At 32.1% G+C, this 72,089-nt stretch overlaps 3 protein-coding genes, 2 long non-coding RNA genes and 1 pseudogene across 6 annotated transcripts; 3 read left to right on the top strand and 3 right to left on the bottom strand.

Moving 5' to 3' along the window:
• Positions 1 to 12,393: 12,393 nt before the first annotated feature.
• LOC107893008 (BAG family molecular chaperone regulator 2) lies at positions 12,394 to 13,489 on the top strand. Its single transcript, XM_016818002.2, has 2 exons — positions 12,394 to 12,834; positions 12,941 to 13,489. The coding sequence occupies exons 1-2, from the start codon at positions 12,570 to 12,572 to the stop codon at positions 13,168 to 13,170; spliced, it is 495 nt and encodes a 164-aa protein (XP_016673491.1). The 5' UTR covers positions 12,394 to 12,569; the 3' UTR covers positions 13,171 to 13,489.
• Positions 13,490 to 28,481: 14,992 nt separating this feature from the next.
• LOC107893009 (18.1 kDa class I heat shock protein) lies at positions 28,482 to 29,169 on the bottom strand. The gene has a single exon (XM_016818003.2). It carries the CDS (start codon positions 29,125 to 29,127, stop codon positions 28,642 to 28,644), a length of 486 nt encoding a protein of 161 aa, XP_016673492.2. The 5' UTR covers positions 29,128 to 29,169; the 3' UTR covers positions 28,482 to 28,641.
• A 1,229-nt stretch (positions 29,170 to 30,398) lies between these two features.
• Positions 30,399 to 32,761, top strand: LOC107893010 (uncharacterized). Of its 2 annotated transcripts, XR_001682700.2 has the most exons (4): positions 30,399 to 30,795; positions 31,496 to 31,650; positions 31,739 to 31,893; positions 32,055 to 32,761. It is a non-coding gene; the product is annotated as an uncharacterized lncRNA (long non-coding RNA). The 2 variants fall into 2 exon arrangements; XR_005918664.1 differs by having other exon boundaries at positions 30,403 to 31,650.
• Positions 32,762 to 40,013: 7,252 nt separating this feature from the next.
• Positions 40,014 to 45,801, bottom strand: LOC107893011 (CENP-B homolog protein 2-like; annotated as a pseudogene).
• Positions 45,802 to 48,987: 3,186 nt separating this feature from the next.
• On the top strand, positions 48,988 to 49,906 carry LOC107892217 (uncharacterized). The gene is made up of 2 exons (XR_001682525.2): positions 48,988 to 49,269; positions 49,630 to 49,906. It is a non-coding gene; the product is annotated as an uncharacterized lncRNA (long non-coding RNA).
• Positions 49,907 to 50,868: 962 nt separating this feature from the next.
• LOC107892216 (zinc finger protein CONSTANS-LIKE 7) lies at positions 50,869 to 54,209 on the bottom strand. The gene is made up of 3 exons (XM_016817233.2): positions 53,108 to 54,209; positions 51,266 to 51,490; positions 50,869 to 51,152 (listed from the first exon to the last, which is right to left on the bottom strand). The coding sequence occupies exons 1-3, from the start codon at positions 53,873 to 53,875 to the stop codon at positions 51,129 to 51,131; spliced, it is 1,017 nt and encodes a 338-aa protein (XP_016672722.2). The 5' UTR covers positions 53,876 to 54,209; the 3' UTR covers positions 50,869 to 51,128.
• Between the last annotated feature and the right edge of the window lie 17,880 nt (positions 54,210 to 72,089).

Below are 72,089 nucleotides of genomic sequence, written 5' to 3'. Positions count from 1 at the left end.
CTCATCCTAGTTGAATAATCATTTATTTTCCTCCTCCTCCTCTCCATTCCACATCCTTAATGTATAATATGCTTATATGTAACATTATCTATAATTCCATCATTTATTTATATATTAATTCAAAGCTGTCCACTTGAGTCATAGTCACTAAATTATTTATATCTTGAGCTACGAAACTCCGAATTAATATACGCTAAATTCCTATGAAACTAGACTCACGTATCTTCTTACCATAAAATTTTCAAAATTTTTGGTTTATCCAATAAGTACATTTTATTCTTTAAAGTTTCTCATGTTTCACTGTTTGACAGTTCCGACCCCTTTTCACTAAAAATTAATTATATCTTTGTACGCAATTTGAATGATGTTTCCATTTGTTTTCATTTAAACTATACTCATTCAGGATTTTAAACATATAAATTTAAGTATCTATTTATTTTTATTCAATTTTTGAGGATTTTCCAAAGTCAGAACAGGGGAACCCGAATTCATTCTAACATTGTCTCACAAAATTTATTATATCTCATGATTTACAATTCCATTACTTACACCATTTCTTCTATGAGAAACTAGACTTAATAAGCTTTAATTCCATATTTTTTTCATCCTCTAATTCTGTTACTGCTGCTGTCCAAAACTGTTTTAGTGAAAGATGTTGATTACTGAATTTATAACTCCCTTATTCCCTTTCTCTATAATATTTCCCATCATTTTCACTTATTTCCCTTCACTAATATATCAAGAACATAATACTTTATTTCAGAAAACTCTACTATAACATCATTTCCATACTTTTTCAACAATAACAAACTTAAAAATATATTGAAATCTTGATATTCTTATCTTATGCTATTGATTTCAATCTTTAACTTGATTTTCTCTCTCCTCCAGCTTCTATTTCTTGAATCTAACTTGACATTCTAGCTCCCCATTGTCTCCTTATTATTTTTCTCTCTTGGAAGCTATGGAAATTCTTTTCATTTCTAGGTGAAAATAGTGAATTTCTGGTGAAGGACCAAATTGTAAAGAAAGTAAAACTTTCTTTCTTCTCTTCTCTTCTAACGTTGGTTGCATGGAAAGATGATGATTTTTCATCATCTTTCCTCCTTTTATATTAATCATTTAATAATAAATATATATTAATTAAATAACATTTATCTAATTAATTAATTAAAAATATCACAAACATCATCATTACCTTCTAGAATTCTCTCTCTCTATTTGACCATTTTTCCCTTTATAGTCTTTTGAAATTCCATCCTTGAGTCATCACTTAATTTGGTAAAATTGTAATTTAGTCCCTCAAAATTCTTCACATTTTCAATTTGGTCCTAATTCATCCATTTTCCTTAGTTTCTAGATTATTCCACCATTAAATATTTACACTATTGGTCCTTCAACTTTTTTGTATTTACACTTTAACCCCTCAAATTTTGAGTATTTACTCTTGGGCAACAAAACTTTTCTCACTTTTTCAATTTAATCCTTTCTTGAATTAATATGTCATAATATACTTCCCAATGTTGACATAACTCAATATTACCCTTTTTATCACTTTATTTCCTTATTTTACTATATCAATGATATTATCTTACTTTCTTACTGTAGTAATTTTCGGGGTATTATATGGAAAAAGTGGAAAAGAGGGACGGTAAAAAGTGTGAGGGATTTTAGGAGAATTTTTGAGAAAATTTTCAAAAAAAGGAATTAAAATAAAACTACCCATATCTCTACTAATTCTGATTAGTTATCTTATCGTATTTTTCCTTAGAGTTCAAATTCTACCCAACCTCCACCACATGGGCAGCATAGGCAAGGGAATTAACAAAAATTATTTTCGTTAACACACACAGGGATTCAAATACAGGACCAAAGGGTAAGCTAAAGCCTTACCACCGTACCAAGAAGCTAATTCTGTCATTAGTTAAGAGAAATAATATATAACCCTAATATCCAAAGCTAGTGGTTGGGCAAAAATTAACAAAATTTAATTGAAAAAGATTTGAACCCAAAACCTCATACACATTACTCACAATACTTAACCACTGAACCATAATAAATTACTTGACAAGTTTTAACAATTTAAAAACTAAAATTTTAGGGTGTTACAACTTAATAAACCAAGATTTGTCATATCAAATAATTAAGAAAATAATTAGATGCTGAAGCGAACTTAGACCTTTTGATTTCAATTTTTGTGGTTTTGATGTTCCAAATTAACACATAAGTATTTTAGAGAAAGTAAATCTCTCTTTTCTAAAGATAGGATGTCAAGAAAGTTACATATGTGAAATTTAGGGATTATAACCCTAATATATAACTTTTCCACATTAACATGAATTTCTAATCAGCCTATCATCAATTAAAAATTAGTTACTAAAATATCTAAACATATTTAACCGATACTTTATTTAATAACTGAATATTAATAATAAATTTTAACCATACTAGGTCACTTTTAATCTGGGCTAACCTTTTATAATAATAAATAATAAATAATTTTCTTATTATATATATTGGCATCTATATTATCCAACACTACACTTATCATACCTCACTACCAGACTTCGAATTTCTTTGGAGTTAACACATCTAATTCCATACCTCTCAAGCAACTACAACTTTGAGTTTACCATTATCATTTTAATTATTATATATAGTAGCAAAAAACATCGATCCGCAAGAATCAAGTTTGGGAGGAGCCCTAAATCAACTAAGAACTTATGTTTCATGGTTTTGAGAGTCCAAGAAGTAATTGACATGCTTGAAAGATTTTTAGTCAAAGAGGGTGTAACGCCCCAAAACTTGAGTTTTATTATTATGTTGTGTCGATGAATATGTGTTTGCTTCTGTGGTTGTGTGTTCTATTTGGTCACTTGAGATTTGAGGTTCGAGTTGCTTAAATTTTGGAATTTTGTTAATTTCCTTATTTGAACCTTGGCTTAGGATTCCTTGCTTAAGTTTAATTCTATGCCTTTTTGTATCAAGAATGAGCTTGTTGGTTCACTGGTTAAAAATTTTTCTATTCTTTGGTTTTGTGTTTAAGTCTTTACGTATGCATCAAAGAATTATGTTTTTGCACCATTCCATAAAAATTGATATGAATTTAAATGTTCCTTCCCTCTAATGTGTGTAGACGTTTCTTTTTCATTCTTTTCATTTTTTATTTGTTTTGCATTCTTCTCGAAATTATTTTTTGTTCTGTTCATCCTGTGAAATTGCTATGTCGAATTGCGATATTGTTTGCTCCGGTGCGCTTTAAGGTAAATTGGGTCGACTGTTTTTGTTATATTGTGTTGTTGTGTGAATTGGGGAAAATTTGTCAAAATTCTGAGTTGTTAATTTTGTTGTTTGTTGTGTTCCGATGCGCTATGGGAACTTAAGAGACGCCTAACGCTTCTCGTTTTACTTAGAGACCGAGTGTGTACTGGGAATTCACAGTAAGTTGACTTCCATTCGTTTTGTGTAGTGAGTCAAAGGTTTCGGTGAAAAATCGATTGTTTTCAATTGCATATTTGCAAATTTTTTCAATTGTGTATTTACGAATGCTTTCTTGAATTGGATATTTGGAACTTGTTTTAGGCTTGGAATTTGCATTGTGGTGCTTCTACAATGTCGTGTAATAGGTGGGTATCGAAACCCCTTTTTTTCTTGCAATTTTCTTTGTTAGATACGGGATTGTCAACGACACACATGGTTGTGTGGTGGACCGTGTGAGCCTAGATACCGAAATTCTGTTAGTGTTGTAATTGATGTGCGAGGCGGGAGTAAGTCGCTTGTAGGATGAGTATGAGTTGAACTGAATTGTATGAGCTAGTTTATCATGAATATTAGTTGATTCTGGATATCTGTATAAGTTAAATATTAATGATATCAACATTTTGTTATATTAGAAATGTGTGATTGTATCTGCAGCTGCATTACATATACAAGTCTGTTATTTGTTCTGCAACTGTATGGGGTAGAAGTTATGTATTGAAGGAAGTTTTCTGTATTGAATTGGTGGTCAAACCAGCCATAATTATGTTTGAACTGGCAGTGAGACTATAAACACTGCAACGTGTCATACCGACACTATAAGGTGTGTAGGGATGGAAGTGTATTATATACCTATTGGTATGTAGTGGATGGAATAGGGAATTGCATCTGTATTTGTGCCCCTATGGCATCTATATTTTCTATCGTATTTGTGTTATACGTGCGTCTGTAACTGATCAACTACGTATCAAGATTGTTTGTGTCTGAATCTGTTTTAGGTTATTATTTGACTGATGAGATCGACTTGTTATCTGAACACTCAATAACATTTGAGCTTTTATACATAGGCTAGTCCATTTATGTTAAATTCTACACTGCAACACACTAACTATTTGAATGTATAACAGGGAACTTACAGGACTAAGTGGCCGGCGAACGTAGGACTCGGTCATCTATGAGACTTATTATATATATGTGTGTGTGCATGTGTGAACCTATGTCTTTGATTTCGTATTTTAAGCTTCTAAGATTTAACTATGTTTCGCATAATGAATGTTTTCACAACTTAACAATGGTTGAAAGGATTGCTTTAAGTATGACTATGTTCTGGTAAGTTAATGTGGCGTTCTAAACTTGGTCTTCCCATCTAGGCTGAGTTTAGGGTGTTATAGAAGGAAACTTAACAATTGACTTGAAGCAGTTTTGGTGATAAAGTTTTGATATGTTGTTAATATCTTTTTTATCTAGCTTATTGCATGATAGGAAAACAGATTGAATTAAGTAAGACTATCTATACATATTTGTCTCAGATATGAATGTCAATAATAAACATTAACCATACTAGATCACTTTTAATTTGAGTTAACATTTTGTGATACTACATAATAACATGTAACTTAATTTGGAATGAATTTACTGATTCTATTCGTGGTGAAGTTCAGGTTTTATCTGGACCTTTGATTTTCTGGCAAGACAGAGGTTTTGTCTTACTTTAAATTTATCTTTATGTTTAATAGAAAGGTTGATAGATAATGATATATTGTTGACACTAATACAAAAGAGTAAAAGAAAAGAAACATGATATGTTTATGATTAGTTGTTGAATAACCAAGTTTTGGTTTAACATATAGTTTGTGAGTGAAGTTTTTTCATAGTCAGTAAAATTTAATAAATTGTTTTAAAGAAGTAATTATTTCCAAAAAGGTTAATTTAGCTAAACAATTTTCACATAATTAAGTTATTTCATGAAGGGAAATTTTTATCTTTTGGTTCTTGAATAACAACAATATCCACGCAAGTCTTAACACTAAAGCGAGAGGAAGATGTCATAGTTATAGTTTCCCTCAATTGTTCCTACAAATTGGACAAGGAAAGAATGCATGATGCATGCTACATCATTTCTTTTCTACGTCAATAAAAAGCTAACAAATTATGATTTTTGAGTTTATTCATATTCGAGTCTCATAATTTGTAATTACGATTTGTGAATTTTCAATTTTATCATGTGTATATCGTAAATTTGTTCTGTCTAGTTCATTTTTATTCTATGTTATAATTGCTCGAGCATTTATTTGTAATTGTGATTCTCATTTTTATTATATATTTAATTTGAGAATTTAGTCCTCTACCATTATTAATGCTATATTTTAATTCATATCATACCACTATTAAAAAATTATTAATCAGCTAATACGAAAATTTTTAAAAATAAATAAAATACCTTAAATTATGAAGTTGAGAAAGATTTTTTTTTAAATGAATAATTTGTTAGTTCAAAACTCCGGTAAGGAAAATCTCGAACACACAATCGAAACTCGAACAGAAAAAGAAGAAATAAGACAGGCTCCAAGGCGTGTATCAAGCCACTATCTTTAAGGTTATATTCGCCCCCACCTACCTTCGGTGTGCAAATGAGTTCCAAGCAAATTAACCTCGAGGATAAAATGAAGCTAATTACTATTTGCTTTTTGCACTGACGAGAATAGTCCACTATGCACTAAGTAATGTATAACAAAAAATTCAATTTCTACAAAGGATTTCTGCAGTAATACTTTATAGAATAATCTAATAATATTATAAAATGAAGGAAGAAAAGAAAGAATATTAGAATTTGTTGATATCTTTCCAAATGAAATCTCATTCCTATTTATAGGAATTTTCATGTCTCTTCATAGAGACATCTTTCAATAAGTGTCTTTATGAATAAATAAATAATAATTATTCATTTAATTTTGTAACTATTCAAATAATATTTTTTGAATAGTTATAATTATTTTTAAAAAATCAAATGATATAACTTTTGACCAATGACCAAACGATTTATATTTTGATTAATTACACCCATTCATTTATAGTTATTGGGATACTATAAATATTTGAAAATGTTCCAACAATCTCCCCCCATTTTCAAAATATTTAGATTTTGATATTCTTGGAAATCAATTTGCATAAATAAAGGTGCCTTACGATTGAACCTTTACTTAGTGAAAACATGTTAAAGTTAATCGAAATTGCATGGTAGACTAAGCTTTGAACCAACTATTCCAGTTGATTAACTGAACACATCTCACACAATGATTTTAACATTGGTTAATGCATAGTATCTAAGGACACTATTATGGCCATGTGTCTATATCCTCTTTTCATGAGTGCTATCAGAGCCAAGCCCTTAAGCTCCTAGAAAGCGGCCACACTTCCACTCACATAGGTAGATCCCATCAAAAGTGTTCCCGTAATTATAACACTCTAACATATTTAAGTTATGGGTCCATTAAGAGTACAGTACTCATCTTTCCCTTATCATTACGGGTACCTAACACTTTAATTTTAGGATGGATTTATTTCTAGTGCTAACAGCCACATACTAATGATGTATTTTGTCTCATTGAACTCAAGACTTGACGTTATACCAAGCGTTCAGTCGAGTTTCCATCATGGGTGACCCTAATTAATAGGCTTGAGTCCCATCCCTTTTGAGGTCCTTTTTACTACATCTCTAGCAAGACTTTTTGTCAAAGGATCTGCCAAATTTTCACTTGACCTCACATAATTAATAGTGATCACTCCATCAGAGATTAATTGTCGGACATAACTATGTCTTAATCCAATGTGTCTAGACTTTCCATTATATACTTGGCTACATGCTTTTTCTAGAGTAGCCTCACTATCACAACAGATAGAAATAGGTGAGATTGGCTTAGGCCATAAAGGTACATCATAAAGCAAATTTCTTAACCATTCTGCTTCTTTAGATGTAGCGGCTAATGCAATAAATTCTGCTGCCATGGTGGAATCAGTAATACATGTTTGTTTCTTGGAACCCAAAGAAATGACTCCTCCACCAAGAATGAAAATCCATCCACTAATAGATGCATGATCTTCCAAACTTGTAATCCAACTAGCATCTGAATTCCCTTCTAAAACTGGAGGATATCCATTATAACACAATCTATAATTAATAGTTTTCTTTAAGTACCTAAGTACTCTATTCAAAGCTTGCCAGTGCAAACTACTTGGATTACTTGTGTACCTACTCAATTTTCCTACAACATATGCAATATCTGGTCTTGTACAAGTCATTATATACATAAGACAACCAATTAGACTTGCATATTTCAATTGATCAATTTTCCTACCAGCATTAGATACTAATTTTAATTGAGGATCCATGAGTGTAGATGCTGGTATACAGTTGAAAAAATCAAACTTTTTAAGCACATTTTCATTGTAATGTGATTGTGATAAAGCTATAGTGCTTTCATCTTGGGTTATTTTAATCCCAAGAATAACATCTGTTACACCCATATCCTTCATAGTAAAGTTGTTTGACAAGAATTTCTTTGTTTTTTTCTATTTGTTCCAAATCCGTGCAAAAAATGAGCATGTCATCTACATATAAGCAAATTATGACACTTTTTCTATTTTCAAATTTGCTATATATGCACTTATCGGATTCATTTATTTTATAGCCATTAGCTAAAACAACCTTGTCAAACTTTTGGTGCCATTGTTTTGGTGCTTGTTTAAGCCCATATAAAGATTTAACAAGCTTACATACCTTATGCTCTTCTCCTGGAACAACAAATCCTTCCGGTTGCTTCATGTACACTTCCTCTTCCAATTCACCATTTAAAAATGCAGTTTTAACATCCATTTGGTGAACAACCAAATTATATATAGAGGTAAATGATATTAAGAGTCTAATTGTAGCAATTCTTGCTACTGGAGCATAGGTATCAAAGTAATCAATACCTTGTCTTTATGTAAAACTTTTTGCTACCAACCTTGCTTTAAATTTATCAATGGTTCCATCAACCTTCATTTTCTTTTCGAAGATTCATTTACAACCTATTTGTTTGGAACCTGGTGGAAGATCAACTAAGATCCACTAAGATCCAAGTTTGATTTCCCATTATTGAATCCATCTCATCATTTATTGCTTCTTTCCAAAAAGTAGAGTCTTGAGATTTCACTACCTCTTCAAATGTAATAGGACCATAGTCAGTATTATAACAATAAGGTATCTTATTGCATATACTTTCACCTTTTCCTTCTACAAGAAACATAATGAAATTTGGTCTAAAATCTTTGACCTTTTTAATCCTCTTACTTCTTCTTAATTCTTGACAAGATTCATCATTATTATCAATTTGTTTCAATGGAATCTCATTCTCATTTGAAATCAATTGTTGTGTTTGTAATTGTCGTAATATAGAATTAAATCTATTTTCGTAAAAAAATATCATCTCTTGATTCAATAACAGTATTAATTGAAATTGAATCATTTGGTTCAATTACCATGAACCTATGTGCCTTGCTATTATGTGCATAACCTATAAATATGCATTCAATTCCTCTTTCACCTAACTTTTTACGTTTAGGTGTTGGAACTTTTACAATAGCTCTACAACCCTAAACCTTCAAATAATTAAGGTTTGGTTTCCTTTTCTTCTATTGTTCATAGGGGGTTATTTTAGTTTCCTTATTAGGAACTCTATTCAATATATGACAAGCTGTTAGGACAACTTCTCCCCAAAAACCTTGTCCAAGACCTAAATATGATAACATTGAATTTACCATTTCAGTCAAAACTCTATTTTTTCTTTTAGCTACACCATTTTGTTGTGGTGTGTAAGGGGTTGAAACTTGATGGACAATTCCATTGAATTCAAAATAACTTGGATTATAGTATTCTCCACCTCTATCGGATCTTAAGCACTTGATAAATGATTCACACTGAAGTTCAACTTCAGATTTATAAACTTTAAATTTATCAAGCGCTTCATCTTTTGAATGCAATAAATATACATAACAATATCTAGAACAATCATCAATAAAAGTAACAAAATATTTCTTTCCACCTAATGTAGGAGTATTATGCATGTCACAAAAATCACTATGTATCAAATCAAACAATTTTTTTTCCTTTTAACCTTAGAAAAAGAGTTTCTTGTAATTTTAGTCAACATACATGTATTGCATTTTAAAATATTATTATTAAAAACAGAAATTAAATCTAATTTATACGTGTCATTCAATTTTCTATAATTGACCTAATCTATAATGCCACAAACAAAAAGATACAACCATATAAGCAGAAATAGTATTTTTATTCTTATTAATAATATTGAGTTTGAACATGTTCTTATACATATACCCTTTCCCCACAAAAATTCCTCCCTTAGACAAAATAAACTTATCTGCCTCAAAAACAAGTTTGAAACCAAACTTATTCAACAAACTTCCAGACACTAAATTTTTTCTAACTTTTGGTACATAATATACATCATTTAACGTTAAAACCTTTCCATAAGTGAATTGTAGTTCAACAGACCCTTTGCATTTGATTGCTGCGGTGGAAGAATTTCCCATGTACAAGACATTGTCATTTTCACATTGTGTGAACTTTGTGAACATGCTTTTGTCTTTGCACACATGTTTGGTTGCTCTGGTATCAATCCACCATGTATTATCATCTTGTGCCATATTAATTTCAGCTATCATTGCAACGAACTTTTCGTTATTATCAGCCTTAGAAGATGATTTCTTTAAAAATCGACATTCATTCTTGAAATGTCCTGGCTTTCCACAATGATAGCATGAGCCCGTTTGTTTCTTTTTGAACTTAGGTGCTCTATCAGTCTGTTTGAACTTTCTCTTGAATGGTTTAGTAGTCTGTACTTCCTCCGTAACATGTACTTTGGCATTTTTAGAATTTAGGTTCTGATCTTGTTGTCGATACTCTTCTTCAATACGAAGATGATTTTCCAAAGCCTCAAGAGATATTTCTTCTTTCTTATGTTTTAGACTTCTTTTAAAGTCTTTCTAAGACGGAGGAAGTTTATCTATTATGGAGGATACCACAATCATTTCATCCATTTTCATATCATATTGCTTAAATTGATTCAACATCTTTTCAATATCACGAAATTGTTCCATAACAGAACGACCATCAACCATTTGATAATTATTGAAACGACTGACAAGAAATTTCTTACTTGTAAAATCTTCGGTCATGTATCTTGCCTCCAATTTGTCTCATAATTCTTTAGCGGTGACCTCATTTTGGTAGGTGTCAAATAAACCATCAGATAAACCATTCAATATATGGCCCGCACATATAGTCAGCATTGTCCCATTTTTGTCTTTCTCGGGTTGCAGCAACAGATTCGTTTTCATTCTCTTCAGGTCTTGGAGTATCCAAAACATAAGCAATCTTCAAAGTTGATAATAAGAAGTGCATCTTTTTCTGCCATCATTGAAAATTGCCACCATCAAACCGATCAAGTTTAACAAAGTTGGAAGCCAACTCCCTTAGTATTCCACTTTCATGTGTTATAGTAGTCATCATGAAATATAACCTTAAAATTGTTAGTTCAAAACTCCGGTAAGGAAAATCTCGAACACACAATCGAAACTCGAACAGAAAAAGAAGAAATAGGACAAGCTCCAAGGCATGTATCAAGCCACTATCTTTAAGGTTATATTCGCCCCCACCTACCTTCGATGTGCAAATGAGTTCCAAGCAAATTAACCTCAAGGATACAATAAAGCTAATGACTATTTGCGTTTTGCACTGACGAGAATGTCCACTATGCACTGAGTAATGTATAACAAAAAACTCAATTTCTACAAAGGATTTTTGCAGTAATACTTTATAGAATAATCTCATAATATTAGAAAATGAAGGAAGTAAAGAAAGAATATTAGAATTTGTTGATATCTTTCCAAATGAAATCTCATTCCTATTTATAGGAATTTTCATGTCTCTTCATAGAGACATCTTTCAATAGGTGTCTTTATGAATAAATAAATAATAATTATTCATTTAATTTTGTAACTATTCAAATAATATTTTTGAATAGTTATAATTCTTTTTAAGAAATCAAATGATATAACTTTTGACCAATGACCAAAAGATTTATCTTTTGATTAATTACACCCATTCATTTATAGTTATTGGGATACTATAAATGTTTGAAAATGTTCCAACATAATTTGTGGAAAATAATTATGTCTAATTGTAAATTTCATCCCTATACGTCATGAAAAGTGAGAAGTTAGTCCAATTTGCTACCATTGCTAAAACTTCATGTTAAATCGATGGCTTGAAAAATCAACAATTCAGTAATTTATATGTAAAGAAACAATAAAATTAAATAGTTCAATAATTTATATATAAATAATTAATAAAAATTGACAATTTAGCAATTTATATGCGACAAATAGGAAAAATAGTAGTTTAAGTTCATATGTTTTATGAACAACTAGATTAACTTGTTAGTTTTTTAAAGTACAATGATCAAATTATGATAAATTAGAGGGATTTACTTCTTAATTTTTATAAGGTAGAATTATGAAAATTAAAATTTATATCAAAGTGGATATGCTGATAACTATGATAAAATTATATTTTGGCCTCTAAAATAATTATTATTCAATTCCGACCCTTAATTTTTTTAATTTCTCCTCTGAATAGCATTGAAAAATAATGTTTGAGGCTTTAAAAAAATCCTTATCAAAAGAATAAAATTAATAAAATTAATAAAAATAAATTATACCAAATTAAAATATAACAAATACATATCCAAATTAAATATATCATAGAGACAAAAAATCATAATAAAATATCAAGAATGGTTTCAAATAAGTTTAATCCCAATTGAATAGATCATAAAAATAATAAGTTCCCTAAAGTCATCCAAGGAAAAAAAGAACTTCCATCCAATCCATTAATTTTATGAGCAAAAATTGTCAGCCGACACTGTTTATGATTGAGTGTTTTTGGCCCGCCAATCAAGCAAGCATGTCCATGGCAACCACGCCCCATGTGCTTTAGCCTCCCATAAAAGCAGCAAACGAAACCCACGTCCATATTATAACTCTCGCCATTTGTCTTCTTCTCATTTATCTTTCATTTTTGGCCAATGCATTTTAGCCTTAGGTGGCTTTCTTTTTTCTTTTTTTAATTCACTTCTTTTCTTCCCCTCAACCTATGCTTTCCCACTATTATATAATACCTGCTTCATCTTTTGTTGGAGAGACATTGATAGCTAGTGATCAGCCTGGGGAAAAAAAGGGCAAAAACACAAATGATGAAGTTGAAGTCAAAGAGGTTTTGCAGAGGCAGCTTTAAGTTTGGCAATGGTGGAAATAGTGTAAAAGGTGGTGAAAAGAGATGCGGAAACAATGATAATACTATTATAAGTGAAATCAAATGGGAACTTAGGCCTGGTGGGATGCTTGTTCAAAAGAGAGAAACCAGTGGTTCAAGTGTTGGAGAAGGGATGATCACTGTTAGAGTCTCAACTGTTTCTGAATGCCATGATGTTTCCATTGAATCAACTTCCACTTTTGGTAAGCCCTTCTTATATACCTTCAACATATACCTCATTTTTTTTAAAAATCCTGGATTAAGATTTTGAATTTTTAGTCCTAAAAAAATCTTGGGAAAATTTCCCAGGGGAATTGAAGATGATTTTGTCATTGATAACAAGCTTGGAGCCAAGAGAGCAAAGGCTATTATTCAAAGGGAAAGAAAGGGAAGATGATGAATATTTACACATGGTTGGGGTCAAAGACAAAGATAAAGTGCTTTTGCTTGAAGATCCAGCCATAAAGGAAATGAAGAAGCTTCATAGATTGGCAGGAACCCAACAAATTGGCACTCCATATTGCACCATAAGTGTATGACTCTGATTAAAAACAACCAAAATATTTCTACTCACTAACCGCCAAGAAAGTGCTAAATTTATGGGTGAAAGTATCTTTTTCAATGTTTCACTTAGATTAGATTAGGGACTTGGGTTGTAGTAAAAAGCTACATATAATTCAATAGGAAAGTGAGATGCATTGCCACATAGTTTTCCATAGTTTAATATGGTTATAGCTAACGACCAGAGTAGCTATACGTCGGTATTTAAGGTCTAGGATTCAAGTTCTGAAAATGGCATCTCTTTCCTCGTTTGTAATGATTTTATTATAAAAATATGTTATTTCTAATTTTATGTAATACTTTTACTTATATTTCTCTTACTCTTCATAGTTATTTAAGTTCAATTCGATTATTATCAAATAAAATCTAAACTATCAAGCAAGTTAAATTTTGAATTTGATTCAAGCTACTTACGAGCCTAATTGAAATATTTTTTAATTATCATCGAAACTCCAATTTAAACTCAGGCATAAATAATGGAACGAGTATGTAAATACTAGGTACACAAGCCTAATCTATGCTCGAGAAATTCAATTTTTATATTGAATTGATATTAAACTGCTTTAAATTTTGAATTCAACTCAATTACAAGCATCCTGTGAATTGTATAAAAAGATCATCAAAATTAAGGAGAAGAAGACTTAAAGTGAGAAAGTTTGAAGGAAGAAGAGGTGGCAGTTGATGGGTTAACTAGTGTATCTAAGGCAAAAGTTAGATCCTAAAAAATAATTTCAATTAAAGGGGAAACATTTTATATTCAAAAGTCATTCCTAGATTATATACTTGCACGCCTAAACACATATGGTCCCATGACAGGTTTTGCACATTCCTTGTGTTTAAAAGCAAATCTGCTACTTTGACAAAACTTTCAATTCTATAATCTAAAACTGGCCAACACAATTATTCCTTACATTGATTTGTTTCAACTCAAAACAGAATTCCGCAGGTTGACTTTTTTAATTTTCCACATTCATTTAAAATTAACTCTCTTAATTGAGTCTTAATTCGATTGGTATGGTTATTGTTCTCAATGTAGGAAGACGTGGATTCGAGTACATTGAAGCGCATTACCCTCCTATTTATGAGTTGAGGAGGGACTATAACTAATTTAAAATATTGTATAAAAAAATAGCAAAACCTATAATAAGATTAATAAAAATAAAATTGAAACTCATCAATTCAATCCCATACCCATTTAATTGTACAAGTTAAACTAAAAAATTAAAGAGTTGGTAAAAAAATTGAAAACTCATAAAATTAGATTTTTAATTATTAATTTTGAAAATATTTTAATAAAAATATTAGATTTTTTTTGTTAATGTTTTTGGAATCAGATCAATAGTTGAACTGATCTACTAATTCTCAGTTCGATCAATCCAAGCCGTTCAAAAGAAATAAATTATTTAAAATTAAAAAATAATTACTAAAAATTTATAAAAATCAGCTCAACAAATTTGTACCGGTATCAATCGATTTTATACCTCTTATCGAATTGTGCATCAATCAATTCCCAATCCAACCGATAAATTCGATCTGGTTTAAACAATACTGCTTTTTCTTCATTTTTATCTTAAATTTTTTTTTATAAATATTTTGTTGTTGTTATGGAAATTGAGGGCCTTTTACATGTTGTGGATGAATAGATACATAAAGGATAATTAGTATGCTTTTATGAAATTCATGTATTTATATGGTACATGGTATGTACGTTACATTGGACATATTTTGTCAAATCTTGTAAGTTTAAATTCATACCCCATGAGATCTTTGAAAGAAATGATCTGACATGAATACTTTCATTCATCTTAATGCTACGATGATTTGTGATAGTAGAAAATTAAGGGTGAGTTTAGATGGGCGGTGTCTTTATTTACGGTTAATGTAAAAATAGCGGTGACAATGAGATTAGATATTGTAGCATGAAATAAAAAGTAAGCTAAACGCACCGCACCGCATTGTCCGTCTAAACCCACTATAAGTATCTTTGAAATAATTTAAAGGAATAATATGAGCACAAAAATCATTAATTTTTCCAAAAGCTTATTATAATTTAATACATTCAAGATGGTAAGACTTCAAATTTTAAGTGAAAATATATTAACCTTATTTACAATATGAATTTATATTGTCAATTTTATTCGACTAATTTAATACTGTTCCTGAAGTGAATGTAGCATTTTTTTAAGTTCATAAAAAAAATCTAAGAGGTCATGATAAAAAAAAAAGTATTGAATTGGTGATTTTTATCTTTGGAATTAACAAAAATATTTTCTATAGGAATGATAGTAATAGTCATTGGTCTCAAATATGTATCATTCCAAAACCATTTAAATGATCTTTACATGACACTAAAATATTATTTGTCTCAACTTATTGATTCTTTTATGGTAATCAATCTTTTTGAAAATTTGATTTTGATGTTTCTAATCCCCTTTCATAGACCATTGTGAAAAAAAATGATCTCTTTCATTAAATTTAAAATATATTTATATTTATGTTATCACATATTATATGACTAAATATGTCATGCATATTTTATGTTTATTATCTATTTCTATTTCTTAAAATGATATATTTTGCCAAAAAAAAAGTTTGATATTATGAAGGGTGACATCATACTACTCAAATAGTTCTTCATGATAAAAAATATTTCTTACAGATAAGGTAACACCACAAAATTTTTTATTTGGCATGTGGTGCCATGTCAGTGTCGAATAAGTAAATTTATAAGAAAAATTAGAAAAAAAAAGGTCAGGAAAAGGATTATCATGAGAATAAAGTTGATTTTGGATTTGGAAATTAATGCAAAGAATTTCAAAAAAATGAAAATAAGGAAAAAAAGGACCAAATTATAAATTTTGAAAATTTTAAAGACTAAAGTGCAAATTTGACCGAAATGGAAAAAATGAACTATTATTGATTATTTGGAATGGAAACACATGGAATTATATGTTAGTGTGGCAAAAATCACTTTTGGACTAAATTGGAAGAAATTCAAAAGTATAGGGACTAAATTGTAGATTTTCTAATTCTATCGAGAGAAGGGAAAGGATGTAATTTTCAATATCTATGTATGTATATTAAATATTATAAGTGAATTATGAGGTTTGAGATTGATAATTACCTATTATTGGGAAGAAATTGTATAAAAAGTTAAAAATAGGCAAAATGGTTATTTTGACGTAAATGGAAATTTGGTCGTTTCTCAAGTATTTTATGATGGAAATACTATTTGAGTAAGAACCTTCATGCAATAGTCCACATGGGCTATCTTTCAAGCAAGAGTCTGCATAGACTATCTCTTAAGCAAGAGTCTGCATGGACTATCTCTCAAGCAAGAGTCCGCATGAACTAATTGAAGAATATGAATTCTCAAGTCTAAGTCGTCAAGGTATATTTCCGTGAATCTAATTCCACCAAGAATGAGTTCGCATGCACAAATCCGCATATACAAATTTGCATGTATGAATCTGTATCTATAAATTCACATGTATGAATCCGTATATATGAATCCACATGTATGAAATCAATACATATGCGCAAGCAAAATCATCCTAAAAGATATACTAGTGCACGAACAATGAAAGTGAAGAACCGAGTCAATGTGTAGAAAAGGGCCAATTTTCAAGTTGTACCAACGTGAATGATGTCAAGTGTGCACCTAGAAGACGTGCAATCTGACCTCATGCAAGTGATGTCAAACATGAGACCCGACCATTGAAGTCATATCATACGATAATATCTCTATCGGGCGTGTTATATTAAAAGCTCACCAAGTTCATTTTGAACTTACCTAGCTTCTTATTATGCTTTTCACGTAAAGTAGGCTATATGAGACGCTGGAGAGGGATTAAGCTAGAATCTTTCTAGCCTGTGTGAGCTTGTTCCTTTCATTTGTAACATGCATATAGTGGGGGAGACCTGTGGGCTGAGCCTCAAGATCATAAATTTTTGTAACGAAGTTTGAACAATATTGTAGTTGTACAACATAGGTTGATTGTTTCAATTAACGAAGTTATTATTGTTAATCATCATTAGTTCACATGTTAAAGTCTCAAACTAGAAATTAGCATTATTGTAACATCTCCGGTTTGGCTAGTTGATTGGCCGAATGATTGGGATGCTACTATAACAGCCTGTTTTTCAGTAGTATCAGAAATAATAGTTTCAGGACCACAAATTTGATGAGTAAGTTCGTATAATTTGTATTTAAATTATACGAGTCAATAATAATTTTATATTGAATTTTGATTTAACTAATTGAATTAAAAGTTAGTATAAGTAGTTCGGTTCAAAGGTCAAGTGGTTATTCAAAACAAGGTATTAAGACCTCATTTCCATAATTTAGGTTCGTAAATATTTTTATTAAATATTTACAGAGTCGTATTATAGGTGAATTGAAGTTTGGTTAGGTAATTTTGATGATTGATTGCTTAATTAAGGTAAAAGGATTAAATTGTAAAAGAGGTAAAAGTTAATCTCTATAGATTTAAAATGCTAAAAAGACCAAAATGGTAATTAAACCATGGTCAAAAAGTCCAAGCAGTGTTGATATGATTAAACCAACTAACTTTTGGGCTATTTTCTCATTTAGTCTTAATTAGTTTAGGGTTAAATTGAGATTAAGTTTGTTTAGTTGGACTTTAATATAATTGAAGGAATAATTGTGCAATTAAACCCTTCTTTAATGGTAAATATACCATAGGTGATGATTGTGGACGGTAATGGGCTTGAAATTGTTAAAATTGAATGGAAATTAAAAAGGGTAAAATGGTAATTGGATAATTAAACATAATGTAAATAAAATAAAAGCTAAATAAACTATCATCTTTTAGATTTTCTTCTTGCAAAAACCGTATAGCCATGGGAGAAGGGAGAAGAAACTTTCGGCCAACTAGGGTCCTTCGATTTAGGAGATCCTAAATGAGTGAAAAACCGAGGAAAATAGAAAATTACCAAATAGCCCTTATACTTTGTCGTTGTTGCAGTTTAGTTTAGTAAGTTTATATGATTTAATTTTAGTACATTTTAAGTGTATTAAATGAACCTAATTGCATAAATCTTGGATTATATTGATGTGTGTAATTGAAAATGGAAATAATGAATTGACACAACGTTGATCACTGACTGAGCTACTCTGGACCGTTACTACATGTAACACCCCTAACCTGTATTCGTCGCCAGAACATGGTTATAGAGCATTATCAGAATTTACAAAACAAATAAACAAATATTTCATATCATATAGCATTCATATCAGAAACCAATCAAAATCAAACATAATGTCCCTTATGTGAGCCCTCGAAGCCCAAAATACATATTAGAAACAAATCAGGACTAAATCGGGTACTTAAAGAATTTTTCGGAAAACATTAAATTTTTCAAAGGTGCAGGGGACACACGCCCGTGTAGCCAGGCTATGTGTCTCACATGGTCAAGAGACACGCCCGTGTCTCAAGCCGTGTGGGCATTTGAAATAGGGACACACGGTCGTGTCCCAGCCAGTGTCCAAACTTATGAGCTCTCTGACTTGGGTCACAAAGCCAAGCCACACGCCCGTGTGCTAGGCCGTGTGAGCATTCTATTTTGTGCTAATTTAATATACAGGGGACACACGGTCATGACACACGGCCGCCTATGTGGACAAAAATAGGTCATTTTCCTAATCATATTTCTCACCCAATTTGTCATCCACCTAAATCAACATTTTTGGACATCATCAAGCCATAACAAATCAACCAAAACAAGCCAAAATCATGTCTTAAACATGATATATTACCACATACAACCAATGTGCTCTTAGGCACCTTAAATGACAATTTAAAGACATGTCAACCAAATATTCATATTTATCTAGATAACCAAATGCATATATATACATAATCAAACTCACATTTCAAACATTATAAAACCACTTATATACACATCAAAATATACTAACACAAGCCGTTCAAATGGCTAGTTTCATCTAAACATTTATATGCTGTAAATGGCCAAGTTAACCTATACATGCCATTATAACCAAAATTGATTTACTATATATACCGAAATAGGCTGATAGATAGTGTGAAGTAACTCCGACCAACTTCCAACCAAATCGAGCTTCCAAATTACTATGAAATAGGGAAAATAAAATAGAGTAAGCATTTAAGCTTAGTAAGTTCGTATAACATGGAATTTAACTTACCATTATTTCACATATAAAAATTATCCAAACCAACTTGGCCAAAAACCTAAACACATATCCTCATCATGTTGGCCAAGTAATCACATATAATAGCCCTTAATCATGGATGAACAAAGTCATCAAGCAAGTTCCACATTCCAATAACAACCAATTCATGCATCAATATATCAAGTAATATCATTTCCATGTACTTCATGTATATACGGGTAATAGTTCGTTTCGAACTCATAATATCTCATATCAGAACTTTGCCCGTTGAACCATTTAAAATATCGTTGGATACACGGGTAGTACACACAAAGTGTACAAAACCGTAATCCGTGAATTCATGTACATGTATGTTTATACAAACATGTAAACGGGAAGCTCTTCCGAGCCATATAACGGGAAGCTCATGTGAGCTGTATAACAGGAAGCTTAATCAAGCTGTATATCAGAAATCTCATAAGAGCCAAAAATTGGGAAGCTCATGCAAGCCAAATATTGGGATGCTCATAAGAGCTGTGGTGTGTCCGCAACACATGCAGGACCACAACCAATCCGGGAACCCTAATGACATGTCATTTGTATCCTTCGAATTTTTAAGGTTCAAATGGGACTCGGTACTTGTTGGATATGTGATAAAAAATATACATGGAAATTTATAAAAATCACAGACACAACAATATTCAATTGAAATCATACAAATATACAATTTAGTTACATAAACTTAACTCGACAAGTGTATGTAAATTCGTAGGCTACTAATCCGATACTTTCTCTTTTCCTCGATCTAACTCTGTATTAGGTCTATCCAGATCTATACGAATGAATTTAACTCAGTTTAATATAATTCATATTCAATTCAGTCCAATACACATCATTGGAAAATTTACTATTTTTCCCTATACTTTTAATTAATTACGATTTTGTCCTTAAGCTTGGAAAATAAAATTCATACAATTCAATCCTTATTTCAACCCTAACCAATTATCATACATATCAATAGCAGCCCATATTTTTCACAAAATTTAGAATTTTTCCATAAATTTTCATCTTTTCAATTTAGTCCTAAATCATAATTTCATCAAAATTCTCTTTACAAAAGTTGTTTATCTAACAATAACCTTTCATTTTCTACCATAAAACTTCAAAATTAAACTATACTCATCCATGGAAAAACCCTAATACTCTCACAGTTTTGCAAATTATTCCTCGAGATAGATAGATTAAGCTATTACAATCTCGGAAATATAAAAATCATTAAAAATGAGACAAGAATACATACCTAATTAAGCCAAATAAGGTTGCTAGAACTAAACTTCCATGGATAGGGTTTCCACATTTTTGTTTTAGGAAAGATGATGAAAATGATGATAATTTGTTTTATTTTATTTATTTATCATCATTTTATCATTTACTTTCCAAAATTAACCTTAAGAATTTACTAAATTCTAATGATGAATAATCATTCTTATCTAATAACTCCTCTAAATGGTTTATTTGTCATATAAGGACCTCCAATTTTAAATTCCATAGCTATTTGATAACTTTAGCTATTAGAATTCAAGTTTTACACTTTATACAATTTGGTCATTTTTATCAAATTAGACATGTAAACGATAAAATTTCTGAACAAAATTTTCATACGATATTTCTATCATACTATAGACCATAAAATAATATTAAAATAAATTTTCTTCCGACGTCAGATTTGTGGTCCCGAAACTACTATTCTGATTTCACTAAAAACGGGCTGTTACATTGCAAATTAATCTTTTAAGTTCATTCAGTTTGATTTTAATATATTTAAATGCATATTAAATGAATTAAATTATTTTGATTTGAACATTATAATAATGTTTGTGAGTAATGAAATAGTAGATCGTTGTAGCATTGAGCACTAACGAGATATTCTGAGTTGATGAATGTTTGGTTGTTAAACTAATGCCTGTATATAGAATATAAGATAGTGAGTTATTCATATATTGTTTTATGTTAGAATACTCTGAACCGATGAACGTAGGATAGAGTACGGTTAGCATGCCAATAGGTTATGTTGCGCTTGGTACAAAGTTGATAGGTTATGTCATAATATCTCGTAACCTTAATCCAGCAATGGAGATGGGTTAGAGGTGTTACAATTAAACTTTTACAATTTAGGCTCTGAGCCAAAAACATGATTAAAAGGTTTTTAAACTTGTATTATCGAGATTTTGAGTAAAAACGTGATTTCAAAGTGTTTTTCAATTATTTTTGACATGATTAAGAGGTTTCTAAACTTGTTTTGAAGTTTCGATAAAGAGTTTTTGAGTTTTATTGAATTTTCGTGAAAATAGCCAAAAACATGTCGAAAAAGTCGATACCATGAATTGGGTAGTTTTGCGTAATTTAAAGGTTGGGAATTAGTTGTTGATGAATAATTAGATGAATGAAACTCATTTTAGGTGAAAAGATTAAGTGTAGATCGAGATATTTGGATTTCAAGTAGGTTATGTTAAAGGTTTCGGCTATATGAGAACATAGCTTAGGCTTATGTTTTGTATTGCTTGTGGTGAGTCCTTAGCTGATTTTTTGAATGTATTGTTGTGTGAATTATTATGTTGAAGCTTCAGATTCGTTAGGACCTTCTACGAATAGAGATAAAGACAAGGAAAAGCTAGTTTGATCTTTCGACTTTTCGGTGAAAATGTATTGGTGAGTGTTTGGAATAATTGCTTGTGGACATGATTAAATACATTATTGTAGTAGCCTAAACCCTAATCTAAATTTTGAGTGTAAGCTTTTTCATACCTATGTTTATCTTGTGAATTATGTATGTGAATTGGGATGAGATGTTATAACATGTATGTGGTTATAATAATTGTTGTGAAAGTGCAAATGTGTACATGTTATGTATATGTTAAATGATAGTGACAGTGTTTTGCTAAAAATGCAAAGATGCAATGATAATGCATGGATAATCGGTAAGTGATATGTGTTTGTTTCGGATATTTTGGCCTTGTGATCTTGAAACTGTTGGATATAGTTGGTGTGCCATAGGATTTTGAGTACTCACCTATATGTACAGTGATTTTGGGCATTAAGGCCCTGACACATGTTGGAGGTATAAGGGAATTCGAGCTAAGCTCCATTCAATGGGACATGTGAGGGAAAATAAAGAGAGTGTTAGATTTATGCTTCACTTTTGGGACATGTTTGACTCTATGAGTCTATATGATGTGTTGGAGATCCGTGTATCCGATGAGTGATGATAGAGCTCACTTTTATGTTGCATAGCTCAAGTGTCGAATTATTTTAAATTATGAATGTGTGTTATGATATGTGTTTATATGACATGTGACCATTATGCAATTTATCTATAAACATGATTTTAAGTGTTGTGATATATGCTTAAATGTTATGTAATTATATGAGTATTATGATATATGCTTGAATATTACGTGATTATATGTGTAATATGATATATATGCTTAAAAGTTAATATGATTACCATGTAAATAACTAGTAATAATGCATGAGTAAGTATACTATGATACTAGAGTTGGAACTGTTGAGGTTGTGTTATATGGTTGTTTCATTGATGCTTGATGAATTGTTTGCATGTTAGTTGTTCTAGGCATTCACTGAGCTTATTAAGCTCACCCACTCCCTTCTTAAACCATTGCAAATTAGTAGTGTGCCGGTGTGAGCAGTGTGGTTGCAGGGGGTGATCCGAGCAAGTCCTTTTCCATTATTTCATAGGTGTTATTGTAATTTGTTTTCGTTTTGGCAATAAGGCGATGCGATAGACTTTAAATGATAATTGTCATGATGCTTTGGAAGTTCCATAGCTTAATTTCTCTTAAGATTTTGAGAATTGAATCATATTGTAACACCCCGACCCACGTCCGTTGTCGGATTAGAGTTACGAGGCATTACTAAACAAAGCACACATTCGAAAACACATAAAACCCAATTTAAACAAAATGATCATGAACAAGCCATTTTTAAACCAAACCGATCACAAACACGGAACTTAAACCATTTTCGCATGACTATTTATATATTATGATCCAAAACTAACCAAAAACATAATCAAGCCTATACATGCCATAAGATCGAGTTCAACTTTAACAAAATACCAAAAGAAGTCGATAGTGTGATAGACTGTTCTGATGATCCCCGAGCTCGTAACGCGACTCCAAAATCTATAAACAGAGGTAAACAAAAACACACACAGTAAGCTATTAAAGCTTAGTAAATCTAAAGCTTAACAAATTATATAAAGATATAAAAAAACAATTAAATAAGTTCTTGGTATATCTATTGAATTTGCAAAAATCACATATATATTGTCTTTTGAATATTTGCTATTCATAATCCCCTTATTTATAATCAAACATATGAATTCACAAAATACAAATCACTAAACTCATATATAAATATAAACAATATGTACACCACCAATTTATATATATATGCATTCGTCAAAAGTCCTACTTACGAATGCATTACATATTATTTGCATATAATCATATGCATACGAAATTTTCATAACTTAAAACTCAATGTATATACATTTCAATTATGAATAACTGAATGCTTATGTATTTACACCTAACAAATTATCATAACCAAATGATTATACATATACATCAAATAAATATGTTCAGATATAATCACATTTACCAAAATACATACATATATATATATAGCACCGAGTACAAACATATTCCTTAAAACATATACCAAATGCATATACAAATTTACTATATGCATATAACCATATATATATAATTTCATATGTAACAAGTGTAATAAACCGTGTATGTATATAAATATATATAAACTCTCCAAATATCTAATAACAAGTATTTATCTGCTCATCAAACTTATTAATCAAATATATATACTTGATCTTCAAATATATATAATATTTACATATCACATACATATTCAATATATTGAAACCAGTAATATAATCACCGGCATTTAGCCTGCTAGGTTGTAAAACCTGATTTAATACACCGGCTTTTAGCCTGTTAGACTTATAGTCCGAATAATTTCACTGGCATTAAGCCTGCTAGACAATGAGTCTGAATTATATCACCGGCATCAAGCCTGCTAGACAATAAGTCTGAATTACATTCGATCACTTTATATTAGTCGTTCAAACTAACAACCTCATATATTCATTTCCATTCAAGAACTTTCGCATGAATAATTTCACATAATCGAAACTTTCTTAAACATATATAAGTTCCATACCTAAATTCATTTCAAGAACATATACTCATATACTTGCTTCATCGCATTTCATAATATCTTACACATATATCCTACCTAAATTCGGATTAAGCACCTATTCATGTATGTAAACATATCCAATCAAATATAGCATATACATATATTTTCAACTCACACATAAACATACCTATTCAATACTCATATATACTCATGAATCACATGTCTTAAATTAATTCCAAAGATTTATACATGTATATACATATATATATATGTATATTCGAACCTTATATAATAACAAGTTATAAATACCTTTGAATCTAAACCAAGAATTTATACATATTCAATATTCATACTTTAACTAAATTCAAAAACTTATATATATAGATTAGAGTGTTTTAAACATACGAATACATATACATATATACTTACTTATTCGAATATAATCCATACTTTTATACATTTTATATTTTTATTTCAAACCATAAATTTATACAAGATTAAACTTGTATTTTCGAACATTATAATTATATAAATTATTCATAACTTAAAATTTATTCAATTAACATACTTTTATTTTTATCTCTATACCAAATACAATTAGTATACATGTATAAATATTAACTTAACAACTCTTAATTGCTAATAGACTTACCTCGGATGTCGACGGACTGTATAATCGACTATTCGACTACTTTCGACTTCCCCCGATCTAATTCCGTTTTCTTCCGTTCTTGATCTAAATTAATTCAAATTTAACTAACTTAAACGCACATTCATTCAATTTAATAAAAAAAACACATAAATGGGAAAATTACCATTTTACCCTTGACATTTCACAATTTTTTTTAGTCCCTATTGCATAAAACACAAAATACACAAAATTTGCATATACCATATCTAGGCCGAATCTTCCTATAGTCCATCTAACTCCACACATTTTATTTATTTCACATTTTAGTCTCTAAAAATATTATTTTTGCAATTTAGCACTAATTACTCAATTTTACCAAAAATTCCAATACAAAACATATTAATCTAAAACATATCTTTCATTATTCATTATCAAACATCACAAAACACAATTATTCATCAATGGCATAGCTCAAAATATTCATCAAAATCAAAAATTCAAGCATGGGTCGGATAGTATTCGAAGCAACGATCTAAAAAACATAAAAATCGAACAAAATCGAACAAAATCCATACCTTAATCAAAACTTGAAAGTGCCGAATGAAACAAAGCTTTAAACCCTTTTATTTTCTTTCAAATTCGGCCAAAAGATGAAGAATATGGCTTTTAATTTGTTATATTAAACATATATTAACCTTATTATTAATTTACTATATTAACCTTTACTAATATATATATAAAACATATATAATAAGGCTACATTAGTCCTTTGCCACCCACTAACTTACATAGTGGGCTAATTGCATCATAAAACCTCTAAATTATAAAGACAACAACAATTAGGCACTTTCATAATTAACCATTAAATTTTTATTTTATGCGATTTAATTCTTTTATTTAATCGGACACTCAAACGGCGAAATTAAAGCACGAAATTTTCACACTAGTAAATTCACACATAATAAACACAGAAAATAATATTAAAAATTTTTTTAATTCAGATTTGTGGTCCCGAAACCACTGTTCCGATTAGGGTAAAAAATCGGGCTGTTACACATATTATGTCGATTATCATTTGAACTTATACTCGATGTTTGAAGCGGTGATTATAGTCGTTTTGGAGTTTATTTGATATGGTAGAAGATGCATGTTGAATATATTTGTGTTGGAACGGTTTATAGGCTTAAATATGCTGAATTTTTACTGTCTAAAGTAGAGTTATCGATATTCGGGTTTCAAAAATGATACCTCTGTGATTTTCAAATGTGCAGGAAGTCAGAATCAAAAATTGGTATTGATACCTTATGACAAGTACCGATACTCGGGGTGATTTTATCGATACTTTTTCAATTTTACCGATATTTTCTAGGTTTTGATTTTTGGACGAGAAATAGAATACTGATTTGGTACTGATTTTACAAACGGTATCAATACCGTACCACGAAAATATCAATACCCTTATCCTAGTATCGATACTTACGTGATTGTCTTGAAAATTTTGCTAAGTGGCCCTAATGCTTGTTCAATTATTGCTATAAGTTTGTTTAAAGTATGTTTGGCATGTTCTAATTATGATTGATATATGTTTGACTAAAAATTTATAAGATCACTGATAAAGAGGATGATTTCTGAATAATGTGATAATTTTCTATGAGTATGACATGAGGCGGTGGTGTGATATCCTGATATTCGGGCTTGGCGACCAGGCCGGATATAGGGTGTTATAGAAATCCTATCACACATGTATGAGTGTGAAAACCACAAATATAGAACACAAATGTGTGTTTAAAAATAATATAAGTAATAATGTATGCATAATTAAAATTAAAATATATAAAAATATGAAAATAAAGTTTAATCTAAATGGTAAATTAAAGGTTTTACCGATCTAGTTGGTTTGAGTTCAAAATCCATTATATGCATATTTTTATTTTTTAATGAAAAAGATTAAAATACTTTCGAATAATATAACTTATTTTAATAATGAAATGACATTTCCTTAACTTAACAATTGAGTTGATGACCCAGTTGGGTGACACCAACTCAGTAAAACAGTTAAATAATAGTAAGTTTAGATATACAATTAATGGAAGTAATAAAGTGTGCATAATTAAAATTAAAATGTATAAAAAAATCAAAATAAAATTTTAGTTGAGTGATAAATTAAAGGTTTTATTAATGTAATTGTTTTGAGTTTAAATAACATCATATGCATATTTTTATTGGTTTTTTTAAATGAAAAAAAATACTAAAGTACCCTAAAAGATTATAACTTATTTTAATTATAAAAGAACATTTTCGTAATTTAACAACTGAATTAGTAATCCAGTTAAGGTTGACACCAACTCAATAAAACACTTAAAATAATAGTATAGACTGATAGTATAACTACTTGATAAAGAATTATACTTACTAAAAACATATTTGTTTATATATTTCTTTTCTCAATTTTATAGCAATTTTATATTATTAATTTCCAATTTTAAATTATTTAAGATGATTGGACTTAGTTCAACCAAAAACAAAATTTTTAACTTTTTCAATTTTTTATTCAATTTTTAATCATGATTTTGGGTTGAATTAGACCTGATCATGAGTCAAATCGAGTCAAGTTTAGGTTAGATTAATGAAAAATTTTAAGTATAGGCTCTGCCCAAAAAATGAATCTAATTTTTTTTCTAAGTCCGACCTAGATTAAAAATCTAAATCGAGCCTGACTTGACCCACCCAGGTTAATTTTTTTAGATTATTTTTTTATATAAAAACTTTTAAAAAATATAATATATAAAATACACTGAAAACGTTAAAATAAATATTTCTCAACAAATCAAAAATCCATTAACCAAAATCTTTATACTTAAATAATACTAATATATTTGCAACTTAGCAAGCAAATGTCTCAACAATAGTAGCAAAATTAATAATAAAACAAAATTTATATAATATCCAAACAGTAACAAGAAAATGATAGCAAACTAATGGCAACAAAATAGCATCGAAATGACAACAAAACAGTTAATTCGGCCTGAGTCAAAAAATCCTATTTGAGGCCTAGCCTATTTAAAAAAAACAAGTCTTATTTTTCGTTCAAACCCAGTTTTTGAACTTATATTTTTACTCAAGTACTCTCACTTTTCAAACGAAATTTTTGCGCATGTCCCATTTATCTTCAAGTTTTCTTACATGTATTTTATTTCAAAGGTTTTTTCTCAGTGATTTACTGAGAATTTTGGCTTGAGTTAAGTTATAAGAACAAGGCGTTCTCAAGAGAAACCAGTAAACATTTTATTCATAACTTTACATCCATGTATTACATGCCAGAAGCATAGACATTACATGAAAATGCAGCAACAACAACACACATGAAACACACCAAAGGAAACACTGAAACAAAACATGAAAATTTTCTCAAATGTCTTTCACTCAACCCTTGATCTCCTCAATCTCAATCATTTTCTTCTCTGGTTTCTTCACTTCTTGTTTGGGGACAGTCACCACAAGCACACCATCCTCCATTGATGCCTTAACTCCATCGGTCTTCACATTCTCCGGCAACCTAAAACTCCTACGGAACTCGCCTCTGCAACGCTCAACTCTATGCCACTTAACATTTTTATCATCTTTCTCCTCCTTCCTTTCTCCATATATTTTGAGCACCCTTTCATCATCAATCTCAACGTTCACTTCCTTTTTGTTGAGCCCTGGAAGATCAGATATGAACACATGGGCCTCTGGGGTTTCTTTCCAATCTGTTGGGGTGTTAAGGACTGGACATTTGTTGACCATTGAAAGGAAAGGGTCGTAAATTTCATCGCCAAATAATTGGGAGATGAGAGCCATCTTTCTTCTGGATTCTATGAAATGGGAATACAGTAATGATGAATATAATGTACAAATGGAACTTATCATATATAAAGGATGAATAAGCTGTCTCTTGAACTTTCTTGATTTTTACAATGAAATGGTTTCATATGTTCTTCTACAATCTTCTGTCGTTATAATTTCTTGCATTTTAATCAATAAAGAAGCTAGGTTGTCGACAAGTATTATTTTAACATTATATATAATGCAAGTTCCAGAAGTTTATGGATAAATTAATTACGTAAGCATCCATCATTGTTCTAAGAGATGTTCCAGAAAATGGAAATGAAGCAGGCCCAAGCCCTAATAGATGTCAGTTTCTAACCTTGAAAAGCCTGCAATGTCCTCTTTCGGCCCATGGTTTTGTTGCTTGGGCCAAATTGCACGTATACAAATTAACTCTTTTGAAAAAGTGGGGAGTGATTTTTTTTAATTTTTTATTTAATTTTATTAATGTATTTTTTTATTTATCTTCTTTTTGGATTAATTAATTATAGTAAATTCAGTCAAAAAATTTTAAATGATAATTACCTTTTGAGTAAAAAAACTCTAAAAGCGGCTATGGGTTGGATGCCATTTGTTTTTAAAATATAATAAGAGAATATTTGTTACATTGGTAATGTACTTTTTTTTATTACGTAAACAATCTTATAAAATTGTCATGACTCTCTCTTTTTTAAATATTTATTTTTTAATATTTTATTATACTTGTATAGTGGTCAAATTTCAAGTCGAATCTCTCTACTAGAATCGCACTTAAAATTTAATCTTTATTTTAATTTGACATAATTTGTATTGTATTTTTTTATTAACATTAGTTGATTCATATAGTTATTATCCACAACTATTTCAGTTAAAATGTTGAGGTATAATTTTTTTTTTTGGAAAGGACACATTCTAACTTATCATATACAGATAACTTTTTTTGAGGGTTAAAAATGTATTTTCTAAGAAAAAAAAATATATATATACACGAATAAAATTAATTCCCTAGGCTTTTCTCCATGATACATAGACAACTATTTTATTTTTATTCTTTTAATATAAAATAATAGTCAAAGTATATTTTATTCTTTTAGTATACTCATATTTGAGATTTAATTTTTATGTTTTAATTTGACATAATTTGATTCTCTACTTTTGTAGTGATATTAGCCGGTCCAAATACTTAAACATATAATTTAAAAAAAAAGTAACATCCTAACAATTAAAAGAAAAATCTATTTTAGCATGATTATTTGAAAAGTTTTAGGCTCTATTTGTTTACCTGTAAAAGCTTTTTCATAAAAACTTTTCAGCATTGTTCGATGTTTGTTTGGCTGAAAATGATTTTCCACGATAAAACATTTTACAAAACACGGGAAAAGGAGGTTTTTTTGGAAATGTCTTTCCCTTTTTATTTTGGCAAGACATTTTCCAAAGTTTTCCCTCTTCACATCCTAGCATCAGAACTTGCTAAATGCTCTCTCGTTCTCCTTCCCCTTCCCTTCATTGCGTCCCCGACCTAGGATTCATCTCTGTAGAAAAAACAACCAGCAGTAGTTTTGTTGACAAAAAGAAAAAAGCCCTAGCCATTTCTAGTCTTTTCAGAAATGAAACTCTCAACAATTTGGTGATTTTTTCTCTTCAATTTTTTCGTCTACTTCCCTTCAGCGATTTGCCACTTCAAGTGAAATCAGTCGATTCAAGTTCGAAAATCAATTGTCAAAATAGACGGTGAGACAATTAACTATGGGAAATAATGAGAAATTTAGAACCGTTTTGGAATTATATGATTTGTTTGCTTGCTTCTTAGCAAAATGTAATAACATTTTTGTTTTTATATATTTGTTTTCCCTCTGGTTATTCCTCAATAATAATTGAAAAGAAACCTTTTTGAATCGATGTGAGATTAAAGTAGGTAGTTTTAATTAATTCCTACGCTTCAATAGATCTATTAAGTTGGCAATTCGGTTTCTTTATATATATTTTTTAAATGAATTTTATTTTTTGTGGAATTGATTAGATGGGATCCTGATCAAGTTCAATTTGTAGTGGAGTTAATGATTTTGTGTTTGAATTGGGCCTTTTGATGTGTTTGATTTTATGGGTATTTGATTTTGAACAACTTCTCTTTATTAGATTGTCTGTTTTATACTACAAAACTGGAATGGATGTTAGCAAAGATGGGTGATTTGTGGTCACCCTTAATTTTGTAAAATGGATGAAATGGCTAATTCTTTGTTTGGTAGGATTACTTATTTTTATCCTCTACTTTGCATTTCTTGATTCATGATAAATAGTGTTGTATGTGTTACTTGATTGTATTTTGTTGATCTCCCATGTATGAGAAATAGACATGGAGTTAATTCTTTATGCTCCATGCACAAAAAATAAGGAAGGGGAAACACTTATGGAATGCTTTTAAATCTGTTAGGTCAAAAGAAAATTCAAGTAGGTTAAAAGGTTAAGATCATGGTTTGATTTATAAGACATATATTGATTTCACTTTGAGCTTGAGGTCTCCGGCTTTATCAGATTCCAACTCCAATATTTGGTCTTCATTCAGCAAAATTAGGAAATGGTTAAAAGGTTAGTCCTGTTGTTTGCTTTTAGAATGATCGTGCGTATGGAAAGAATGACATGAATGGGATTTCTGGTCACTTTTGCTGTTGCCTAGGTATGGAGTGTATTGATGTGAAGAGAATATCATGTTGCAGTGCATAGACGGGTTGAAGCATTTATTTGCTTTAGTGCTGCAATGATGTGATAATGATTTGTACAAGCAATCAAGAGGTCTTGTTGATCCTAAACTTCTTGCAAGAGAGACCGTTTGTATGTTATCATTTTTTTTTTCTTTTTAAATATTCTTCTATATTGCTTATGAGATAAATTCAATGCTTTTGCTTGATTTAACATTTGTTCAGTTTTTGCCTGTGTTATTTTAGTTCTTGAGTCATTCTACTGAAATTTTGTTTTTGCTTATCTTCATGCAGTTAGTGTAAGTGAAATAGAAGCACTTTATGAGCTTTTCAAGAAGATAAGCAATGTTGTTATAGATGATGGGCTGATCAACAAGGTCTTTGTTTTTTTCATAGTTCCCATTTTGTTATATAATTGATATCTTTTGTTATGTTTGCCAAGTTTTTTGGCTTGATGATCACTCCTTGTCTTGAGTTGGTTCTTTCACTCTCATCTTTGTAGTATTTAAGTTTTATTTATATTACTGTTTGACAAGAAGAGTTCCAATTGGCGTTGTTCAAAACAAACAAAAAGGAGAGTATATTTGATGATTAGGTAGTTTTATCTAATGTTAATTAATAATGTCTCCATCCTTGAAAGAATAATTCTTGTTAGCATAATATCACTTGAGTTGCTGTCAATACATTTCTGATTTCATTGTAGATATTTGACTTGTTTGATACAAAGCATAATGGAATTATAGGTTTTGAAAAGTTTGCTTGTGCTCTCTCTATCTTCCATCCAAATGTGCCCATTGACGATAAGAATGATTTTAGTTATCTGTATACTTCGTCTCACTGTTTACTTCTCTTATCGTAAGTCATAATCATGTTAACATAGTAGTTGGATGTAAATGACTGGTATGGAAATGGAATTATGGACTTTTGTGCATAGACGATGTGTCTAAACTATGTATTCTTGTGTAATCTATTTTCTTAGACTAGGGAATTTCTTTTTGTAATTGATTTTTTTCTCTTTGAATCCTTTTCTTTGGCACTGGTTCTTAATGTTTAAATTGATGTATTTATCTATAAATAAATCATTGCCTAAAATATAAATTTAATAAATATAAAATAAACTCAATTAAACAATGAAAAGACAATAAATTCTTAAATGTATGTTTGTTTCATTTAAAATAGATTTTACAAAATATTTTACACAGATTCATCCAAACAACAGAAAATATTAACTTTTTTAAAAAAATAAGTCATTTTTCAGAAATCATTTTCTGAAAATCATTTTCAATCAAACAGACGGACTTTTATTTTTTTTTTTTAAAAATTCTTCGTCATCATTTTAATCAAAATAATTAAAGGTGTCAATTATATGAACTAAATTAATTATGTCAAATTAAAACATATATACTAAATTTTTAATGTACAAAAAGTACATATATTTAAAGTATATTTTAATATTTAAATTTTTACTCTATAATTTGATAAAACAAACGACTACCCAATGCGAAGCATGGGCAAGCCATACTGATTAACATAATTGTTACATAATAGTATTTGATTCTCAAAGAGAAATAGAGAATCACCTTTATCTTATAAAAGAAAGAAAAAGAGAATCACCTTTAAAGAAAAGTAAGCTAAACAGAATCATTTTAAATTTTAGGACGGTTTAGCCCTTCACCTTTTCAATTAGCGTTTAAGAATTTTAAGGTTGAATAATTTTTTTATGGCATAATGATATATTTGGTTATTTAATTTTATTAAAAAAATATTTTAGCGATTTATTTAATTTTTTTATCTCTTTTAGACCTTAAACTTGCGTTATTTATCAAATCACCTCAAAATATATGAAAAAATTAATGTCTATTAACTTTGTTGATGTGACATATATATGTATGTCACATTAGCAATTAATTAATTTTTTAATATTTAAAATTTAAAATTTAAAAAACTATTAAATAAATTATTAACATTATTAAAACGTATAAAAATTATAATAATATTTTTAAAATTTAAAAATTAATTAATTGCTGACACACGTGGCATACAAGTGGATGCCACCACATCAGCAAACAAACTTTAACTTTCTTATCCATTTTGGGATGATTTGACAAATAATATAAGTTTAAGGGCTAAGAGGATGACAAAAAATCAAATGAAAGACTAAAATAATTTTTTTGTAAAATTGGAGGACCAAATAAATTATTATTATTTTTTATATAATATAAATAGTCTTTTATAAAGTTGAATGAATAGGTCTCACTAAGAAAGGAGATTTTTTGCATAAAGTTAAACTCCCTTGATTTAGTAGGGGAAATCTGTGAACTTAGTTGGTCTAGCCCAGCTACCACTACTCTAAGCCGAATGTTGGCGGTATAAATCTTCATCTGATCATGTCCACGTTTTATCTAAATATATTATTTTCAGGGTCTTACCCTGGTTATTCCTTGTTTCCGCTTTCATTGCACCCTTCCTGATATGCTACATTATTGTCCCCTATTCTCTATTGCTGACCGGCGACAACTATTTGTGGTTATTCAATTAATTACCTTGAGTGTGGATCTTTAACACAATCCTCTTTTCTTTGGTAAATATCGTACCCTCAAGTAACCCCATAGTACTTATTCTTTTAGTTTATTCTTTAAGATACTTTAGTGGACAGGTAGTTCACAACAAACTACCTCTTACTCAGGTTCCCACCCCTGGTAGACCTACAAGATCTCTCCAAAGCTTCAAGGTCTTGGTAGACTTCAACTTATTACTATTTTCTAGAAGACTTTATTAATCATTCAACCTTGGGCTGACATTTCCTCCCATGAATACTCTTGGCTTTTACTCATTCCTTTAGCTACCCTTTTGTCAATTTCCAATTTAAGATTGTATCTTATAATAACCTATTTTGTATTTGCTTAAACAATATGGAATCCACGACTTCTCTAGCGGACTCTTCTTGGAAGACATCACATTTACCATCTTGTCTAAGGAGCCTTTCCCTCCTTTTATGCATAACTGAGTTAAGACTCTTCCTAGGCTCCATTCATCATTGCCTTTGGCAAAACCCTTAGTTGTCTCGTTAGCCTGCTTCCCCAGACACACCAAGTCCATTCTGTCTTTTGACTTGTCAAGCAATTCACAACACGACTTTTTCTTTATACCGTGGCGGGTCTCTCAATTCACTGATTTGTGGACTTCACATGCTGTCATAATTGAGCTATGGTCTTCCACAAGTAACCTTGTGTTTACTGTCCTGACAGACTACCCCATGTTTACTGTTCCGGTGGACTACCTATGTCGTCATAATCGAGCTAAGGTCTTACACATATAATCCCTTATTTAATGTCTTGATGGACTACCCCGTGTTTATTGTCCTAATGGATTACCTATGTCGCCATAGCCGAGCTAATGTCTTACACATGTAACCCCATATTTAAGATCTTGGCAGACTACTTTGGTTTCCATAGTCGAGCCATAGATTTATACCTTAACCTCTTTTGAGGTGTTGCCTTGTAGGTACTATATACCATTGTCACAGTGTCGCCTCATAGAGTCTGTAGGCTGTCGTCACTGTGTTGCTCTATGGAACCTATAAACCGTCGTCATTGTGTCGCCCCGAAAGACCAGTCGATATATGTCATAACAGTTTCATTTTAGTGAACCAGTTGATATCATTCCACGACGCAACCAAACCCCCTTGAATTCCTTTAACAACCCGCCCATTCCTCTATTCCACCACTTATTCCTATCTTTGACCACCCCATCATGGTATTTCCCCCCATACCCTACTTATCGTATATATATTACAAGAATTTCACATAAAACACTTATATTAATTTCATTAACATGTGGTTCTTCATCCATTAATACTTCAATTCATAACTAAATAAGCATTTAATATACGTGCATTCAAGCATACTCAGTCACCATGTTCATACTCTACTACAGTTTCAGACAACACAGAACAAACATAGACACGTATCAATCATCAGTTCAATATCTTCAATCGCCTACAGATGGAGGATAGAAACTCACTTTGTTTCTTTAATCCTCATTAGCTTAGCTTGTCCAAACGTCAGAGTCTCTTTCATCTTGGCAGCTAAGCATGACAACCATTTATCGATTAAATCGAGGTTATTTGACCTTAAAACCCAGAACCAAATTTTAAAAAACTTAGTAAGCAGCCCTTACTCTCATTTCTTCAAATCTATGGCTACAGAAGGTTAAGAAAGCTTACCTATCACTCGATTTTCTCTATTTCCAAACTCCAATTCTCACAACTTCTGCTCTATGCAGAGCCCTTCTAAGTTCTCTTATTCTTCAGAGCAATCGAATAAGAAAAATAAAGTAAAAAGAAATTTACAGAATGAATTAAAGATAATTTTTCTTCCTTGCCTGAATGTCCACTTTCAGCTATTTATATATCTCTTACACATGGTCTCCTAAACTCTATTAACTAATCATTAGAAATCATTATGTCCCTCACTATGAAACCAGCCGATTCCAATCTAACCAAACCAGAATTAGAACTCAACTATTTACTCGACAGTTACAAAGTTTCCCCAAAATTCCTAGTAGAGTCTTGTTAATTCTCTATTTTGTTCAATTAAGTCCCAAAATTCCTCTAAATTCGAGTCCTTAAAAATATCTAGGTGTGACATTGAATAAATCATAAGAGTATGAAAAGTGTTGGAATAAAAGTGTGAAAATTAAAAGTATTAAAGGATTTAATCGAGTTGAAAGGAAAAGGAGGGAGTAAAAGTGTAATTATATCAAAAGTGTATCATGAATCAAAGATGAAATTATAGAGAAAATTTAAGGGCAAAATAGTCATTCCATAAAGAAATAATTGAGAGTTGGTGAAATTTGAGCCATTAGATGGTTTTTGAAATTTAGAATAAATTATGACCATTAAAAATTAAAATGATGATTGATAAACTTTTATATAATATTTTAATATTTCAGTGATAAAATAATTAGATATTTTTTATAGAATTATGTACAATTTTCATCATTTCTCCTCTATGCTCATGCCACTCTCCTTTCTTCATATATTCAACTTTTCATTTTATTCTAAATAGGTACTTTTTTGCCATTATTAACTATCCTAAACTTGATTTCTTCAATTTCTTTCATGGATTTTTAGTGAAATCGATAAAGCAATATTATAGCAAGCTTAGTTTTTTGTAGAGACAACTAGTGCACATATTGGAGGAGAGAGAAAGACGAAGTTAAGGTTTGGTGTAGAAGAGAAGGTGAGGATGATAAGGTTTGTTAATGAATTTCATGTTTATTTGTTTAAAAAATGTAAAGAAATAATATTTGATTATTGTTTTTATATTAAAACTTGTGTATTTGTGATATGAAAATGAAGAGAAAGAGAAGATGAGCGATCAACAAGGTCTTGATAAAGGGAAAGAAGTAGTAAAAAAGTGGAGGAGGAAGAAAGCTCATCCAAGCATTTGGTTGTAAGTACCTCAAGAATTTTACTTTAATTAAACCTAAGTGCAAATTATAATAAAATTGTTATATAAATTATTATACGATTAATTTATGTATGAATAAGTTAATATTTATTATGAAATTGATTAAAGAGTAGTGATGATATGGATTGAATTTCATTTGCAAGCGAATAGGTTAAGTGTAATGATGTTGTGGTAAAAGGGACTAAATTCTAAAGAGTTTAAAAGTCATTATGTAAGTTAATAAATTCATGTTAAGATGTTCAAGTGAAGTGTTATATGAAAGAGAATTGAATGCAAATTGAGATTATAGTGATTAGTGAATACTAATAAGGACTAAATTAAAAAGAATGTAAAGTTTTATATGATGCTAATCAAGAAATGGTTTTAATGTTAATAACATTTTAAAGGTCCATGTAGACAAGATGTGAACTAGTTGGGTATAATTGGCGTGCCATTAGAAAATCTTGAGTGTGTTAGTGTAGTGGCACTTTAGTGGAAATTAATGATAATGCACTTTGGTGCATTTCAGTGACTTTGCACTTTGGTGCATTTCAGTGATAAGCACATTCGTGCTAGTGATTTCAGTGTTATTTTCACATATCTTGCTTGTTCAGTTGAGTTTACTATGGACTAAATGAAAAGTGATGAATGAAATCGGTAGTGAACCGGTAAAGGAATTATGCTAAGAATAAATGTTAAAATATACATTTAGTGTTCATTTCTCTTAATTCGTTTTATTATATTTAATGTATTGACGTGTAAAATTCAATTTTAGTAAAGGTAAGTTAAATTTTTTATGTACTTACTAAGTTACAATGTCACCTAACATGTTGTTTTCTAACGCGTAGGTAAAAGTTTGTTTCGAAGCTCTTGATCGAAATTTCAACCTAAATATATCTCATCACATCACAAGGCTTGGAAGAGAGTATGAAATTGAACTTTTGGATTTACTTTATAGCATGTGCATAAGTATTTTAAGGTCTATGTATAACAAAACTAGTGAATACGCTTAATGTAGCTTAAATATTTTGATGTCCTTGTAGATTTAGTTGAATTATGCTTTGAGTATATGATGAATTACATGGTATTTTGAGTGTTTTATTGCTTTAAATGATTGGTATATGTATGGAAATGATTGGTATGTGTTTGGAGATGTTTGGTATTGAATTTGGCTGTTACAAGGACAATGTTGTGACAACGTCAATGTTATTGTCACGACAATGATAGGTCTGCCTCTTTTCTTACAATAGTGAGGGCATTGACGCGACAAAACTTTTCTCCTTGTTGCAATAAGAGCATTGTCATGACAAAGTTTTTTTTATAGTCGCAACAAAGATTTGAAATGCAAATTTCATAGTTGGATCAATGGCCCCTTGTCATAACAAGACTCCTTGTTGTTACGAAAAGGACTCTCAATGACCACCTTCTTGTCGCGACAAGGACTCTTCTTGTACTTTTAACATGTTATTTGAGTTTCTCTTAATAACTTCATTCGTTTTGATCTCCAATTGCGATCAAATTGTAAGGGTGCTTGGGAATGATTCAAAATGCCTTAAATAAGCTTATATAAGTTAAAATGAAGTGTATAAAGTGAAATTAAAATTGAAGTGACTCAATTGCTCAAATGTGGTATCCGTTGCTCAGGTTACTAGTAAAACCTTGGTAAGGGGTGTTACAAAAGTATTTTCTATTATTTGGTTAATTATTTTCGTGAAATCTCTTTTTAAAAGTTGCTTTTAGTAAAACAATCACAACATATATTATATTTGTTACAAATTAATATGGAAGCATTACCCATTGACAATAAGAATTTATTTTATAATAAGATAATATTTAAAAATAACTAATACCTTATATAGATTTAATAATAAGCTATGCCTAATTAAAATTTATATTAAATAAAGTTATTAAAATATTCATATTTTATGCTATAAAATATTTATTTACTAAATATTTATAAATTACAATACATATTTATTATTAAATATTAACATAAAATATATTTCAATAAAATATTAAAAATATTATTTAAAATTTAAAATTATTAAAATAAATTTGTTATACAAAATAATTTTATTAAAATAATAAAATTATATTAAATATATTAATAATTTATTATATTATTAAATTTAAATATGTGTTTAATAATATTTAATATTATAATATTTGAAATATTTTAAAAATTAAATAAAATTTTACTATTAATGCAATAATATTTACCTGCTTCAAGTTTCTTTTTTTCGTTTTTGGAAGAATGTTTTTATATAAAAATAAAATTATTCATAATAGACTCTTTTTAGAGAAGTAGCTTATGCTCTTCAAAAGTGGAATTCAATTTCCATAAAAAAAGTGTTTATTTTCTATTGATCGGTAAGTCATTTTCTATTACCTAAACTATTTTTAATGAAACAAACACATGAAAATGCTTCCAGCATTTCCCGTAAGTCATTTTTCATGACATAAATACACACTATGTATTATTCTCTATATATTTAAAAAACGATTGGTAAGTAATTACGAAAGAGAGAAAAAGTTAATATAGATTTAGTATAGTTTTTTTAAAAGATAGGATTTACAATAAAACCTTGATAAATGAATATTCGATAAATTAATAATCTTGGTTAAATAATAATTTTTTTGGTCTCGACTTAGGCCAAGGGGATAAAATAATAACCTCGATAAATGCATAAGATAATAATTTTTAGAAAAATCCTTAAGGGATCAATGAAAATATAAAATAATAATTCATTAAATATACTGAAAATTTTATATACAATACATAAAACTAAAGTGCTTTCTAGAAAACTCTTATTTTTTTCAATTTGATTCTTTGCTAAAATATGCATCTATAGTTAACTGCTTCTTCTTTGCATGAGAACCAAATACAATTTTATCTTAAATTTTTAGAAGGACATAAACCAAATCTAATATATTCTTCTCGTGTTGTATTAAATAATTCTTCAAGGTATCCACTGCTAGAAAAGCCTCTTTTGGAGAAACATGTGGTAAAACACTATTGTTATTTGGATCATGCTCGTTATCAGCTGGCACATCCATTACTCCTTGAATAATTTCTTCATCCGTAGTTGACTCCATCAAAGATTCATTTTCACTTGGATAATTCAAAATATGCTAACATCCATGGTATTTCTATAGTGTAAATCAGAAATTACTTCTTTTAATTTATGAATGCCTTCAACATTACCAATTTCTTGTTCGAGAGGCATATCCTCCTCGGATCGAATTTTGCAATGTCAGAAATGTAGAACTAATAGCTGACAAATGACAAAAAAAGAACATATAACTCACAGAAAGAATAAGGTTGCAAAAGAGATAATTTTATTCAATGAAATGACTGTCTATTTATAGGCTTAACAAAGACACATGTTGCACCAACGTTCTCCCATGTTCACCTGGTCATAGGAACGTGGCAAAACAGATCACCACTAAAGATTCAGTAACAACCAAACAACTAAGTAATTAACCAAGGCTAGCTAATAAACAAAGGAAATATTGAGATAAACTCGGTCAAAAAATGACCACGTGTTGGTGTTCTGGTGTTGATATCTTTAATACCCCCCTCAACACTAGCTTCTTCTTTGTTTGCCCCGCCAAGCTAATGATAGAAACTTTCGAACTTGTTGCCACTCAAGCCTTTTGTAAACAAATCTGCAGCTTGATTTTCCGTTCTAACATGCTTTAATTCAATTTCCTCTTGCAAGACTTTCTCTCGAATAAAGTGGTAATGCACCTCCATATGCTTAGTTCTTGCATGAAAAACTGGATTCTCTACCAAACGCATTGCTGACAAATTATCGCAATACAGAGGAATTGGATACGTCACTGGTTGATGCAAGTCCTCTAATAGTTACATAAGCCAACTGCTCTCTTGAGCTGCCATCGCTGCTGCTCGGTACTCCGCTTCGGTGGTTGACAAAGACATTGTTGGTTGTCTTTTGCTACACCAAGAAATTGCTCTCGACCCAAGCATGAAAACATACCCAGTAGTTGAGCGTCGAGTATCATGGTCACCTGCATAGTCAACATCACAATAGCCAACTAGTTTACAATCTCCACCTCTTTTGTATATAATACCATAGCCAAGCGTATTCTTCACATATCTCAGAATTCAACGAACTACTTCCAAATGAGGCTTCTTCGAATGTTGCATGTACCGACTCATCACACAAACTGTAAAAGAAATATCTGGTCTTGTTAAAGTTAAGTAGATAAGACTTCTCACCAACTACCAGTACATTGTAGCATCTTCTAAATCTTTCTCTTCATGAGCACATATTTTGGCTTTTGGCTCCACCGGCATCGAGATTGGCTTTCACTTAATCATTCCAAACTTCTTTAGCAAATCTTTGGAATACTTTTACTGATGGAGAAATATTCCTTCTTGACAATGATCAACCTCTATACCAAGAAAATGCTTGAGCTGTCCAAGTTCTTTCATCTGAAAGCGAACTGAGAAGTTTTCATTGGTTTGAAAAATTTCTTCTTCACAATCTCCTGTGATGATTAAATTATCCACATATACTAGCACGATAGCTAGCTTCTCTCCTTTAGCTTTGACGAACAGACTAGCATTCGTACTTGTCACCAAATAATCACTATGAGTAAGAAATTCAACAATATTACCATACCAAACCCTCAGTGCTTGTTTTAATCCATAAAGCGCCTTTTGTAGCTTACACACATACTCAAGATGATCTTGATTCTGAAAGCCGATTGGTTGGTCCATGTAGATCTCCCGATCCAGCTCCTCATGTAAAAATGCATTATTCATGTCCATTTGCCATAAATTCCAATTTTTGAAAGCTGCAATTGCTAATAAGACTCGTACAGTTGTAAGCTTTGCAACTAGACTGAACATTTCATCATAATCTAATCCATATTGTTGAGAGAACCCTCGAGCTACCAGGCAAGCCTTGTGTCTCTCTATTGATCCATCTGTGCGGCGTTTTATCTTGTATACCCATTTGCAAGAAATAGGCTTAACATCTTTTAGCTTTGGCACGAGCTCCCAAGTCTGATTTCTGTCTAGAGCGGCAATTTCTTCTTCCATAGCTTTAATCCATTCTGGATTCCGGAACGCTTCCTCGAATGTCTCCGGCTCTTTTGCATCTGCTTTTTCCACTATGGCGGTATTAACATATTTTGGATTTGACTTTCTGATTCTTGTTGACCTTCTTAGTGAAGTTAGTGTTTCCACTCCACTAAGCTCATTTTGTTCGTTTAATTGTTGATACATACCAGTTCGCCAAGGACTTTGAGCTACACTTTCTTCAACATTGCCTTCGTCATCTACATTTTTAGCTTCACCTAAACCCAATTGGATTTGAAAAGATTGCACCACGTCTTTAAAACCATTTGAGTCTGGCAATACTTCCTTGTTTGAGGACCACCATGAAGAAGCTTCATCGAACACCATATTCCGGGATGTGTAGCACTTTTTGGTAGTCAAGTTACAGCATCTCCACCATTTTCTTTGATAATTGAGGAAGCCTATTGATCACAAATGTAGCCGCCCTCATTGCTTCTGCCCAAAAATGTCCTGGTACATTCTTCGCGTGAAACATGCTTCGACAAATTTCTGCCAGATGCCTATTCTTCCTTTCTGCTACGCCATTCTGTTGTGGAGTGCTAGCACATGTGAACTGATGGTGTATTCGACATTCTTGAAGGAAATCACAAAACTCGTCTGAGGTATACTCTCCCCCATTGTCACTACGTAGACAACGAATTCTTTTGCCAACTTTCGCTTCTTCTACCTCCTTGAACTCTTTGAACTTTGAAAGAGTTTCAGATTTCTCCTTCATGAAGTAAATCTACACATACCTTGAGAAATCGTCAGTGAAAATCACCATGTATTTCATCCCACCAATGGAAGCTTGTTTAACTGGTCCAAACACATTAGAGTGGACCAACTCTAATGGTTTCTTTGCTTTAAATTTGGACTCTTCGTACGACAACTAGTGTGTTTTTCTATACTGGCAGCCTGTACATACCGTGTCTTTTCTCACTTCAAGTTGTGGAAGTCCCTTCAACATTGACCTCTTCATCATCACATCTAATTTGAAATAGCTAACGTGACCTAGCTGCATGTGCCACACGTTTATCGTTTCATTCCTTCTCGTCTTGTCTACGTATGTGGTTTCTGCAGACATTACGTAGACTGATTCCAACCTTTTTCCCTTCATCACCGGTTATTCTATAATCTCCAAGTTCCGATAAACCTTCACATCTTGTGGACCAAGAAAACAAAATGGCCAAAAGATGTTAATTGTGCCACAAAGAGAAGATTTTTCTTCATACTTAGGACATGGTAGACATTTTGGAGTGACACCTTGGTATCACTATGTTGAGTTATCGGTAACTACCGTATTACCGATGTGAGTTATCGGTAACTCTGAGTTGTTCGTCGTTACGACCACCCGACTTCCCTTATACTCTGACAGGTTCTACAGCTTCTCTTTATCACCTGTCATATGATTTGAGCATCCCGAGTCGATGATTCAATCTTTCTTGTAATCAATATTTTCAGATGTTGTTGTTATAAATAGTGCCTCAACATCCCATTCATCTTCACTTTTGGAAGCAACTATATTACTCTCTACTAACTTTTTTTTCGACCAACAAGCTTTTGTCATGTGACCCTTCTTCCCACAATTGTAGTAGTTTCCTTCAAGCTTTTTGCTGTTATCTTGATTCTTCGAAGCTCCCCTGCGCGAATGTTCTCTTCGCCTTGATGACTTCTTGCCTTTTCATTATTCTTTTTGGATCTACTGGTGGTATATTGCTTGGAATACCATCTGCCTCTATTGGCATATAGTGCCTCTTCTTCCTTCTTCAACGAGACTCCTCCCATTTGCTTAGCTAAGGCTTCTTGGCCAGCTAGCAAATTTTTGAATTCTACAAGCAACGGCTGAGTTTTCCATCCTTGTATGACAACAACGAAATTCCTGAATTCTGGTTTCAAACCATGAATGATGATTCGCTTCATCCTAGTATCACTAATAGGAGCCTCTGGAGCCAACTCAAAAATCTCCCAGCATAGTGTCTCTATTTTATGAAAGTACTGTGAAACCATCATGTCACGTTGTAACACCGACAGCAACTCACTCTCTAAAAGATTTGGAGCTTCGTATCTTTTTTCTTTAAGAACAGTTTGGCGAACGTATCTTAAGCTTCCTTCGAAGTTTTGGCATCACGTATATGCTCTAGCACATCTTCTTCGACTGTGGCCTTTAAGGCGAACATCGCTTTACCCGCTTTGATTCTCCACTTTTGTAAGACTCCATTCGTGTCTTCTACTTCTGGCGACGTAACCTCATTTCCATTTACTATTTCCCACAAGTCTTGACCTTGCAAGTACAACATCATGCATGTAGATCAAAAATTGCAGTTTTGGTTGTTGAGTTTCTTGATTCCACCAACCACTTGAAGATCGTCCATCCTAACAGCACCTAGGAGAACTTGGCTTGAATACCAGATTGTAGAACTAATAGCTGAAAAATGACAAAAAAAAGAACATATAACTCACAAAAAGAATAAGGCTGCAAAAGAGATAATTTTGTTCAATGAAATGACTGCCTATTTATAGGCTTAACAAAGACACATGTTGCACCAAAGTTCTCCCATGTTCACCGGGTTATAGGAACGTGGCAAAATAGAACCACTAAAGATTCGGTAACAACCAAACAACTAAGTAACCAAGGCTAGCTAATAAACAAAGGAAATATGAAGATAAACTCAGTCAACAAGTGACCATGTGTTGGTGTTCTGGTGTTGATATCTTTAATAGGAAACAATTTGCAATAGTTGTAGGTTTCACATCAATATTCCAAGAAACATTAATAAAATGGATTGCATCCAATACATTAATCTTTTTAAGATTTATTTCTCCTTTCTTGTAACCTTCCAAGATGCTAGAATAAAAGCTATGTCGATAATAAATCTTTACTGCTTTAATAATTCCAGCATCATATGGTTAAATTTTTTATGTTTAATTTGGAGGCAAAAAGAACAACTCAATGTGTCTCAAGCCTTTAAATAACCTTAGAATGGATTGGGCAATTGTCTACTATAAGCAACACCTTTCTACCAGTCATTCTAGCATCAAACCAGCGAACAAAATCTTGAAAAAGTAATCCAATCATCCATTTTTTTTTGTTGGCTCGGTAATGACAGTTAAGATTGTCAATATTCTCATGTTTAAAGCATCTAGGATTAGCAAACTTACCAATAACCCAAAGAGGCACTTTATTTGAACCATACCCATTGCAGCAAACCACAACAATAAGTCTTTCCTTGTCTTTTTTTTGTCCTTCTAATTGTTTTATAGCCAGTAAATGATCTGCTTGCAAACGATAAAATAAGTCTGATTTATCCATATTTTAGATATCCTTCCAATCAAAATTTTCCAATTTAGCTCTTATTTGAGGTAAAACATCTTCAATATTCTCCATAACAACTAAATCACTTTCACCAAATCTTCTATAAGACTTAATCTCATGTCTTGCCTTGAACCAGTCTAGCCAATCGATTGAGAAGTTAAATTCGAAATTTGCATCACCATACATTTTCTTTAGAAACTCTTTTACTTTAATTTGAATCATTTATCCATTCATGTTTACTTTCTCTTGATATTGGAGAAACCACTCATACAATAACTTCTCTAATTCGAGATATTTGGCTGATTTGTGCTTTTTAACATTGCTATTCTTTATCTCTTTTGACAAATATTCAGATGACCTTTTAAGAGTATTTGATATTGTTGATTAGCTAATAGAGAGATCAAATGTTTGTTGAACCCACTTTTACAAATCTTTTTGACTTGAAGAAGGATGCTCATTTTTGTACTCACATAATGCTTTTCTCATCTCATCTGTCAATGTAGATTTTTTTACACCTTTCAAATGGGATGCCATGGAGAAAAAGATTATATGAATTACAATAATTTGAAACGTACATGTGTTTATTTATAATAAATCTTTAATCTATCCAATGAATATATACGTATTAGATTTTGAAACCATTAACTCTTTTTCCTTTTTGGTTACATGAACCAATTAATTAATTCTGTTTTTTACATGAACCAATTAACTTTGATTCATTGCACCTACATGCATATTGGATTTTGATAAAAAAAAAACCCCATGCATAAAGTATGAAATATTCTCTAAATTAATAAATATTAATTTATCGATAAACTAATAACGTCAATAAAATAATAATTTTGTCGGGTCCCAAGGGTATTATTTTATAGAGGTTTTACTATAGTATAACTTTAAGAGTATGCTGATTTTTTTCTACTCTACCTAAATGATTTGCTGATTTTTTTGAAGGAAGGGTGATGTTCTTATAGCACCGGGTGGTTAGGTTTTTTAATATAAATTATATATATTACATTTAAAGGGCAGTTTGAGATATTGTTAGTTATTAACTGGGTCCTAACTAGTTGAATAATTACAAGTAATTCTTCTTCTTATAAGATAATAAACATTACTATAAGGGTATTTTTGTCATTGTATATAAATTAGGTGAAATCTAATAAATGCATTTTATGGTATTCAAATGCAAAACATTATAACATTTAATGGGTTAACCATATGATTTCAACTAATGCTTTTTTTTTTTAATATCAAGTTTTATAAATATATTTGTTATATAAATTTATTTGCACTCACATCATGAGTGTCTCATAATCTAATATGTACACATATAATAACTTTATAGGGAGATAGTTTTTTTAAAAATAAATATTTAAAGTTTCTTAAAAATATTATATAAAAATATTAAAAGACATAAATATCTCTATAATAATATTATTTAATTGTTTTAAAGTTTGGTTTTTTTTTATTACTTTTTTACCTTTTTAATCAAATTTACTTCAAGTTGTCAATATAACTAGATTTTGTTGTACCAGAATTTTTATGTGATAGATGAGAGAAGATGACAAGTTATAGAAACATACATGTTTCTTTTTTTTGGTTATTACCTTTTGTAAGTGGTTTTTTTAAGCACTAGGTTAGTGGGCCACAAATATAATCTGTGTCGAAACCACCTTTTTTTGAAGTTTTGAAAATGGGGATCGATTTTGAAAATGGAAATGGGAGTCGCCACCGATCTTTTATTGTGGTGTGATCGGATCACCTTAAAAATAATTTTAGGTCTGCGAATTTTTGAGAAAACAGGTTCGGGAGTCGGTTACGCATGAGGAAGGGTTAGCACCCTCGTGACGCCCAAAATTGGTACCGATTTGATTGTTTAATGTCTTAATGTCGAAATTTTGAAAAGATTTTAAAATATGATCCTTTTATTTTGAATAAAGTGAATTGGATGATGAGGCTCACTTATTCCAAAGAAATAAATTGTCACATTCAGTAAGTTAGAGTGCGACACTTTAAATCCTCAAAATTAAATTTATCTCTCGTCTTTTAAAACCTATGCATTTTGAGAATGCTATCCGATTATCTGGGTCAAATGAGAAAATCAAAACTTAGTAAGCTAGGGTTCGATTTCACAAAATTCCTAAATATCAAACATTGCCTTTATATTTAAAATCCTTGTCTCGAGAAAATAACATGTCATATCCAATGCGTTAGGACAAAACGTGTTGAATTCTCGAGAATGGGTTTTTATTTGAAATTTGTATGTTTTAAAAAAAATCTCGATTATTTAGATCCAACGAGAAAAATAAAAACCCAATACGTTAGGGCCCAATTCTCCCGAGGATCGCAAACACCAAGTAATATGAAAATTTTTGAAATAAAATGATTTTATGCTTTTATAAAATTCAACTCTTATAAGTGGAACATGATTGAATAACGACACATATAATGTAAAAGATAAATAACAATTTAGTTTTAAACTAGAAGCAATTAAACAAAAAATAGGCAAATACAAATATTGACTTTAATCATTTAAAAAGCATAAAAAATAAAAAAAATGAAGTAAGAATAAAAACAAACAACTTAAAATTAATATCTACATTCTAATTTATATAAGTAAAACCTAATAAAAATAATAATATATACATAGTGATAATACATGAAAGTTAAATAAATTAAATAAAATAAAATAACAAATTTAAAAGGAATAAGGTTTATGTGCACAAGAAAATACATTTGAAAATAATAATATATTATTATATATACGTACATATGCTAAAAACAAATTATATATGCATATATAAAAATATAAAGTACTATCATTGAAAATTTTGAGATTAATTATATATATACATATACATGAACAAAAACAAAAAAGGGTATGTATAGATTATATTAAGATAATATCTAAAAACATAAAATAAAATTAAGTAATGAATACATAAATAATATTATATAATAAAAGAATTTATATAAAAATTAGATTAACTAATATATACATATATACATATATATAAATACTATTACATATAATAACAACAAATGAAATTAATGATAATAAATTAGTTAATTTAATGAGGATGGATCTATTTTGAATCCGAACAAAATTCTAGGGGTTGATTTGAAATATGCATGCAAACGGCTGAATTGAAAACCTTTTAATAGCAAAGGGATTATTAAAGCAATTTAATGCAAAAATCTTCTCTGACATGTAGATTTGGATATTCAAAACGGTGCCGTTCAACATGGATCCAATCGAAACAGAAATCCAATATAATGTATAGATTAGAATAATAATAAAAACTGAATCAAAACAATGCGAAATATAGAAGGACTCATCGCGCAAATGGACCATTGAAGCAAAACGCGCGGATCCTTCCCTCGGACCGGGTCACCGCGCAGGTCGGAGGCTGCTGAACAATGTCGTTTTTAAGGCTACTAAAACATGCTTAAAATGACGTCGTTTCCTTCACATAGACCGAAAATAAACCCTAAAACTAGCAGCCTATCATTTTCTAAGGAAAGAAAATAAAGAAAACAAAGAAAAAAACTAAAGAACCTTAAAGGTTCTCTGCGCCGCTCGACGAAACCTCTCCTCAGACCCCTCAACCTCCACTCAACTCCGATGACGACGGAGGGGAAGGATGTGGTTACCAGGTACGTCTTTCTTTCTTTTACTGTCTCTCTTTTATTTCTAAACTAGTAATGGACGAAAGAACGAAAATAAAAATAAAGAAAGAAAAAAAAACCTTATGAAACTTGATTTCCTTTGAATCTCTTTTTGGTATTCAATCTGTATATTGAATGTGTAACCCATTTTACATTGTTTGTATTGGCTTTTTATAGCCAAAGCGAAAAAGAAAAGAAGAGAAAATACATCCAATCGAAAAATCTTCTCTCTGCCCTTTTTCTAATTTTCTTTTTCTATTGCCTTTTGTTTGCTATTCGTTCTTGCTTTTTTCGGTATCGTCTGTTTCTGTTGCGTTTTTGCTTGTTGTTTGTTGGTGTTTGCTGCAGGTGTATGGGCGTACGAGGGCCAGCTGGGACGTGGCGCGGCTCGTGTGAGGCATCGCGCGTGGTGGGCACGCGAGGGGGAGGGTTCTTGTTGCTGCGCGCTGGAGGCCTACTGCAGGTTGCTAGGGTTTCTGGCTCTCTTTAGGCGAACCGGGCTAGGGTATTGGGCTTAGGATTTTTGGTTATTGGGCTGGGGTGTATTGGGTAATTCGGGTTAGACTTTGGGTTTGTAAATGGACTGTTTTTGGACTATTTTTATTTATTTGGCTTTTTATTTTTATTTGCTTGTTTTTTTATATGCATGTGGGCCGGGCAAAAATGGGCTCTTACAATGTGAGTTTAACATTACCCTTTAGTGACAAAGAGACATACCCAAATATACTCCCAAATCATTGACTCGTAGGAAACCCATTTCTCTGCTAATGATCTTGGCATCTTCCCTGCTCACGTTCGAAGAGAAAACATATTGGTTTCTTGAGCATTAATCCTATGACTTGAAAAATAGTAAAATTGGTCTAGGATCATACTCACAAACTGAGTTTGCTCTACATCTGCTTCACAAAATAGAACTAGATCATCAGTGAAGATCAGGTGGGAAATTGGTGGGTCATCCTTGATAATCGGATTGATTTCTATAGATTACTTTCAACGGCTTCGTGAACAAGATGTCCCCAAGCTTTCCATTCCAATGACAAATAAATACGGAGATAAAGGATCGTCTTGTTGAATACCCCTTATTGGACAAAAGTTCTCATTGAAAGAACTATTCCAAAGAATCTGCGTCGAGGGGGAAGAGATATAGTTCATAATCACCTGAATTAGCTCAAATGGTAACCCAACATCCACTAACGAATCTTCCATAAAGCCCCAACGAATTCGATCATAAACCTTCTCTAAATTCACTTTCACCATCATCTACTCCTTTCTGCATTTTCAATTTCTCATGAAATGAATAATCTCGAGCGATAACAATATTCATATGTAATACACCCTTCGGACATAAAACTAACTTAATTTAAAGCAAATAAATTGGGCATAATGCTCATAAGTCTATTGACAATAACTTTGGTCAAGATCTTGTATGGCATTGTACAAACACTAATAGGCCGATCTTGTATGGCACCGTGGTCAGCATAATCATTGTTTAATCGTGATTTTGATCAATTTTTTTTAGGAAAAGAGAGAGTTTAGGGTATTGAAATAAAAAAATGGTAGCAAATGTTACTAAACCCAGAGTTTGCGTAGGTTTAAACTTATTGTGATTTTAGTGATCCACAATTGAAATCATTTTACATGAGCCTGTATAATTTTAATCGAGGCAGAATTTGGAAAATAATGTTAACTGTTTAGCTCCAAATGATCGTAGCCTTCATATTTACAAGTTTCAGATATAAACTATAGTTCACATTGAATCCCTCACTGATATTGTAATATGATAAAGGGTCATTTGAACAACCCAAGGCCACAGTCGTTCCATCTCCTGAGTATACTCTTTCCACTTCTCAATCTCTCTTCACAAATCGACCCTACAAAACGCGAAACACGGTAAAAATATACAAGTTTCAATTAGTCTTATCCAAAAATCCAACTATTCATCAAAAAAAAGAAAAAAAAAAACCCCATGCATGCATGTATGTACCTTCAACCTGGGGCGCTTTTCAGCATTGAGTTTTCTAACTTCATAACGAATACGCTTAGAGAAAAGCCTATTTTGCCTCTTCTCTTTGTATCTCAACACACTTGCTTCTCTGTGCCCTTTTCTCCATTCCTCTTTCTCCTCTATTTCTTCCTTTATCTTCAAATCACTTGCCATTTCTGGTACCTTCCACACATTGGATGCACTTCCCATACCATCCACTACCACCTGCTCGATCAACATAGGTATACCTCTATGTTAGTTCCTAAGTTATTATTCAAAACTCACGAGACCCAAGTCCCAATAACATAGTTATAGTATAATACATGACAGGTTGATTAAGCACACACGAGAATATTGGAAAAACAAATTTTAAGGTTAAATCAAATTTTTTTCAGGACTTGAACTTGGTAATTTTTTTCACATTGGGGTTTGAATATTTTTTCAAGTTAGACCCTTAATTGTCCCCATAGTGGGACTTGAACATTTTTTTTCAAGTTAGTCCTTGAAAATCCTATAGTTCATGCTTTAATTTGAGAACAATTTTCAAGTTCAAGCCCTAATATGAAAACAATTGTTTAGTTCAAACCCTAATATGCGAACAATTGTTAAGTTCGAGCCCTAATGTGGAAACAATTATCAAGTTTAGAGATTAACTTAGATAAAAAAAATAAAACCCCAATGTAAGAACAATTATCAAATTTAAACTCCAATATAAAAGACAATTTTCAAATTTAGGGTTGAACTTAGATAAAAAAAAAGTTACTTCCTAAAACAGATGTAAACAAGTTTAGATATTAACTTAGATAAAAAAAAGAAGCTAAAACCCAATGTAAAAATAATTACCTAATTTAAGCTCCAATGTAAAAACAATTTTTAAATTTAGGGTTTAATTTTAAAAAAAATTCATGCCCAATATAAAAGAATTTTCCAAATTTAAATAATTTTCCCTTAATTTTATTTAAAACTTTCATTTCAACACATTCGGTGAAAAAAACAAAGGGTTAAAACAAAAAGGTGTTAGCAATCCAAAAACATTGGACCGCATTTAATTAATGAGAGAAATCTTATTATTTTTAGTGCGTAGGTATATTTCCAAAGGCTTGCTATGCTATAAAGGGTAAAAAGATTAATTTAAATTTTAAAATATTGTCACGGAAAACTATATAATATTTTTAATATCAACCAACCAACCAACCAACAAAATGTCACTAAGCTGGGCCGAAAATGAAAAATCCAGCTGGCTTAAAAGGTATACTAGGGCCCATCAAGAAAAAAGCAAAAAGTGCAAAACATAATTTTCATTAGCTACATTGAGCCTATCATCATCTCATATAGAAACAAAGCTAGCATGGGCTCAACTTCCCCCCCATATGCCACTTTCTTACACATTTTTATCAATTAACATAAAAAATATAAGATAAAATCAATTCACTATTTCTGCCATCACCTGATGTTCAATTATTATTTATCTATGTATGCAATACTCTTCCAATTTATTACCATACACCATTGATTTATTTTGACTTGTATGTTCAATTATTATTTATCTATGTATGCAATACTCTTCCAATTTATTACCATACACCATTGATTTATTTTGACTTGTACATAAATTTTTTTTAATATATATAGTTAGTGTATTAAATTCGAACTCATAAAAATATTTGTGCATAAAAAAACATTTTTTTGAAGTTGAATAAAAAAAACATCTTGAATGATTTATTTTATAAAAAGAAATCTAGTGAAGTCCAAAATTAAATATTTTTATTAATAACTCCTAACTTTTTAACATTAGAAAAAGTTAAAAGAAAAGAAATGATTGATTAGGGGCTAAGATCTTACATTGGGAGAAGGTTGATGCAAGTGAGGGACAATTTGAGGGGACTCTCCTTCAATGTAAAGGGGGCCCTTACCAGACCAAGCATTCATTATCTCCTCATAGTCAAGCTTCAAAGCCAACAACTTTTTCATCTTCTTCTTACTCCACCATGCACCGCCATCATAACCACCGTCTCCTCCGCCGCCGCTACTCACTTCTTCCATCTCTTTCTTCTCCACAACCTCAGAATAAACCACCCACTTCTCCTCACTCTCATCTCTCTCCTTCTTCCCTTTCATAGCCGCCCGTACAAGCGACAACCTCGTTCGATCTTCATAGCTATACCCCCTATACGTAAAAGAAGGCGACAAAGGACTCTCTTCCGACGTCACCGTAGTCGCAGTCGTCGTGGTCGTCGCCGTCGCCGTTTCATTCTTATAATTATCACTACCTTCGCTGTCTAAAAGACCGTTAAGTGTAACAGCATGATCACTGTCTCCCTCTGTCGTGTTGAAAAGCAAAGAAACATTATCGTACTGTGTATCACGATCTTCAACTAAATTTTCAGGGTGAAGTGGGAAAAGATTAAGCTGTTTATCTGTAATTTCTTTGTTGTTGTTATCGTTGTTGTTGGTTAATGGCATTTGGGGTAAGTTTTCTTCAAGGTGAAGAAGGCTAAGGTACTTTGGTCTCCTAGTTTTAGTTCGGGTTTTCCGAGAATGTTTCAGAGAAAAACTACGAGACTTTGGTTTTCTTTTGCTTCGCCTAGTACTGTTGTTATTGTTGCACATATTTCTGTTTGGATGGAGAGAAAATGGAAAGAAAAAAAAAAAAGAGAGAAGAGACCTTTAAAGAGGGAAAGGGAACAGAGCGGGATCTACAATATGGAAGGGAAAGAGGCTTAAGTGTCAGAAAATTACAGGGGAAAAGTGATGGTGATTGGGTTGATTGGGGGTGGCACTTTATGTACACGTGGAAGAAGATGATTGGGAAGGGGATTAGATTGTATTGTTATCTGGATTTCGTTGCTATAGATAGGGTTGGGGTTTTAGGGATACCAATTGGCCAAGACAGGAAAATGTTTGATTTTTGCTTAATAAAGAAAGATAAGATTATATTTCAATTAGGCTAAAATTCAGATACCAAGCACCTTTACTCTAAAATTCTCTTAAACCTTCCTTGACATCTATTTATTAAGCAAATTTTAAATAAAAAATAATTATTTTCATATTATTTATTTATGTATTTTATTTTTAATTACAAAAATAAATAATATTAATTAAATATTAAAATGATATAAAATTAAATATATTTAATTTCTTTCATAAAAAAATTATATCTGACTTCAATTAAAATAAGATATGTAACTTTGATATCGATTTGTGAAATTATTTTATATAAAATCAATTAATTGCGATAATGGAAAAAATAATTAAAATATCAAAGTAAAAAAATATCAAAGTTAATGTTATAATTAAATAATCAAATATTTAATATGTATTTACATAAGAAATTATTAAACAAGAAACAAAAAGTGAAAAAGATGACAAAATTAAAATATATTTATTATTGTTGACTCAAGTAGTTGTGTAGTTACTACTAAGTGTTATAAGACATGAGTTCAAATATCACTGAACAAATGTTGAGATTTCTTTGGTAGGTGGCTATGTCCATCTATATGGTCCTTTTTATCACTGCTTTCACTTTATGAATTTGCCACTTCTTGAAGCACCTGGCTATTAGAGTTGGGAGCTAAAACTCCCATTGCAGATAATATTGACCTGTTGAGGGGTTTGTCAGCTTATGACAAACAACACTTTACAAACTTTTATCGACAGAGTTGGTCTACCTCAAAAAGGCCTTAGCTTAATCACGAAGTTAACGCTCTTGGAACTTTAAGATATAAATCGTGTGTGAGTTCTCAAACAACATTCATTTTAGTTTATGTCCTACTATATGTGAACTTTGTATATATTTAATAAGGTATAGATCTGGATATATTCTAATTATCGATCAAGTTTTATAAGATTAATTCTGGTTATAATCATTCATATGTATTCTTTATAATTGTAATTGTGACGGTATGTGTAACAATCTTATTAGATAATGTTTATTAATTATATATTTTAATAATATTAATATAAATTTTAAATATTTTATAATAAATTTAAATAAAAATATTTTATTATTTAATTTGAAATAGAGTTGATGAAGTCCAAACCAGAAACATCTTACCTAAAAATCGGGCCGAGTGAGTCAGGCCGTCTTGTATTGTAGTTTAAAACTTTAAGTCCTCCTTTAGAGGGATGGGGAAACATATTAGATATAATAATTGTGAAAGTAATTTAATAATTATAAGTGAAATTAATCATAGAAACTAAAGCTTTCATGTGAAGTTCAAAAACCAGAAAAGCAAAAAATTATTACTTTTCAGTAAGTGTATGATAGTGAAGCAAAAACCAATCACCAAAGGTTAGACTAATGAAACAGGAATGTAATAAGGGCATGGAGGGGGCGACTTAATGGCAAAAAATATGGTGGAAGTCAACAGAGAAAAACCCAGTAGCCAATCAGGAAAGAAAGGCATGAGAAAGTGCAAAGTTGAGGGTCCCCTTTTTGAGAACCTTTTTAGCTTTTTGCTTACACCTTTTTGGCAGCCTCCGTGACATGCAGGCTGAACACCTCTACAAAGCTCCAATTTGGGGTTCGTCAATAATCTTTGGAAAACTCTTTCCTTACTTTTTCTATTTTATTTGAGTTTGTCAACATTCATCAAATATCTACTTTGCTTCTTACTTTAGGACTTTGGCAGTTAGGGATTGAGATATGTAAGTATCACATTATTTGTTTCGTTTAATAAATTTGATTAGTATAAATTAAATTTTGGTTTGATTTGAGTATGTTGTATTGAGTTTTGTTTACTTCCAATTTTGTAAAAATAGCAACCTTTTAAAATGATTTTTTTTTGGCAAGAAGCTTAAAAAAGTTGAAACATATGTTGTCTAGTGGTCACTATGGCTTAGCACTATTAAAAATTGTACAAACAAAAATAAAGGACACCAAAGAGTTGTTTATGCAGTTTGGTTTCTCTATGTCTACAGAGCCTAGCTCATCACTATCTTTAATCACAAATAGAATGAGTGATTCATATTCCATCACTCTCCAAGTATAGAGATCTCACATTTGTACCTAAAGACTAGAACACTCACCTCCAAATTCTTCCCTTGAAAACTTGGGCAGTAAACACTCCATGTTTACAATTTAGCTTGCATTTACTTTCAAAAGCAATTCCTCAAATGAACAGATTGAAGTGCTCTTAATAAACTCTCATACATAACCTAGACAAGTCTTATAGCATATATTTGTTTTAGCTTTCTAACATAAAGTCTAAGTGAATATAACGTAACTCATTGAAAATAGCTATTACAACATAAACATTAAAAGCATAATCAATCAAAGGTATGTTATCCAAAATTAGCAACATAACCTCGAACGGATCTTCATATTCTAATGACTTAATTTATTCACTCAAATCCAATCTAATCCAATATTCAATGGCGAATGATTGGTTTCTTGTAACACTCCAAACCCAGCCTAAACATTATGGTCGTATCTGGCAATGTCACATGATAGTGTTTTTGAAACCTCGTTGTTACGATGAAAACATTCCATGTTATTATCTTTAGTAAACCTTTGTTAGAACTTAGGAAGTCGCCTTTATTCATTTAAAACATTTATTTTGAAACATCCATCGTTGTGGAAGCTTTAATAAAACAGTCTGAGTGATCATACGTTTAGAAAATACTTTAACTTTTTGAAAACCAAATTTCCTACTATCAGGAGGTATAAATCCATAAAGTAAAATAAATAAATAAAAACCCAAAATTTAAAACCAAAGTCCAAGAGAGTCCTTAAATTACAACCCAAATAATCAATAATAATCGAATCATAAATCGTAAATTGAAAACCATGTAGTCCAAAAATTACTATGGTCATCGCTGAGTCCTCCATCGCGCCGAATCGTTTAAGTCTGGGGATTACATGTGCATTTTAAACAAAAAGGGTGAGTTTACGTAAACTTAGTGTGTAATCCCGTAGAAACAAACAAACAATCAGTATTCACAGTGCACAGTTGAACAGTCTTGGGCCTAAGCCCTTTTTAGTATCAGTGATAGTTTGGGCCTTAGCCCATCTCAGTACAGTGTCAAAAATGCAGTAGGGCCTTAGCCCATCACAGTATTAGTAGCAGTAACAGTTAAGCAATAGCAAATTCCTACCCAACCAGCCTCTACACACCATCTCCGTCTAACGCTACACTCCATGTGCGGATATAATCAACCCACCCATCCCTACACTCCAAGTAGTACCGAATGCGGCACAAAACAGTAGTTTGCAACTGAGCTGCCAATAAATTAGGCTTAAAGCCTTTCAGTACACTTCCTCCGAATAACAACCCCCAACCCAATGCAATGCAACATGCCATAGATGATATGCTATTATGCAATTTTAGTGCATATATTCAGTTCAGATATTAACATGCTCAGTACAAATATCATTCAGTCAATTTCACACATTTAGGGGTCTAAGTGGTGATCGTTTGGTAAGCGTGAGGCTGGAATTAACATTCGTCAATTTGACTCGAAGTGGTGATCGTTTGGAAACGGTATCTTAACCCGCTGTAGCAAACCCGAAGGTAACTAATGCTCAGCTTTAACCTGTTGCAGTAAAGCAGATCGCATCCAGTCTTATCTCCCTGAAGTTGCGGTGGAGCAGACTGAAGCTACTAATCCTATCTCCCTGAAGTTACAGTGGAGCGGATTAAAACGATGAATCCTATACCTTTGAAGTTGCAGAGGGCCGGATTAAATCTTATCATATCAAACCTTATCTTCCTGAGGTCGCAATGGAGCAGGTTGCAACAGCAAGTCTTGTCTCCCTGAAATTGTAGTAGAGCAAACTAAAACCACAAATCTCGTCCCCTAAAGTTATAGTAGAGTGGATCGAAGCAACAAGACACAGTGGACTGGAATGAAGCTACCTGAAGAAGAAAGACACCAAAACAAGTCGAGGCTCGGCAAGACTGGGCAAAATTGGCCCTTTAAAGTCTTTCCCCTGTTCTCGTTACACGACAACGAGCAAAGAGGGAAAGCTATAATAGCCCATTTTACCCGGGCCTAAAAAAATTTTAACAGTCCCATTCCATTTACAACAAACCAGATAGGCCCAAAGGCCTAACAGCCCAATATGGCCTAAAAAACTAAATGAAATTAGAAAACCCTAGGGTTCCCTTCCCCTCTTGCGCCGCAGCCTCCCCCATGTGTGCCCTCGGCGTGCACGACGCCCGATGACGACTCCTTCACTGAGGTTGCACCAAAATGGAAATGGTTTCTGCCCGTTGACTCCTCATGACCTGCAAAATAGACGAAAACAACAGCCAATAAACAGAACCAGAGACAGCAGAAACAAACAGTAGCAAAAAAGATGTATTTGGTATATAAGCCCAAAAACCAAACAAATGTAAGGGGGATTGTAAAAAAAAAACCGATTGAAAAATACAAAAAAATATTGGAATCAATAAAAAATTGAAAATTTGAATAAAAGGTATTCTTCTTTCCTCTTTTTCATTTGGTCTCCTGATTTATTTCTTTCTTTTTTCGATTTTTTTAAGCATATAATATATAAGATTATATATAAAATAAAAAAAGGGAAAAGATGAGGAGAAACCTTACCTGCGCCGTCGCTGGACCTAAATTAAAAAAAGGGGAAGTTGGGGTCTTTCTTCTTCGATTTTAGGGATCGAAAACCCATATATTCGGGTTTAGATCGGAACACGGGCAAAGGGGGTTTCCTCGCACCGCATCGGTCTTTGGCCGCAGTGGCCACACGGCGAATTGTCGTTGAGGTTGCTGCTGGGGTTCGGAGGGTCGAAAGTGGGTGCTCCTTATTTTATTTTTTTGAAGCTGTTAAAACGAAGCTAGGGTTTTTTTTTGTTTTTTAAAGACTTTCAAAACGGCGCCATTTGAGGTAAGGCCTTCATGTGTCAAAATGACACCGTTTAATGGCCTATACCCGCTCGGTGACCCAACCCGGGGAAGGATCCGCACGTTTTGTGCCATTGGGTAATTTGCGCATTCGATCCCTCTTATTTTGTAGTGTTTTCAAATCAGATTTTATTTATTTTGAATATCAGCTTACATTTTTGTTTTTTTATTTCACTTAGATCCTGAAGAATGCGCAGCGTTTTGGGGGCGAGGAAATATTTCCAATCTGCCCCCATGTAATCCGCATATTGCACTTTAACCCCTCGTCTTGTTTATAATCCTATTCTTTTCTTGTTAATTTAGATTCGATTGCGATTTAATCCTTTTTTTAAAATTTTTTAATTGATTTATTAACTATTTTATTATTATTATTTTAGTGGTACATTCAGTCATATTTTCATTATCTTATTATATATTATCATTTTGAATTTTACTTCTATTATTATTATAATTTTGTAATGTGTTATTTTATTAATTCAACATAATATATACTTACTTATTTTTTATATACCTTATACTTTATATATACATACTTACATTTTTTAATATATATCTATAGACATGTACATATTTTTATAATTTATACACACTTATGTATCTACATACATATGTTACTTTCATAAATATATATATACCTATATTTTTCGTATATTTTACAATTCATATACATATATATATCCACACATATATTTTTTATACTTCATAATTTTAATACACATATACATATATTTTTATATTTTTATAATTTTGTTCATCTATTTTATTTATTTATTTATTTATTTGTGTTCTATTATTACTTTAAAAGAATATTTTAATTTTATTTGCTTATACTTGTTATTTTGCATGTTATTAACTTGCCCCTTTTTATTCATTTTTATTATTGTTGCTTGTATTATTTTTATACTATCGCATTCAATATTGCTTTGTACGCATATTAACCTCGTGTTTCATTTCTACTATTTCAAGTTAGATTGATTTATCTCGACGCATAAGTTTCGACTTTCAAATAAGCAAAATTTGATGTTTAGATTTTTTCGTTGAATCTAAATAATCGAAAATGCTCTTTAATAAAAAAAACATACATAAAAAGCTCATTTTCAGGAATTCAATACGTTGTGTCCTAATGCATTGGATATGACACGTTTTCTCGAGATGATGATTTTTATAAAAAAATAAATGCGATATTCAGTGTTTAGAATTTTGAGAAATTATGCCCTAACGTATTGGGCTGCGATTTTTTCAACTGACTTAAACAATTGAATATCCTTTTAAATATTATTGCACGAGTTTTTGGACAAACTCATTTTTGGGGAGGTGAAATATCATGCCCTAACTCATTGGGTATGACGTTTTCTCTCTCAGAAATGAGAGGGTCTTAACGGCTAATTTGATTTATACGAGTTTTTTAACATAAGGATTGTATTTTAAATCTCTTCAAAATTTTCAATTCTCAACATTAAGACGTTAATTAATCAACTAGGTACCAATTTTGGGCGTTACGAGGGTGCTAATCCTTCCTCGTACATAAACGACTCCCGAACCCTTTTTTTTTAATTTCGTGGACCAGAATCGTTGTTTTAATCATATTATTTATTAAAAACAACCACTTTTCAAGGTGGCCCGATCACACCTCATCAAAAAGATCGGTGGCGACTCCCATTTTCGTTTTCATTTTCCAAAACCCAAGTCGACTTCATTTTACCATAAGAGAGTCAAGCTGTAAATTGATTAATTTTTGTCTTTTTTGTCGAAAGTTGAAATTTTTATTTTTTAATATATGATCCTCATTGCATTTCATCTGTTTTTGAGTTTTAGTTTTTATCATGTTTTGTATTTTAATTTTTTTTATATCTCTACTCATTGCATTGCATGACCGTAGGTCACACCCTTTTAGGTGGGGGTGAGAAGCTAGTCCTTTATGAGGTTTTCACCTCCGTACAGGATAGGGATCGCTTTCGGGATACATCCGTACCTATGTCTTCATGAGATTTTTATCTCCGTGCAGCCATAGGGAAATGAATTCCCCTGAACTGAACTCGGTCCATATGAGCCTATAATGGGTGAGGATCGAGGAATCTGCAAGTTCGGGTACCCTTTCTTTAGAATCGAGCCGCATATGGTGAATCTTGAGAACCTACCCTAGGTAAAGCCGCGCCAAACCCTAGTGGTCACCCAAATAGGTATTCTATTCTGTTGTTTATTTTTTCTTTACTGACGTATTTTGCTTTGTTTTTTTAATGATTGCTTTGCATTTTCATCAAATAGAAAAGAGGTGTTGATTCACATTCAAGTATCTAAATAGAGAGCTTGTCATAAGAAAATGAGTTTCTTGATAAAATAGAAGACAATGTGGTCGTCCGAATATGATCCGAGAAAACGTAACGAGGGAAGGGTGATAGCCTGATGAATGAGTACACGACTTTGCCTCGTTGGCTGAAGACTTAATCTGATGAAGACTATTCAAGAGCTGCTAGCGCCAACTTTCTTAAAGAAGCCAATGAGCATCACGAGAATGAGTGAACAATGGGTCGCAGCTCGGATCAAGAAAAAAGGAGATAGAGGAGGTGCCCCTTTAAAGAATTTTCGAGATTCAATCTTAACATATGGATTTGAGGAAAAGGATCGATATCTCTACTTCGAGTGTTAGGACAATGTCGTATATGTAAATATCCATTTTATGTAAAGAGATTTGTTTTCTAGAAAAGTTGTTCTAATTGAGTTGAATCAAGATCAATGCCTCTTTTTGCATTCATGCATCAACATTACATTTCATTGCATACAATAAATTTCTTAAAATCCAAAAGTACGTTGAGTTTAGAACTTTAGTATGGAGCCAGATGGATGATAAAGAATGGGGATTCTTTGAATATATCGATGGTTTGGAAGGTAAAGATGTTTGTGCCTTTGAATAAGGAACTAAAAATACCTATCAGGAATTTGTTTCTATATCCCTAGAGGCGTTCTGAAAAACGGGACTGTGAAGGAGATTCTAGTAGTTTTTAGGACCATTTCAGAGTAATATTCAAAACACTCTTATTGCTTTAAGCTTGGGAGCAATAGAAAATTCTTTTGTGAAAAAGACACATGTCCACTTTTTTTTATTCCAATGAAATGCATCTTTGTGTTTTGTCTTGGCAAACATTCTTTTGTTCCTTCCATTTCATTTATACTCATACCACACAAATAATTATACTTTGATTCATTAGCTCTTTGAGTCTTCCTTCGTCCCTATAACAGGTCTCTAGATATCAATGATATGAGCGACACTGCTATTGACTCAGAACCTCCTTTGGAGTAAGATATGCATCCAGAGGAACCTTAGGACTTTGAAGATGATCGAGACTATAGCTTATCTCCTGATTTGATAAGGATGGTAGAGCAAGTCAAAAAATAGATCCTACCTTAGAAAGAATCAGCGGAAATTGTGAGCTTAGAAAAAAAAAGGTGAAGATCGGAGCCTATATCACTACAGAGACAAAGCGAGACGTCATTGAGTTACTCTAAGAATTCAAAGATGTTTTTGCTTGATCGTACAAAGATATGCCTGAGCTACTAAGATGTGTGGAAGCTCTCGAGGATAAGAAAATCTTGGAAGAGGTCCATAAGGGTGACTGAGGAACACATGCTAATGATTTTGCAATGGCCAAGTAAATCATGAGATATGGGTACTGCTGGTCCACCATGGAAGGGGATTACATCAGTTATACCAAGAAATGTCATAAGTGCCAAATTTAGGGAGATAAGATTCATGTGCCTCCTTCATCTCTTCATGTTAAGGCTTTTCCATAGACTTTCTTTATGAGGGGCATGGATGTCATTGGGCCGACCTCGCCAAAAACTTCTGGCGGACATCGATTGCATCACTAAATGGGTGAAAGCTGCTTTATATGCTAAAGTCACAAAGCTGACAGTCTGCAAATTCTTGAAAAAAAGAAATCATATGTCGATTGGAATGCCAAAAAGGATCATATCTGACAATACACTAAATTTGAACAATAGCACGATATCAGAAGTTTGCAGTCTGTTCAAGATTAACGTCATGCCGCCCCAAAATGAACGATACAGTGGAGGAAAAAAACAAAAAACAAAAAAACAAAAAAAACAAGAAAATAAAAAATAAAAAAAAAATCAAAAAACCTCTACCGGGGCAACTCATTTCTCATTGGTATATGGAATAAAGGCAGTTTTACCCATCGAAGTTGATATTCCTTCCCTTTGGGTCTTGTCAGAGCTGAAGTTGGATGAAGCAGAATGGATCCAGGCCCGATATGATTAGTTAAATTTGATTGAAGAGAAAATGTTGAAAGCTATCTGTCATGGTCAAATGTACCAAAAGCGAATGATACGAGCTCACCAAAAAAGGTTCGCCCCAGAGAATTCCATGAGGGGGACCTGATATCGAAGAAGATCTTTCCCATACAAAAGGACTTCAGAAGAAAGTGGATGCCAAACTGGAAAGGACCTTACGTGGAAGGCCTTATCTGAAAAAGCGTAGATATTAACCAGGGTGGATGGCAAGAACCTGCCTAATCTTTAGAATTCTGACTTAAGGAATAAATGCTTCACTTAAAAAAAAAGAAAAGAAAAGAAGAACGAAAAAAGAAAAAGGAGAGGCCAAGGTGAAAACCCGCAAAAGGCGCCTTGAAACCAAATGGGTTTTGAATTGAAAACCCAAGAATGGGCAGTTCAAATTTTGATCGAAAGTCAGGTATGTGGTAGTCTTACTATGCCTGAATTAGTAAGAAAGAGTTATGTTACATCTTGGGGCATTGACAAAGTATTCTGAATCCTCAAAACGCACATCAAGTTCAAAAGGGTCCTCAAGAAGCTCATGCAGAGAAGCTCATGCTGCGATATCTGGGGCACCTATTTTTATCTTATTTATTTTGAATCTTGGCAAAATTTGTTATCTTGATTAGTTTATTCATTTTGAGCTTTGTTCTTAATAAAATTTCATCTTATCCATTGTGATAATCTTTTTCATCTTATCTTAGCAAAATTTGCTATCTTAATTAATTCATTTCGAGCTTTGTTCTCAATAAAATTTCATCTTGTCCACTGTGATAATCTTTTTCAAGCATTTTTCATTGAAATAACGATTAATGGACTGAATATTCAAGCAAAAGGAGTTTTACATATTACTCTGAAAGCTTCTAAATAATACAGGAACCTGAAACAAGACTATTGTTTAGAACACACCAAGTTTAAAGGTCGAAATGTCTAGGGAGGAAAATTCTAAATTAAGACCATCCTTTCAGATTTTGTTGTCCAAACATGGATTGAACAGAACGACAAAATGTCGTGTTGGTGACAAAGCTTCAATGAACAAACTAGCAATGATCACCGAGTGATAAGAAGAGGTTTCTCGGAAGAGAAAGTACTACAATTGTGCATAAACATTTGGTACGACACCCTGAGAATGGTGTAGGAGAACAAAGAGATTCAGATCCTGTATCCCTCAATTGTAGTGGGAGAGGATTGAGAAAGAGCCAGACCTTATACTACTAAATTACAGTGGAAGGAAGATGGTTCAAATTTTATGTCCTAAAATTGCAATTGACTGAACCTTGAAGATTACAGTGGATTGAAATTTGAAGATTACAGTGGGGGCAATCCGATTAAGTAAGAGATGAGTGTTACCAGCCGAACAAGATAGCGTTTTGGCATGTTGGTAATAGATCCTTAATGAACAATGAGCAATCACAACTCAAACATTAAAGGATCATTTTCATGACTTTTTTGCATTCATGCATGCACATTTAGTTAGGAGATTTTGATTCATTCCTATCATAACATCTTAATCACTAGGCATAAATAGGTCCATGAAATGGATTCTATAGGTCATGTTCCCTAGAGGACAGATTAGTAAAGCTACAATCCTAACTCCCTAAAGTTGTAGTGGAGCGGATTAAAACCACAGATCTTATCTCTCTAAAGTTGTAGTAGAGCAGATCGCATCTAGTCTTATCTCCCTGAAGTTGCAGTGGAGCAGCAAAAGAAACCAATCCTATCTCCCTGAAGTTGCAGTGGAGCGGATAAAAACCATAGATCTTATCTCTCTGAAGTTGCAGTAGAGCAGATCGCATCTAGTCTTATCTCCCTGAAGTTGCAATGGAGCAGACAAAAGAAACCAATCCTATCTCCTTGAAGTTGCAATGGAGCGGATTAAAACCATAGATCTTATCTCTCTAAAGTTGCAGTAGAGTAGATCACATCCAGTCTTATCTCCCCGAAGTTGTAGTGGAGCAGACAAAAGGAACCAATCCTATCTCCCTGAAGTTGTAGTGGAGAGGATTAAAACCATAGATCTTGTCCCTCTGAAGTTACAGTAGAGCAGATCGCATCCAGTCTTATCTCCCTGAAGTTATAGTGGAGCAGACGAAAGAAACCAATCCTATCTCCCTGAAGTTACAGTGGAGTGGATTAAAACCACAGATCTTATCTCTCTGAAGTTGCAGTAGAGTAGATCGCATCCAGTCTTATCTCCCTAAAGTTGCATTGGAGTAGACTGAAGCTATTAATCCTATCTCCCTGAACTTACAGTGGAGCGTATTAAAACGATGAATCCTATACCTTTGAAGTTGCAGAGGGTCAGATTAAATCTTATCATATCAAACCTTATCTTCCTGAGGTCGCAATGGAGCAGGTTGCAGCAACAAGTCTTGTCTCCCTGACATTGCAGTAGAGCAAACTAAAACCAAAAATCTCGTCCCCCTAAAGTTACAGCAGAGAGGATCGAAGCAACAAGACACAGTGGACTAGAATGCAGCTGCCTGAAGAAGAAAGACACCAAAACAAGTCGAGGCTCGCCAAGACCGGGAAAAATTGACCCTTTAAAGTCTTTGCCTTGTTTTTGTTACACGACAACGAGCAAAGAGGGACAGCTATAATAGCCCATTTTTGCCAGGGCCCAGTAAAAAATTTTAACAGTCCAAGTCCCTTTACAACAAACCAGACAGGCCCAAAGCCCTAACAGCCCAATATGGCCAAAAAAACTAAATGAAATTAGAAAACCCTAGGGTTCGATTCCCTCTTATGCCGCAACCTCCCCCATGTGTGCCCTCAGCATGCACGACGCCCGATGACGACTCTTTCACCGAGGTTGCACCAAAATGGCAATGGTTTAGGCCCGTTGACTCCTCATGACCTGCAAAATAGATGAAAATAGCAGCCAATAGATAGAAACAGAGACAACAAAAACAAACAGTAGCAAAAAAGATGTATTTGTCTATATAAGTCCAAAAACCAAACAAATGTAAGGGGATTGTAAAAAAAAAACGATTAAAAAATACAAAAAAATATTGGAATCAATAAAAAATCGAAAATTTGAATAAAAGGTGTTCTTCTTTCCTCTTTTTCATTCGGTCTTCTAATTTATTTCTTTCTTTTTTAAGCATATATATAATATTATATATAAAATAAAAAAAAGGGAAAAGATGAGGAGAAACCTTACCTGCGCCGTCGCCGGACCTAAATCGAAAAAAGGGGAAGTTGGAGTCTTTCCTCTTCGATTTGAGGGATCAAAAACCCATATATTCGGGTTTATATCGGAACATGAGCAAATGGGGTTTCCTTGCACCGCGTCAGTCTTTGGCCACGGTCGCCATACGGCGAATCGCTGTTGAGAATGCTGCTAGGGTTCGGAGGACCGAAAGTGGGTGCCCATTTTTTTTTATTTTTTGAAGTTGTTAAAACAAAGCTAGGGTTTTTTTTTTGTTTTTTAAAGACTTTCAAAATGGCGTAGTTTGAGGTAAGGCCTTCATGTGTCAAAATGACATCGTTTAATGGCCTATACCTGCTCAGTGACCTGACCCGAGGAAGGATCCACGCGTTTTGTGCCATTAGGTAATTTGTGCATTCGATCTCTCTTATTTTGTAGTGTTTTCAAATCAGATTTTATTTATTTTGAATATCATCTTAGTTTTTTGTTTTTTTAATTCAGTTAGATCCTGAACAATGCGCAGTGTTTTGGGGGCGAGGAAATATTTCCAATCTGCCCCCGCATAATCCCCATCGGCAAGACTGGGAAAAATTGGCCCTTTAAAGTCTTTGCCCTGTTCTTGTTACACGACAACGAGCAAAGTGGGGAAGCTACAATCGCCCATTTTTACCTGGGCCTAAAAAAAATTTAACAGTCCCAGTCCATTTACAACAAACCAGACAGGACCAAAGCTCTAACAGCCCAATATGGCCTAAAAAACTAAATGAAATTAGAAAACCTTAGTGTTTCCTTCCCCTCTTGCGCTGCAGCCTCCCCCATGTGCGCCCTCGGCGTGCACGACGCCCGATGACGACTCCTTCACCGAGGTTGCACCAAAATGGTAATGGTTTCTACCCGTTGACTTCTCATGAGCTGCAAAATAGACGAAAACATCAACCAATAAACAGAAACAGAGACAGCAGAAACAAACAGTAGCAAAAAAGATGTATTTGGCTATATAAGCCCAAAAACCAAACAAATGTAAGGGGGATTTTAAAAAAAAACGATTGAAAAATATAAAAAAAATATTAGAATCAATAAAAAATCAAAAATTTGAATAAAAGGTGTTCTTCTTTCCTCTTTTTCATTCGGTTTCCTGATTTATTTCTTTTTTTTCGGTTTTTTTAAGCATATATATAAGATTATATATAAAATAAAAAAGGAAAAGATGAGGAGAAACCTTACCTGCGCCGTCGCTGGACCTAAATCGGAAAAAGGGGAGGTTGGGGTCTTTCCTCTTCTATTTTAGGGATCGAAAACCCATATATTCGTGTTTAGATCGGAACATGGGCAAATGGGGTTTCCTCGCACCGCGATGGTCTTTGGCTGCGGTGGCCACACGACGAATTGTCGTTGAGGTTGCTGCTGGGGTTCGGAGGGCCGAAAATGGGTGCCCCTTTTTTTTTAAGCTGTTAAAACGAAGCTAGGGTTTTTTTGTTTTTTAAAGACTTTCAAAACGGTTCCGTTTGAGGTAAGGCCTTCATGTGTCAAAATGACATCGTTTAATGGCCTATACCCGCTCGGTGACCCGACCCGGGGAAGGATCCGCGCGTTTTGTGCCATTGGGTAATTTGCGTATTCTATCCCTCTTATTTTGTAGTGTTTTCAAATCAGATTTTATTTATTTTGAATATCAGCTTACATTTTTGTTTTTTTATTTCACTTAGATCCTAAACAATACGCATCTTTTTGGGGGCGAGGAAATATTTCCAATCTGCCCCCATGTAATCCGCATATTGCACTTTAACCCCTCGCCTTGTTTATAATCCTATTCTTTTCTTGTTAATTTAGATTCGATTACGATTTAATCCTTTTTTAAACATTTTTTAATTAATTTATTAACTATTTTATTATTATTAATTTAGTGGTACATTTAGTCATATTTTCATTATCTTATTATATATTATCATTTTGAATTTTACTTCTATTATTATTATTATAATTTTGTAATGTGTTATTTTATTAATTCAACATAATATATACTTACTTATTTTTTATATACCTTATAATTTATATATACATACATACATTTTATAATATATATATATATAGACATGTACATATTTTTATAATTTATACACACTTATGTATCTACATACATATGTTACTTTCATAAATATATATATACCTATATATATTCTTTATATTTTAAAATATACCCCCTTTTATACATGTAGTTTTTTTATATTTTATGACTCGTAGATACATATACATTTTTCGTATATTTTACAATTCATATACATATGTATATCCACACATATATTTTTTTATATTTCATAATTTTAATACACATATACATATATTTTTATAATTTTGTTCATCTCTTTTATTTATTTATTTATTTGTGTTCTATTATTACTTTAAAAGAATATTTTAATTTTATTTGCTTATACTTGTTATTTTGCATGTTATTAACTTGCCCCTTTTTATTCATTTTTATTATTGTTGCTTGTATTATTTTTATACTATCGCATTCAATATTGCTTTGTACGCATATTAACCTCGTGTTTCATTTCTACTATTTCAAGTTAGATTAATTTATCTCGACGCATAAGTTTCGACTTTCAAATAAGCAAAATTTGATGTTTAGATTTTTTCGTTGAATCTAAATAATCGAAAATGCTCTTTAATAAAAAAAACATACATAAAAAGCTCATTTTCAGGAATTCAATACGTTGTGTCCTAATGCATTGGATATGACACGTTTTCTCGAGATGATGATTTTTATAAAAAAATAAATGCGATATTCAGTGTTTAGAATTTGAGAAATTATGCCCTAACGTATTGGGCTGCGATTTTTTCAACTGACTTAAACAATTGAATATCCTTTTAAATATTATTGCACGAGTTTTTGGACAAACTCATTTTTGGGGAGGTGAAATATCATGCCCTAACTCATTGGGTATGATGTTTTCTCTCTCCGAAACGAGAGGTTCTTAACGGCTAATTTGATTTATACGAGTTTTTTAACATAAGGATTGTATTTTAAATCTCTTCAAAATTTTCAATTCTCGACATTAAGACGTTAATTAATCAACTAGGTACCAATTTTGGGCGTTACGAGGGTGCTAATCCTTCCTCGTACGTAAACGACTCCCGAACTCGTTTTTTCTTAATTCCATGGACCAAAATTGTTGTTTTATTCAAATTATTTATTAAAAACAACCACTTTTCAAGGTAGCCCGATCACACCTCATCAAAAGAATCGGTGGCGACTCCCATTTTCGTTTTCATTTTCCAAAACCCAAGTCGACCTCATTTTATCAAAAAAATGGTGTCAACAGTACAATCATAATCCTTAAGCAACTCAACCAATCTTCACTGCCTTAGATTCAACTTCTTCTGAGTAAGGAGATACTTGAGGCTTTTGTGATCAGTGTAGATACGCTTCTCATCATACAAATAATGCCTCCAGATTTTCAATGCAAAGACTACGGCGGCCAACTCCAAACTATGTGTCAGATAGTTCACCGTGTGTGTCTTAAGCTGAAAAGGTGCATATGCAACCACCTTACCATCCTGCATCAACACACATCTCAAAATGACATGTGATGCATCACTATAAACCGTGAACTCCTTTCCAGGTTCAGGCTGTACCAAAATAGGAGCCTCAGTCAGTACAGTCTTAAACTTCTCAAAGCTCTTTTGCTGCGCATTAGTCCAGTTAAACGGTACACCTTTACATAGCAGCTTAGTCAAGGGTGCTGCGATCTGTGAAAATCCTTCCACAAACCGTCGGTAATAACTTGCTAGCACCAAAAAGCTGCAGATCTTATATACATTTTTAGGCTGCTTCCAATCTAATACAACTTCAATTTTTTGAGGATCAACTCGAATCCCCTCAGCAGACACCACATGACCCAGAAATGTTACTTCACATAACCAGAACTCGCACTTGCTAAACTTAACATAAAGTTGCTTTTCCCTCAAAATCTAAAGAACAATCCTAAGTTGCTCATCATGCTCATTCTTAGTCCTTGAATAAACCAATATGTCATCGATGAACACCGCTACAAACCAATCTAGGTAGGGCTGAAACATTCAGTTCTTCAGATCCATAAAAGCTGTCGTTGCATTAGTCAGTACAAATGGCATCACTATGAACTCGTAGTGACCATAAAGCAACTGATGATACCCAGAACGCAAGTCAATTTTGGAGAATATATACGCTTCTCGAAACTGGTCAAACAAATCATCAATCCTCGGAAGTGAATACTTGTTCTTAATAGTCAACTTATTTAGTTGTCGGTAGTCGATACACATCCTCATGGATCCATCCTTTTTCTTAACAAACATTGCTGGTGCTCCCTATGATACACACTAGGGTGGATGAACCCACGATCCAATAACTCTTGAATTTGAGCCTTAAGCACTGTAAGCTCCTTCAGTGCCATTCGATAATGAGCGATAGACGCTGGAGCTGTACTAGGGAAATGCTCAATCCCAAACTCTACTTCCCGATTTAGAGGTAAACCGGTAGCTCATCAAGAAAGACATCCAAAAAATCCCTCACAGTTCTGATGTCCTTTACAGTAGAGTCCCCAGAAGCAGAAACACTTACGTAGGCCAAATAGGCCTCACATCCCTTGCGAACCAGTTTCTCAGCTACCACTGCAGAGATCATGTTAGCCAAGTAACTCCCACGTTTCTCATTCACAACTACTTCATTACCCTCCTCAGTTCTCAATACGACCCTCTTAGTTGCACAGTCCAAACTGCCACGATGCTTGACCAACAAGTCTATCCCCAATATAATATCAAACTCTCCAAACAGAAGCTCCATCAAATCAGCCAGAAATACCGTCCCTTGAACCTCTAAAAGAACATCCCTGTACAGTTTGCTAACTCGAACAGATTGCCCCAGCGGGCTCAGTACAACCACCTCACTAGAAGTACTTTCAACCACCTCAAGTTGCTAGTTGTGTATGAGTGAGTAGACCCTATGTCTATCAAGGTAATATACGATACATCAAGAATAAAGAATGTACTCGTGATTACGTCCGGAGCATCTCCATCCTCTCGGCGATGAGCAACATAAACTAGGGTCGATTGTCTCGCCTCAACCTGTCCAGCACCTCTGCCCACGACCCATACCATTACCACCTCTGGCCTGTCTACAGCCCCTCGGTGGCTGCTACACTGCCCTTTGTGGCTGTGTTGTACCAGTATCCGGAGCTTGCATCCGATCGGCCTTCAGCGGACACTCCCTAATACGGAGCTTGGTCGTTTATCATATAGCCTTAAGACTTTCCATACATCTTTCTTTTATTCTTCCTCTGTATGCATATCAGCAAGGACCACCGCTTCTTAGCGTAGCCTTAGCGTCGCCTCCTGACACACTCTTCTTTATATTCTTGAAAATCAGAGACATTCATAGTAAGTTCATCAAAACTTAGTGAGATAAAATATAAGTACCTGATTTATTTCAACGTAACAAGTTTAGTGCTTGATACTTTCCTTTTTCCTTTTGGCGAATACTTACCA

The sequence above is a fragment of the Gossypium hirsutum genome, chromosome D09, assembly GCF_007990345.1.
Source record: "Gossypium hirsutum isolate 1008001.06 chromosome D09, Gossypium_hirsutum_v2.1, whole genome shotgun sequence".
Taxonomy (NCBI): Eukaryota; Viridiplantae; Streptophyta; class Magnoliopsida; order Malvales; family Malvaceae; genus Gossypium; species Gossypium hirsutum.
The sequence above is the reverse complement of the archived record's forward strand: the minus strand, read 5'-3'. Positions and strand labels throughout refer to the sequence as shown.

What these genes read in the sequence shown, in the direction of transcription:
- LOC107893008 (XM_016818002.2), top strand. Translation starts at nt 12,570, where the DNA reads ATGATGAAGTTGAAGTCAAAGAGGTTTTGCAGAGGCAGCTTTAAGTTT. An exon ending in TGAATCAACTTCCACTTTTG is followed by an intron (nt 12,835 to 12,940) that starts GTAAGCCCTTCT and finishes AAAATTTCCCAG; the next exon opens with GGGAATTGAAGATGATTTTG.
- LOC107893009 (XM_016818003.2), bottom strand. Translation starts at nt 29,127, where the DNA reads ATGATAAGTTCCATTTGTACATTATATTCATCATTACTGTATTCCCAT.
- LOC107892216 (XM_016817233.2), bottom strand. Translation starts at nt 53,875, where the DNA reads ATGTGCAACAATAACAACAGTACTAGGCGAAGCAAAAGAAAACCAAAG. An exon ending in TGCATCAACCTTCTCCCAAT is followed by an intron (nt 51,491 to 53,107) that starts GTAAGATCTTAG and finishes TTGATCGAGCAG; the next exon opens with GTGGTAGTGGATGGTATGGG. An exon ending in AAAAGCGCCCCAGGTTGAAG is followed by an intron (nt 51,153 to 51,265) that starts GTACATACATGC and finishes CGCGTTTTGTAG; the next exon opens with GGTCGATTTGTGAAGAGAGA.